General features: G+C 35.8%; 2 pseudogenes; both read left to right on the top strand.

Moving 5' to 3' along the window:
- The first annotated feature begins 44664 nt into the window (after window positions 1-44664).
- Window positions 44665-46292, top strand: LOC106988728 (SNW domain-containing protein 1-like; annotated as a pseudogene).
- A 5316-nt stretch (window positions 46293-51608) lies between these two features.
- Window positions 51609-51773, top strand: LOC113603128 (uncharacterized; annotated as a pseudogene).
- The last annotated feature ends 20316 nt before the right edge of the window (window positions 51774-72089 follow it).

The raw sequence follows: 72089 nt of genomic DNA, 5'->3' as shown, positions 1-72089 counted from the left end.
GTAACCAGAGACACATCAGCATGATTGGGACTCCTCAGAAGTGAGTGTACCTAGTATGCTCTGTTCAATATATTCAGGTTCATTGCAACATTTCAGGTTAAATATAGTCCCAGATTGCAACATACCATTCTCCGTGTTCTGTATAAATGGCTTCACTTCTTTGTCACTTGACCCTTTTTCAGAGCTGTGGTTCTCAATTTCTTTCTTTTTCTAACTTCATAATCTTTCAAGTAACCTGTATCTAAAGTGCAATTATGACCATTTCCTCTACTCAGGAAAGAAAAAGAAGTTTATTGGGTGCCAGTTATGGGTAAGATGATGCTTTGTGCCTTCACATGTTATTTCCTTTAACCTTGATATCAATTCATGAGGTAGATTAAGTTCTTATTTTAAATTTCAGACTATGTATGTAGTGCATATTTATTTGGTTGCTAAGTAAAACATTTGTGATCTTCATTGTTGTCTGTTTCATAATTCAGTGATCTAGCAACTAGATTACAATGCATTATCTTTTGTTATCTGATAATTTTTAGTGAACAGGACACATGAAGTCCCATTGACAAAAGGGAACGTGTGCCTTCAAGGTCCTTTCTGCTCACTCAGTATTACTTTCTTCTAAGACCCCACAAGGCCAATTCAGAAATAAATAACACAGGATTCATTAACTCAACAAATATATATCCAATTTCTATGTTTTAGGCACTGTTATTAACTCTTGGGATACATTAATAACCAAAAGAGAAAAAAAATCCTGGCCTTCATGGGTCTTATAATTTACTGGAGGAGACCTCCTCCATCCATTTCCTCAGTCACCTTATACATTTGGTTCTACTACATGTTAGACATTACTGGGAGTGCTAATGACCAAGTGACAAAGAGCAGACAATTTTTCTCTCAAATTCTAATCTAGTGGAATGAGAGAGAACATGTACACAAAATAATCAAATGACTGGGGAACTTCGTTTTGTTCATTACTATGTATTTAATGCCTAGATTGAGCTGTCATTGTTATTAGAGAACAAAGTAATTTGCTGTAAACCAGAGATTGAAAAAAATATAACAAAAATTCTTATGAGATATTTCTATTCTCACACATTTCTTTTCTATTGTATTATTCCAAGTCTTTTATCAAATGCATCCCCTATTTTGGCTCTCCAATAACTTTTATTTCACGTCCCTGAACTGGCATACTCATACCTTGGAAAGTAAACTGTTGACTATTACCTATTGTTGCCCAGGTATGACCCATTGGGAGGAGAGGTAACAGGATTTCAGCTGAAGTTCAAGCTGAAGTTTCACAATGAAACTCTCTTTTGGATCACTGTTGGATGGGAAGAGGTGATATTGTGGCTAAGGAAAATTTTGTGGATGGTTTGGAATTGAAAAGAGGAAAACTAAAATAGTTGTATTTGGCACTGAAATCTCTTGACTCCTAACCTAACCTATTGTAATCTCACAGCCATGTGCTCAAAATATTTGGCCTGAGGAGCCCTTCACAGTCTTAAAAATTGTTAACCTCAAAGTTTTTGCTTATTTCATCATACCTATTGACATTTGCAAAATTAGAAATTAAAATTGAGAAACTTTTAATAGGAAATACACAGACAGTATTCTATGTCCTGCAGAATCTAAACTCACCACTATGTGCTTGTAAAATAAAAGTTTTAATTACCAAAATTAATCTTGAAATCTTATATTTCTTCCAGTACTGCACTTCAAGCTTTCCTTGCCTACACTTAAGCTATTGTATTTCCATATATATTACCAAAACATCTTGTAAATTTCCACAGAGAAAATATCCCACTGAATTTAAAATTTAGTATGTTTAACGTATAAATTTCTCCCTTAGTAACTGAGTCTCCCAAGCAATGAAACTGCTCTATCTATTTATTTAGGTTTTCCTTTGTTTCTCCTATTTATGTGTTTTCAGTTTGCAATGTTTGTGCATATTTTATTAGATTATTCCTAGTTTTTATAGCTAGAGTAAATAGCAACTTATTAATATAATTTCTATTTTGTTATCTATAATTATTTCTGTAAGATGATCTTATATTCAGTGTATTGCTAAATTCACTTAGTTATGATAATCCATATAATTCTATTTTATCATATAAGTATACAGTCATGTTGTTTTCAAGTAATGACATCTTTTTCTTCCCTTGTAATCCTTTTCAATTTTATTTCTTTTTATTTCTTTAGTGATCTGGCTTAATCAGGTTGTTTGCTATTCTTTTTCTAGCATCTTGCTTAGATCATCAATTTTTATCTTTCAAAAAATATACATTCACTAAGAATATAGATTTATCTCTAAGCACGTGTTAGGTACATATCAAAAGTTTATTATGTTCTATTTTCAATTACTGTCCAATGCTGTTTCAGTCTTCCTTCTTTAAACCTAGTCTGTTTGTATTTTTAGCAGCACCAATCTTAAGCAGAATGTTTTTTGTAAAAGATCAGAAGAAAATTAAATCAACCTATTTTTAAGTGTAAAACAAAGAATACGTATGCTTGTTTCGATGCAATGTATTTGCATTGCTTTTACCACCTTATTGAGAGCTATTTACTATGTTCACATTTTGCTCCTTTTTAGTCTCATCCCTTTTTTGAAATTTGATGAGTTTGTAGTTTCCCTCTACGAGTGGTATCCTTTCAGTGCAAAAAAGAAAGGGTGTCAAAATTAATATAACAAAATCTAATATAAATCTAATATAAATCAACATATCTATTTTCTTCCTCTAAAATACCACCCCTAAAAATTTAACTTATCACACTCTCCTATCTTCTTCATTGTCTACTATTTTACTTTGTTGTTATCTTAAGCCCTATAATATATAATTTCTATAATTATTGTTTTATATGGTTGTTTAAGGAAGCATTATTTACACTTTCCTTTATTATCCTTTCTTTTTATTATTTCTTTTGCATCTTCCTGAAACACATTTCCCAAAAGGCTTTTCAGTGAGAGTCCATCAGTTGCAAAATCGCCTCCATTTTACAATTGAAATGTGTCTTCATTCTTTCTTATCCTTAAATCTTAGTCCATTGGACTTAAATTGATAAACTCTATCACTTAGCCATTATTCCATTATCTTTGGCCTAAATTGTTGCCATTGATAAGTCAAATGTCATTTCTTTGAAGGTCTTAAATGGTCTATTCGCAATAAGTTTGGTTGTTGAAAGATTAACTATGGTGTTTTTAGAGGTTGACTTATTTTTCCATAACCCATGTGAGACTAGTGGTACTTTCTTAACCTAAAGTTGTGTGTTTTCTTTCTATTTAACTATTTGTTTGTTTGTTTTTATGTTTTTATTTTTTTTAATTTTTATTTCAATTTTAGTTAACATATAGTGTAATACTGATCTTAAGAGTAGAATTTAGTGATTCATCACTTACATATAATACCAAGTGCTCATTAGAGCAGGTGCCCTCCTTAATACCCCTCACCCATTTAGTCCATCTCCTGCCCACCTGCCCTCTAGCAACCCTCAGCTTGTTCTCTACAGTTAAGAGTCTCCTATGTTTGCTTCCCTTTCCGTTTTTCCCCCTTCCCCTATGTTCATCTGTTTTTTTCACCTTAAATTCCACATGAGTGAAATCATATAGTATTTGTCTTTATCTGACTGACTTATTTCGCTTATTATAATATACTCTAGCTCCATCCACATCATTGAAAATGGCAAAATTTCATTCTTTTTGACGCTTGAATAATATCCCATATATATATATATATATATATATATATACACATATACCTATATATATATATATATATATATATATATATAACATATATATATATATATAGGTATATGTGAGTAATATCCCGTATATACATACATGTATATATATGTAATATCCCATATATATACATATATATACACGTATACATATATACGTATGTATATATACGAGGCTTGATGCCTCATGTGTTTTGTTGGTTTGTATTTGAATTTATTGTAGAATACAACTGAGTTAACTGTTTCCAATCTAGAAAGATTTGTTTCTATACCTGGTGTGTTCAGACCCCAAAGCTTTTTCAATGTGGTACCATTTTAAGTGCTGTTTTTGAGACCAAGTTTACCCACACTATGAAGATAATACATGTTAGAAATCTAAGCCTCTGTGATGATTAACCTGTGGTTATATATCTTCAGATAAAGTTTCATTGTATAGAGCCTAGATTGGGATCAATTTTAGAAATTGGGCAGGTATTTTCATTAATTGAGTCTGTGCCCCTTTCTAGCTCTATTTAGAGTTAGCTCTAACCCACAGGCCTTATTTTCTGAGTTTGGGTGGCCAGTATGCCAAGGTTCTTAGCTGCAGACAACTGAAGCATCGAGATGATGTTTCAACTTTCATTTTCAGCTTCTTGAAAACCAACATCCTTCAGGATTTTCTTTATTCTTTTGCAAACTCAACACTAAAAAGATAATTGTTACATTTTACTCAGGATTTCTAAAGCATTTTGAAGCAGATGAGTTTTCAGAATGTGTAGGTCACCATCTTGTTGGTCCCAGAAGACCACTATTGTAAATTTTGCTGTAGCATATGTGCATTTATGTATGGCATATGCATGTGAAAAGATGGGCAATGTTTACAACAAAACATCCTAGAGTGAAGATATTAATTAAAATTGACATTAAATGAATCATAACCTATCTTTTAGTTCCTTGTCCTACACCCAGATTAATTTGCAATCCCTGTTCTGTTGAACAGTTTATTTCAGAGAAAAAAGAAAACAAGTAAAAAAAAAATTCTACTAATGATTCCCCAAGAATTTCTCCAGGGATTTCAATTCTTATTCTAAAATGTATTTCAAAGTATTTATTCAACAAAAAAGCTAGTGTATATATATGTATATATGTGTGTGTGTGTGTATGTGTATATATATATGTGTGTGTATGTATATATATATACATACTTGTATATATATGTATGTATATATACTTGTATATATATATACATACTTGTTTATATATATATACATACTTGTATATATATATACATACACACACATATATACATACATATATATACACATATATACATGCATATATATACACAAACACATATATACATATACATATACACACACATATATACATACATATATACATGTATATATACACATATATACACACCTATATACATGCACACACACAGAGTATTGGAAAGTCCTCCATAGCATTGTAGAATATTTATTTTCCTTTTATTTTTCTGTTCAACTCTACTGGAAATTAACTAATATTTTTGTTACTTAAATTGTGAAAGGCCCTAAAAATATAGTTGTTTCGAATTGTTAAAACAATTAATATTATCTCTATGTTCTGTTTTTAATTAAAATTTTCAGATAATTATAGACTCATATGCAGTTAAAAGAAATACACTCTAGTGTACCATTTTACTCACTCACCCCCTGCCCCCAGCAGCACTGTGCAAAAAATATAGTAAAATAGCCATCAGGTATTGATGTGATAGAATAAAGATACAAAAGAATTCCATCATCACAAAAACTCCTTGTGTTGCCCCCTCCTTTTTTTGGCCTTATTTTGAAATATAGAGGGGAAATATTCAGCCTTTCATCATTAAATATGATGTTAGCTATAGGAGTTCATTTATTTTGCAGATTTTTAAATCTAACTGAGGAAATTTACCTCTTTTATACTTTGCTTAAAATGTTTATCATGCATAAGGTGTTTTGTTTCGTTTTGTTTTGTCAAAATTTTTTTGTGCATCCATTGATACGAACACGTTACTTTTTCCTCTGGCCTGCTGCTGTGATTATATTGACTGATTTAATGGAACTTTGTTTTTTAATTTCCCTTGGATAAACAAACACCTAGAAATAGAATTTCTGCATTTCTTTTATAAGGAACTGTCAAATAGTTTTTTAAAGTGTACATACCATTATACATTCCCATCAGCAATGTATGACTGTTTCAGTTATTATTTCTCTCTAGCCCGTGGTGCCAGTTTTTAAAAATTTTAGTCACGCTCTGGGTGTGAAATGGAATAGCATTGTGGTTTTATTTTGCATTTCTCTGATGACTAATAATGTTGAACATCTTCTCATGTGCTTATTGACCATTTGTAATCTTTTGTGAAATGCCTGTTCAAGTTTGCTTATTTATTTGATATTTTTTGTTGTTGTTTGTTTGTTTTGTTTTTTTACATTGACTGATTTTTGAGTATTGAATCGGTCTTGCATATCTGGAATCAATCTTACTTGGTCATGGTGTATACTTCACAGTTGCGTATAATTACACATGGTACATAATTCTTTATATACATGTAGATATATGTGTGTGTGTGTGTGTATATATATATATATATATATATATATATATATATATATATATAAGATGCTAGTGTACATGAGCTGGAAGATCAGCTTCTAGCTTGGCTAGAGTTCCATTGACATTCTGGGTGGTTTTTTTTCTTTGGTTTTTGACTGAAGCAAAGTGAATATTGCTACACAGGTTTTCTATTTTTAGGACATCCTTTTCTAGGGATTTGACTAGGAAAACAGACTGTACCTAAGTCTTTTCTTCCCTGTGGCTAGCAGCAGTTCTGGTTGGAGGCTTCTGCAGCACATCACCTGGGGTACCTGGGAGGGAATTAACCTCTGTTGTTCCTCATGTCTCTGATTCCTCTGGAGCCTTTCTTCTTTTTACCATTCACAGGCCTTGTCTTGTCATTTCCAGGCATCTGCAATTAAATGCCTCTGAAACTGAAATCTAATTTTTTCAAGGTAATCTATTACTAGTTTTATGTTACTCATCTCAGTAACTTTTTTCTTTGTTATACTTCACGCTTCATTTTTTTTAAATCATATTTTATTTTCATAAGGACACTTAACATATCTCTCCTGCATTTCTGCCAGAATTTTGATTGCTGTCTTGACTCCCCCTACTTTCCCACATAACATAAAATCCACAATTAATATTCTTCTATTTTTTAACAGATTTATTTATTGTGAGAGAGAGAGAGACCGGGGGAAGGGCAGTGAGAGAGGGAGAGAGAGAGAGAATCCTAAGCAGGCTCCACACTCAACAGGGAGCCCAATGCTGGACTGGATCCCAGGACCCTGGGATCATAACCTGAGCCGAAATCAAGAGCCAGAAGCTCAACCTACTGAGCCACCCAGGCACCCAAACAATCTAATATTTTTTCTCTTCTTTTACCACCCACTAGTCTCAACATCTCTTGCCTTTCTTGATATCATAGTAGTTTCCTGGTTGGGATCTCCTTTAACATTCTTGGGATGCCTGGCTGGCTCATTAGTTTAGGCATCTGACTCTTGATTGTGGTTCAGGTCATGAACTCACAGTTTGTGAGTTCGAGCTCCCTGTTGGACTCAGTATTAACAGTGCAGAGCCTGCTTAAGATTTTCTCTCCCTCTACCCCTTCCCAGCTTGCATTCTTTCTCTCTCTCTCAAAATAAATAAGTAAATTTAATTTTTGAAAAAAAAATTCTTCAAATTCTTAGTTGCTCCTCAATCAGTTTTCATTATGACTGATAAGATCATGCTACCCGCCTACTCAAAAATCCCACAATATCATTCACTTGCTTCCAGAATATAGCAGCTGAACATACTCTATATGATATGAGACCTCAAATGATATGGTCTTGACCTATCTCTTGGGTCTTTTGTGGGACTCTGGCTTCTCTTGGTTCCTACAAGGTGAAAAGCTTCTTCCTTCCTAGCACTTCCACAGATTTGGTTTCTTCCACGTGAGTTACTTATTTTTTTTCATTTCTTTATCTGGTAGGCTTCTACTTTCATTGTATTCCTCTCAATATCAATATTACTAGGCAATCTTTCTTACTAGACACTAGTTAACCATCCCTTTCACCCTATAATATACATTTAATGTGTCTTATAACTGGCTTTTATCACAATCACTGTTAAATAAATAATCTGTATTTGTTAAAATTTTTTTTAACATTTATTTATTTGTGAGAGACAGAGAGCAAGCAGGGGAGGGGCAGAGAGGGAGACACAGAATCCAAAGCAGGTTCCAGGCTCTGAGCTGTCAGCATAGAACCCCTGACATGGGGCTTGAACCCAAGAACCATGAGATCATGGACTGAGCTGAAGTCATATACCCAACCGACTGAGCTGCCCATGTGCTCCTAATTTGTATTTGTTTAATATTTTTCTGTCCTGCAAGATTATAAAGCTTCATGAAAAAAGAAATGAACTTCGTGTAATTCACTGCTAAAAAATCCCAGGTCTCAAGTCAATGATGTTCTTTTTTAATGAACAAAGATACTCGTAATTGGATTTGGGCTTACAAATTTATATTATCAAGTTTATGTTGAAGACCTCATTCTCTGAGATTCATATATCAAATATTTTAGTTTGAGGTACAAGACTAAATATGGAATATTCTGTGAGCAAATTAATCCTTTGAAATAACCTCTTTTCCCAATAATTATTTAATAAATCAATTTAAGCCATTTATCATAAATTTTACTATGTTTACAAATTGGCTGTTTCAGGATGTTCAAATAAAGAAACAGTTTTTAGCAGTTTTCATTCTTTCGGGCTAAGCTAGATTCAATCTTTACAGTATAGTGTTAACATTTTGGATTTTGTGGGGTTTTTTTTGAAAATTCTTATTTATTTATTTTGAGAAAGAGAGATAGAGAGTGAGCAGGGGAGGGGCAGAGAGAGAGAGGCTCTGTACCTGTCAGCATGGAGCCTGATGCAAGGCTCCGACTCAAAACCATGAGATCATGACCTAAGCCAAAATCAAAAGTCAGACACTTAATTGACTAAGCCTTCTAGGCACCCTAGTGAGTTTTTTTAATAGGAGACAGCATCCTATATACTAGTATTTTTGGCATTTTTTTTCTGTTTCAATGACTAAACAACTTGGGAGACAATTGCAAAACTCAAGTAAAAGAAATCAAGTCTAATTCTAAAGTGCTGGTATACGGTATTTCTATGATTTTATTACTTATAATAAAATGATTTGGAATATGTCCAATGGATAAGTGGTTTAGCTACAGGAAATACACTAAGAGAAAAAATTAAAATGCTCAAAGCAGTTATTTTTAAGTGGCTTTTTTCTCAAGAATGACATGAAAATGTCTTCAATTAAGTGAACTTCCTTTATTCTATTTCTCACTGGCAGTTGCCAAATATTAGGTTACAATATGTTGGATGTATCTATGTCTATATAATGTTGTATTACTGGCAAAAATTTCAGTGTATTTATCAGCCATTTTATTTTTTGACTGTAATGATTTGTTAATTTGAGGTACCACTTTTTAAAAATAAAAATATCAAAAAATCTCTAGTATAAAATAGTAGAAAATATTTTATTATTTTCTGTAATGTATATTACTCCAACATTTTCAAGACACATGCTAGCAGTATAAAGTAAATACTTATCACAATGAAAATAAAAAGCCCAAATAGTGACAGGAACCGTTAACAGATAATGGGATGGAAAACACTCAGAGACACATACACATATTTGAAAACTAGAGAAACCAGAAAATTGTAGCCTATGAAATAAGTTTGATATTTTAAACATTTTAGAAAAATGGACAATAAGTATGATAAGATAGAGAAGAGTTTTATTGATGCAAGCTCTGTGAATTAAAAAATGATCATACTCCAGGGAACTGGGTGGCTAAGTCGGTTAAGCGTCCAACCCTGGCTCAGGTCATGATCTCATAGTTCACGAGTTCGAGCCCTGCATTGGTCTCTGTGCTGACAGCTCAGAGCCTGGCACCTGCTTCAGATTCTGTGTCTCCCTCTCTCTCTGCCCCTCTTCCACTTGTGCTTTGTCTCTCTGTTTCTCAAAAATAAATAATCGTTAAAACATTTAAAAGATAATAATAATCATACTGTACTGGGAAGAGTAGTGCCAATTGAAGAAGATATGGCTGGGATTATAGTCTCTAAATAAAGTACAACATTGAAAAACTAAAATATTTCATAAGTTGCATTTTATTTATTAAAATGCTTTAAGGAATGTTATTCCTTTCTTGGTTCCTAGGCAAAAAAAAAAATCACTTGTTGCCTCTATCTATTTTAAGAACCACAGAATACACATCTCCCGGTTAGAAAAGATATGTGCTCAGGAATTTTGAGCAATGTTTATATTAACATTTTATGAGAAAGTTAAGGAGCTCTGATTCAGTTACCCACATGAAAATATAAAATATATAGGCAAAATGAGTTCTTAACTAGGTTGATCACTTTATTTGCAGACTTTTCTTTAAATATCTAAATAATTTCCCACTTGCTTTCATACAGTTCACTGCATTTATATTCATACAATGTATCTTTTGGTCATTTACCCATCCTAAGATTAGCCAGAATTTTAGAAAATGGAGTTTAGAAAGCATTTAGAAAATGTATACTCAGACTATCTCTTTTGTTTTAAAACTGAATCATAAAGATTTTGAGGCATTTTGAAAATAGTATTGAATACATATTGAAAATACTATTTAAGCCTTTTGTAGAACTGTGAAAGAAAAATGAAATAAGTTTGAGCAATGAGGAGTCATACAGATATATCTATTTGTAAGTGATAATAATTATAATTACAATACCAACATTTCCTACAATCTGCTAAAACAGTATTATGTATTCATTTATAATTATTAAGATTATCATTCATATGAACAGCTAAAAATATATAAGAACTTACTTAAGTATTTAGATATGGATATTAGTATTGAGGGTTTTTAAATGGTATCAGAAGGTGGCATTAAGGGGTAAACTCATGCACCAAAATACATTTCCTTGAGGAAATGAAAGATTATTTTAGCATCCCTCATATTCTGGCTTCTCGATCGGCTCATTGCCTCCAATTTTTTGGCAAGACCAGGGAGTTCATGGTCCCATTAAGCCTTGGGTTATAGCCCCTGGTTTCACCGCAATTGGCCACAACATCATCTAAGCTTCTGATTTCCTTGGAGGAAAAAATAATATACCCGAGTAGTTAAAAAAATAAATAAAATAATAAAATAAAAAAATAAAACAAAATAAAATAATAAAATAAAATAGAATAAAATAAAATAAAATAAAATAAAATAAAATAAAATAAAATAAAATAAAATAAATTTTCCTTGGGATGCCTCAGTGGCTCAGTCAGTTAAGCGTCTGACTCCCGATTTCGGCTCAGGTCATGAGCTGACAGTTTGGAGATCAGGCTCCGGGTCTAGCTATTGATAGTGCAGAGTCGGCTTGGGATGTTCTCTCTCCCTCTCTCTCTGCTCCTCACCTGCTCTCATGTGCAAGCTCTCTTTCTCTCCCTCTGTCAAAATAAATAAATGAACATTAAAAAAATTTCCCTGAACATCTCATCCTTTTGTATTGGCTCAAAAACTCCCAAGCAAGTAAGTTTTAGAATTATTTGTTAAACTACTTAGAAACCACACATGACTTATTTTCTCCTTCATAGGGTCTGACAAATTTTAGAAATTGTTTTGCCTAGTAACCTCTTGTGAACACTATCTAGGGAGTAAGATGGTCCATGAAAATCTGACATACTCATGTATATACCACAGAATAAAAGCATACAAACATATTGAAGAAAAAGTATTTTAGTAAATTCCAGTTTTCCAGTTGAAGTTTTCTTTTCTTTCTAATCTTTGCTTATCTTTAGTCATATTTTACTTCACTTTACTACTTAAATCTACTGTATATAGACTGCTATGTATTTTATGATGTATTGAAGATACTAAACAATTTTCAAGCACCTATTTATAAAATTCTGTGCTATTCAACCTCATAGAATGTTCTCTTAGAACATAGAAATTTGCCTTATTTAAAATGTGCTTACTGGTTGACATACCAAGTAGAATATGGTGAAACTTTATGAATAATATATGAGGAAAGAAAAATAATATAAATCAAAAATTCTGACATAAGTTGGATATTCCAATTTATTGTGTATGTTTTAAATTTTAGCACTAATCCTACTCTTTAGATTTTCATAAGAGGACAAAGAATTTTTGAATTAAAAGTTTTTTCAGATGTCATGAAGAAAATTCTAGATATACAGGTAACAAGAATTAATTATTCCAAACTGTCTTAAAAATCAGGCATATGGAGGTATACTACATCATTATGTAAGCAGTAGACTAAGTTTGGGTAAAATTTTGCAACTTTTAAAACATTTGCATAATACATTCCGTAAATAATGTAATTATGAGACTAAAACAATCTGTTGCATTAGCAAAGAAAATAGACAGCACTTTAATACATAAAAGTAAATTTTAAGTCTCAATTGGGAAATAGTCTGGTACATTTAAAATCACAATTTTGAAGTAAAGCAATTAAAATAGCAAATTTCCATACCTGAAGCAATGGTTTCTTTTAAAATCTCTACCTGGCATGATAACAGATGTTCATAGTCTTCTGTTCATTCAATACTTATTTCAACTACTAATTGTGGAGCCCCTATTATGTTCAAGGTAATATCGTGGAGTCTGGGATAAAGCAATGACCAAAATAATCTCCTTAAGCTCTAGACCCTGTGTTCTAGTTCATATACATCAGTGGCTCTTTAGAACATTTATTTATCTACCCATGTTTGTAAAAGCAAGAGTACATAATTTTATTTTTCCAAGAAGAAATTGGGTGAAATGTATTTATTATATATTGCAGAAAAATAGGCTTATATTTAAATAATACTAGATAAATACACTTTAAAAATAACTTACATCTGAAGTGTGATTTCTCAAAGGACATATTGGAATTTTGCAAGGTCATAAGTAGGATGTTCAGGTCAACATGCTCTCCATCTACAATCTGTTTTTCATAAATTTGAGCTGGAAAGATAAAATAGAAATCATTAAATAATAGATAATTGGTAGGTAAGTAGATAGATGATAGATACCTACATAGTTGTATACAGAATAAGTATATTGAAATATGATACTTGTGTAATTTTTGATAGCTTTTCTGGATATGCTTAATAAAAATGTGTAATTTATTTCAATCTACATTGACCTTACTATACATATTTCAGATAACTTATGGTTACAAACTTTGCTATAAATCAATCCAATCATCATTTCAGTCCTGCTTTAATCTTATTGACTATAAAACGAATCATGTTGCTTTTGTGTCTGCAGTATCTACTATGTTAATCTCATTCAATCAATTTTCCATCAAAGTCAAAACAATACAGTACCTATGCTTACCAGTATGTTTCTTCAAATTGTCATGCCCAAATTTCTCATCTGTAATTGTCCTCAGTTAGTCATCATCTTTGTGAACAAGCTGCTTCATCTTGGCCGCCCAGAATGTTCTCTTTACCTCTACCTTGTACCCCTTCACTCTTCTCATCCACTCTACCAAGAAAACCATTTCTGGGCTTGAGCTTTATCATACTTTTGCTTAAAAAAAAATATATATATATATATATATTCAAATATATATATTCAAATATATATATTCAAATATATATATTCAAATATATATATTCAAATATATATATTCAAATATATATATTTGTATTGGTATTTGTATATGTATATTTGTATATATTGTATATATATATTTGTATATATACATATTTGTATATGTATTTAAAATGATATGTATTGCTAAAAGTTTTTTTAACTTTATTGAAAAGATATGTATGTTTCCTAGACTTTTTTATTCAATATTGTATTGCTAATATTCATCTATATTTTGCAATTAGTTGTAGTTCATTTATAATAATATTCTCTTGTGTGACTTTATTACAGTTCATATTCATCCTTCATATACAGAAATAATTGGTATTTTATGGCATTTGAGTTAAGACTAGATTTTCAGTATTATGAATAGTACTGCCATAAACTTTCTCAAATATATTTTCTGGTGAAGATGTCCAAAAGTGTCTTTTAGATTTATATACATATGAGTAAAATGAGTCATATGGAATAGAAATGATCAACTCTAAACAATATAAAGAATGGAGGCACCTGGATGGCTCAGTCAGTTGAGCATCAGGCTCTGATTTTAGCCCAGGTTTTGATTCCAGGGTTGTAGGATCAAGTCCCACATCAGGCTCCATGCTGAGTATGAAGCCTGCTGATGATTTTCTCTCTCTCTCCCTCTGCCCCTCTCCCCTACTCATGCTCTCTCTCTATATATATACAAAATAAAAATAAACAAATGAACAAATTATTAACAGAAGAACAAGTGGATAAAAAAAGATAATTTCACAGGAGTGCCCAGGTATGAAGTGAATACATAGTAAATCTGTTTTCAGGCAAATACCTCCCATAACTGTCTAACAGACAATAATTTATTCCTTAGATTTTTCTCTTTCTCAATAATGAAAATTGGATCTTGCCCCACCCACCAACCTACCATTTTGATACAGATCTAGAAGAGATGTCATTAGCTTTACTACATATTAATGTCTACAGGCTTTGAGCTGTCAGCACAGAGCCTGATGTGGGGCTTGAACTCACAGACTGCGATATCATGAGCTGAGCCAAAGTTGGACACTTAACTGACTGAGCCACCCAGGTGCACCTATACAAAAATATTTAAATGAGTTAATTTATGATGAGCAATATCAGTCTCATCCTGGTAAAATAAATATCTAAATTATGGTTTTAAAAATAATTTAAACGTTGAAGTTGTCACTTTTACCCTTCAAAGAGAAAATATAATAAAATAATAGCTTAAAGATAATGAAAAGCTATGCCACATTTTGTTAGAAAGTTCTAAGTATTACATAATAATGTTAAATATAAATTTTAAACAATGTATTAAGTACCATTTCTATTAATTAAAATGGCATTTTAATCTGAAACTGAAAGAATCAGATTACTTGTCAGACAAAAGCGTACTACACGATTGAAAGGGATAACTGTACCTTGTGGTTGAGTAGACCGGTTACTTAACATCCATCTGTAAGGGACCATTTTCTTAATCCACTACAGGACATTTTAATATATTTTCAGGCTTTAATAAGTTATTATGAGGCTTAAATAAGGTAATATACGCAATCATAGTTGATGGTATGCTATTTAAATAGTTATTTGTAGCTCTCGTAAAATTTTATTAACAGTACTAAAGCAATAACAAATTTTAATAAATCATCACATTTCCTTATTACAAAATTTTTATTATATCATTTCTGTTGCTCAAATTTGGACTATAATAGCCTCTTAATTGATGTGACAATAAAATTCTGGCCGTGGAGCACATGGCAGGTTGTATTTTAAGAAACACTTCCGAGAGCCATTTTCCACTATGAAACCTAAGTAAATTATAAAGAACACAAAACAAACAAAAATAATCAGCACATGAAGCACTAATTTGAACTGAAAATTTGAAGAATAAATTCTAACCTGCAAGTAAAAAAAAAACTAATTGTAAGAATTGATACTGACATTGTGCAGAAAAAAATATATAATATGTTTGGTCCATAGCTATTATAGAAGTAATCATTGCCAATGGTTTATTTCTATATTTTAAATGTGAAGGGTTTAAAAGGTTAAATTTAAGTTACAGTTACTATATCAGCCAGGAATCAAAACACATGACAAATATTTAAACTGAAGGTATATCATTTGACTATAAGGTATGCACCTGTTATAGAATTGAGACCAGAACAAAAACACAGAGGTACACGAGAGGTAATTGAATGGAGTAGCTAATAGCCCCAAGTCTGGAGGATACAAGGGGAAAACGTTGAGTTTATCAGATTTTAGAGGGACAAAGGAAAACAGCGCTCCTGGCTGGAGCTCAGGCTGCCATGGGCCCTTTGAGGGAGTACAGTGAAGCTGGTTATAGGAATGTCAAAAGAAGCTACAGGCTAGGACCAAAAGACTGCTGAGGAGATTTGTTGTGGGACCAACAGCAAGCAAATGAGGAGCAAGGCTCCTCTGTTCTCCTTTCACCTTTCAATCACTCTAAATCCCCTGTGTTAGCACAATCTAACAGGAAGTCAGTGGTCGAACTAGACCTGTCGTTTGCAGAATCTGAGCCTCAGCTCTCACAAAGCAAAGAATGGAATTGAGATTTAGAAGCAATAGCTTCCTAAGCTATAGTCTCATATAGGTTCCCATTATATTCTCATAGTTTCTTTCCACCCAAATAAAGAAAAATTTATTGCTTTTAAGATTTGACCCTGGTAGGTCCTTGAATTTTTTACTCCTCCTGTCCTCCTCTCTTCTCAATATTTCTTTTTCATCTCCCCACCAAGTACCTTTACTAGTTTCCAGGCACATTAATTTCTACAACTTGTCATTCTATTTCTCACATTGGAGCATTTGCATGTCCTGGGTGCCCTGGGTGACATTCTCTTCTCTCTTCTTCAGCTGGTAAACTGTTACAGGTGCTTCAGGAGTCAGCCAAGATATCATTATCTTTTTTCTTGAGTGACAGGTGCCCTTCTTATTGACTATGATGGCACTACTTGCTTACCTCTATTTGGGAACATAAAGCACAGTACAATAATGGACTCATTTTCAGCTATGTCGATAGACCATAAACCACTCGAGTGGAGCGACTATTTTCTGTTCATCCTCATTTTGGAAAATAGGATGTGTTTAATATATATTTATTGGATTTTATTTCAGAAAGCTATAGGCACACTGTGACAGGGTTAATATGGTTGCTGTGTTTGAGCACTAAATTTGGTCATTGGCTTCATAGAAGTGAAGAGGGGAGGAGAAAGCAGCAAGATAAATTGAAGCAAAACTTTTACCTTTACTATGAAATGTGAAAAGAATACCAATGCATAAAAAGCCTTAAAAATGTGTTATAGATACGAATGGGCAAATTGATCTGCATGCAAGAGTATAGGAACAAAAACTTGATCATAATTAAAATGTATTATCAATGCTTTTTTTTTTTTTTTTTAACTGTCTCATGGAACATGACTATCATTTGACAGGACCTGAAGCAACAAAACATAAAGGGGAATCAACCAAAGGAGCTGATAAGAGAAAATTAGCGGCTAATATTAAAGTATATTTCTGATCAAATGGCAGTTAGTTTGCACTTGGTTAAAAAAAAGAAATAGTGGAGGAATGACGAAAAGGAAGAATAACAAAGAGCATTAGATGAAAGACATGAGAACGTTTAAAAGAATAAAGAGCATATGAAAAAAGAATGAAATATCAAAAGAGAAAAAAAGATGATTTGGCACATTCTGATGGGCCATACATAACTTGTAAGAATGCCAAGTGGTGTACCAAACTCCATTTAGATGAGATCCTGAGAAGCTCTGAAGCATCTGAATAGATGTGTTATATCCGATTTTACATAAATTCAACTTTTATCCAGATTGCCTTTATGGGCAATGTTAGCTGTTAGGGTAATACTCTTTCTTAAACTATTTCATTTCTCTTTGGCAAATGTCATATAAAATTTAAACTGATGATATTCTTTTATCTTGATTTATAACATTCATTCCTCATGTAAAATGATAGGCTTTATAATTGAGGAAATATGTTATGCCGTTTTATTGACGTCAGTCAGGTCATAAAAGAGCTCATTTTTGCTTCTGTAATGAAGAGAAAGAAAAGTAAAATTTTGCATCTGATGAAGACTTTTAAAAACTAAGATGATAGACAAGTCCTGTTCCTTAGAGAATAAATGGGGATTGTTAGAGATAAGAATATTCTCAGGAACCTTGACCCTCTTTTTCTCTCTCACCTCTAATCCCAAACTGGAGATTTCACTTTCAAATATCCTGAGGCTAATTATTTTCCTGATTGATCTTCTTAAATGAGCTTTTCACTGCTTCATCTAAAAGACACGTGCCCCTCCCTAAATCTTTTGTCAAACTTGCTTATATAAAGATTATCCCTCAGAGGTGATTTCAGTATTTTGTTAAATAGGTCAGCCTGAAACAAAATGGAAACCAAACTCAAACCTTTTATGGAACTGAAACCCAACATTATATGTATGTTATGATGGTGAGAATTTCTGAGAATGTGAATGAATATGGATTTAGATTCCTGTAATGGCAATGCCAAATTACCTTAGGAATTAGTCTTGACAACAACTAGGTTGTTTTCAAATATCTCTTTTGAAAATGAGCATATTTGCATTGGGATTTGTATACTAGTCACTAAATTAATGCAAGAACCTTCAGTGGCGTAAGGTACATTTGCCTTTCATGAACTTCAACTTTGAAATTCTATCATTCATACTTCAAGGCTGAGTTCAGAGAAAAAATTTATAAAATTCCACTTTATGCTGAATTCTATTATACTTTGGCATCGTTTTGATTCTACACTTTGTTAAATATGGAAACTCTCTTTCTAAAAGTGTTTCACCATGTATAGAAGAACATCAGGACAGTGTACATGGTTTTCGGGCCAAATACCACATGAGTTACATTATGGAGATTCATTTCTCCTAAAAGTTAAATAAAGTGAAATATTTGCTCTTAGCCACATACACCTAAGAATCAGGGCTGGCTTCAATGGCTGGTGAACAGAGCAGATGCACAGGGCCCCACAGTCAAAACAGCCCCATGTTTGTGATGAAATGCTTTCTGTCCACTGTCTTGAAATTTTTTTTTAATTTTTTTTAAATCTTTATTTATTTTTGAGAGATACACAGAGTTCAAGAAGGAGAGGGACAGAGAGAGAGGGAGACACAGAATTTGAAGCAAGCTCCAGGCTCTGAGCTATTAGCACAGAGTTCCACATGGGGCTTGAACTCATGAACTACGAGATCATGACCTGAGCCAAAGTTGGAAGCTTAACCGACTGAGCCACCCTGGCGCCCACCACTGTATTGAAATTCTAGATTTTGCCTTTGGATTTCTTTAAGTGAAGCTCAATGGAATAATGAAGCGTACTTCAGGTCTTAGCAACTGGGCTCACGTTTTCCAGAACCACATGTTGCCTTACCAGGATGTATCCTTCATGTTTTTCCTCCACCCCCTTGTATCCCAGGATTTTCTTGACCTACCCCTCTTTTTCTCTGTCCCACCACTTCTGCCATCCTCCACCTCTGACTTATTTGTGTAAGCAGAGGGGAAGAAAGGAGAAAGCCTGTGTTCTGTTATTGCCCTCTATCCCTTGCAGCGATCTGAGGATGAGGAAGGGAGGGTTAAGGCCTGTACACAGCATGGCATCTCAAGGAGGAGATATTGGCCATCCCCATCCTGGCCTGGTAGTGCCACAGTATGTTTGGTGAGCCTCTTGCCAACCTTCGATCCAGGTGTTGATTATGGAGGTTGCAATCCCTCGAAGGTCACCCTTCCACATGTATTGAGGTGGTGATTTGTTGGAAGTGGTGATTGATTTCACAGGCCTCAAGTGAGGCGTTATGCCTCAGTCTGGTGCCTAAGAGGAGGTGGAACCTGGCAGCCGATGAGCCAGGTGTATGTAGGTGCACATGATCAGATCCTGTGAGAGTCTGCACTTGCCCCTTGAGTGTCCTGTGACTGAAGAAGTGTAGCATTAATGGCAAATAAAAACACTGACAAATGCTACAAACAGGCACTAAATAAATGCTCTATTGCTAATGATTAAACACAGTAGAAATTAGAATCCTATGTAAAAGGCATACATTACAAGATATAAATAGATATTATCAATGTCAGCTTCATATCATGTAGAAATTTGACAGTAGATGTCCATAACTGAGAGTATTATTAGGAAAGTAGAATCAGTATGATTCTTATGTAATTTTTCACAATATGAAAATTATACATATTTAATATTTGAATTATTAAAAAGGTTAGACTTTATATAGTTGAGGGAGTCGATAAAAAAGCCTGTGAGGCTAAAGCCTCAGTCCACAGGGCTGGCAGATGGGGAAAAAAGTTGAGTGTGAAATAATGGAGAGTTAGAACCCAGAGGACAATCTAAAACCTACAAGGACAAAGTGAATTTTTTTTAACTGCATCAAATATCAATGACATTTTTCGACCTGCAGAAGAAGCTGGGGTACTTCATATAGAGTTACACAAGTGCCCAACCTAGAACTTGGATGACCTAAAAGATAAGATCAATTGTCTATAGACCTAACTATCATCTCCTCTGGACAAAGTGAGCCAGTACAACTGCAGCAATGTATTAGAATTACTGCAACACCGGGTTTTGTAATACTTTTCATAGTGTAAAGGCTGCTGCTTTGCTTCCAATTTAAAAATCTCCCGCAAATTTCTCTTGTGACCACCCTGCACACAGAACCACAAAGGAAAAAAAAAAACATGTACTTTTTAATAAACATGTAATTTTAAATGCAGTTTAGTTAGATAAACAGAGTACAAAGCCATTATAGATCCCATTGTTATTCTATATCAAGCATATCAATGCTTTGACGTATTGGTGACGAAGTGGGTTTGATTAGGAAGATTTCTTTCCAAAGAATTGTGTTGTGAATCTCATTTTCCTGCCTCTCAACAGGAAGATATAAGGGGTAGTAACTCTTAAACTAAATATTAGTGAGAAAGGCTTCAAAGGGACCACTCATTGACTTTGGTATACAATGGTGGTGTGGTGTGTGTGTGTGTGTGTGTGTGTTAATCCAGGAGATGGTTACAGCAGTCACATTTTAGAAAAGTGAACATGATTTGCATCAACAGAGTAAAAGCCGGTGTCAGGGAAATAACTGCACTACCTTATGACAGCGGGTCAAGTACACATGAATCCTGGAGACCAGATGAGCAATCCTAATAGAAATGAAAAGAAATCTCACTTAAGATGATGTCTTAGTTTATGTTCCTGCGAAGAAAAATCTAGGATGAAGATTCTTGTTCAAGTGATTTATCACTGGGGTGTTTTCAATAAAAGAGTTGTCTTAGTGTTCTATGCTGTGTAACAAATTATCACAAAATTATAAGATTAAAACTACACCCATTTATTATCTCAGGTTCTGTAAGTCAGAAGTCTGGGCACAGCTTGGTTGGGTTCTCTGCTCAAGGTCTCAGAGGCTGAAATCAGTGTTGCATTTTTACAAAGTGTTGTCTCTGTGCTGATCCCTTGCTATGTCTTTAAGAGACCATTCTTTTGCACCCATATTCTTGTCTAGTAGATTCTGGATGGTGTAATATGTAGTAGCACCAGTTCACCCCATGTTTTGAAGGTACTGCTTCCTTTCCTTAGCTTTAAGTTTTTCCCTCACACCTAGCAAATATTATGCAACATCCCATATCATAAGATCCTCTTTACATCTGCAGAGAGTGGTGCCGGCTGAAGGGCTGTGGGAAGGAAAGGCAAACCCATATTTTACCCTAGTCAGTATAAACATTGCCAGTTCTAGGGATGAAGGTGACTGATGTTAGGCACTTTTACGAAATGGTTGGCTGGTCTTCTCGAAGTTTGGTTTTATGGACTCAGTGTATGTCTCTATTGGTTGTAGGTCAGGAGTGGCAGTCACCAAATCAATTTTGGTGAAAGAGCTGATGCTTTTGAGCTGCCGAATAGCTTCCAACTCTGCCCCCATGGCAAGTCCATCTGGACAACAAAGAAAAAGCCAGGACAATCCAGCATTTAGATGCTATGGGGTGTACCAACAGAGGCGGAAGCTTAGGTAGAATTGCAATTGCCTAGCCGAAAACACTAGCACTGCTTCTGTCTAGGAACTTATCATGGAGAGGTCCAACAAGAAAGTCTGTGAAGAAACTATATACATTAACATGAGATAGATTATAATCTTTAAATAAGTCTTTGTTGAGAAGGGGGCATTGTGCATAGACTTAGATTATTCTCTTTCTTCTCTATGCTTCAACTTCAGAGGTATCAGGAAGTATGGTTCGTAAGTGGGAAAAAAGGAGATATTAATTTAAATTCAAGCTAGGAGTTTTGATTATCGGTTCTGAAAAAATTTACTTTCTAAATTGGGAGTATATTTGCAATTTAAATTGACTGTAGGCCTCTGAATTGCTTATGAATGACCAGAAAAGATATGAGCATATGAGAGATTTTATTCACTGTCAGGTAAGAACTACCAACTATGTCCCATGAGTCTTGTTTAGTTCAAAATATCGACTGCCTTAGGTATGTCCTGCAGATGAGAGGTTGACAGCCGTCCTGAAAATAAAGAGAAAACGTAAGGTGTAAATGTGTGTGTTAGGCAGAGTCTAGACTGATACAGACCAAACACTACAGAATATGAAGCCAAGAGGTAGTTGACCAGGATCCCACAGAACAGCCTATGACCTCATGTTTCCCCTAGACCTCACCTCAAACAGGACTACTAAAGAGAAGGTAAAAAATAAAAATGGGGGCCACTGGGTGGATCGGTCAGTTAAGCATCTGACTTTGGCTCAGGTTATGATCTTGTGGTTTGTGGGTTCAAACCTGATGTAGGGGTCCATGCTGATGGTCTGGACCCCGCTTGGGAGTCTCCCTCTCTCCTCTCTCTTTGCCCATATCCCTTTTGTGCTCTCTCTTTCTCTCAATAAATAAATAAGAACTTTAAAAAAATTCTTAAAAAAATGTCATCATAGAGAAAGCTAAAATTAGATTTTGCCAAAAAGCCTTGATTCTTGGTTATATTTTATGGAAAGAATGATGCATAGGTCTCATTTTTCTTGTAAGCGCTCTTTTTTTTTTTTTTTTTTACCCTTATTGACCAATAGATGTGCAAAGAAACGATATTTGACACATAGTATATGAGATTTCTAGACCTTTCCTTATAACTTCTTCCATTCACCATGCACACTATTATCAATCCATGACTTACCATTTTTTAATACAAAGCTTTTAATTTGTTTTTATTTTTTATTTAATTTGTATTTATTGAATTTAATTTGTTTTATTTATTTAATTTATTTTTTAATGTTTTTATTTATACTTTTAAAGCAATCTGGATCCAAAGCACTTTGAAAAAAGGGGCTACTTAGTAATAGTAACTTCAATAAGAAATGATACATATAGATTTTTCCTCAGTGTTTGTTTCAATTCTCTCATATATTTTGCTTTGTAGTATTTAAAAGTTTTCCAATAAACTTATATCTCTTTCAAGATGGACTTTATGATTTAAAAATAAAACATTTTTAAATATTTTTTTAGCCTCATAGATTTCTCAAATCTTACTTTCAAAGAATGTGTTGTATAAATAACCAAATAATGGCTAATCAGTGGAGAGAAACATGTTTTAATCCTACACAAAGACTGCTCTAAAATTTCTGAGGGCCAGCTTTGTAATCCTGTACACAAACTGATAACAATGTCACAAGTCATTACCCAAGAAGACAAATTATTTGAATAAGACCCTTATTCCCACAAGAACTACAGCTCATGTTTTTGAGTTAACCAACTTTAGTACAGGAAACTATTCATGGAGATAAAGTTGATTTTGTATGTGTGCTTAAAAGGTGAAAATGATTAATATCCCTGACTATACTTTGGTCATGTAGTTAAATAAGAACATGTTTCTAGTAATTAATTCATAGTGTCATAAAAAATAACTTTTACATCATCAATTTATGCCCTAAAGAGCAATAAAACACGTGCAAATTCTTCTGAAGACTATTAATAATAAAAAGGCAAAAAATGAAGGTAAATACTTAATTACATCTGTTACCATGGAATAAGACTTTTGTGTATTAATTCCATCTTCTCTATTACCACTCACTTCACATTCTAAACTCCTACACAAATGCATGTCTGTGTTTTCTTTTGCTAGGGTTAGAGATATAATACAACATTATTGCATCATTGTACATATGCAATAAAAAGTGACTTTGAATAAAAATGTATGGTAACATTTTATAGAATATAAAGGAGAAGAAGCAATATCTGATACACTCATATGTTTTCATATTTGACAGTGAGGTAAAAATTTTATTAAAATATTATTTTCCAGAACTGATTGCCAAAAATTGTTAAAGATTCTTTTTTTTTTACTTTTCTACTCAATTACCTTTGTTATACCCAAAGCAATCATTTAATTTCTAATACTAATTAGTGTATTTGTGAGTTCAATTAAGGAATACTTTTCTCTTTTACTTCTTTACATTTACATTTTTTACTTTTTTACATTTATTTTTTTGTCAGAAAATCCAGGATATAAGGATAAATAACTCATAGCTACAAAATTTCGTGATCTTTAATTCAAGTATAGGAGATAAAAACTATAATATAAAGAAAGTATGCCAATTTCAATGAAAATTATATCATATTTTATAGGATTTCCGGTAGTAATAAATTTTTCCAAGTGGGCTTTTCAGTGAATGTATGAATTTAAAGATGCCCTTTGAGTAAGACCTACAACAATGGAATAGATTTTACTAATTGGATGTTGGGCATTCCCTGTAGAACAGAATATCAAAAGATCCAACTTGTTTGACCTGGATAATACATTTCAGAAAGTAGGATGGGGGCACCTGGGTGACTTGGTTGGTTGGCCATCCGACCTGGCTCAGGTCATGATCTCACGGTCTGTGAGTTTGAGCCCCACATCGGGCCCTGTGCTGATAGCTCAGAGCTTGGAGCCTGCTTCAGATTCTGTGTCTCCCTTTCTCTCTCTGCCCCTCCCTGACTCACGCTCTGTTTCTCTCTCTCTTTCAAAAATAAATAAACATTTTTAAAAAAATTTTTAAAAAGTAGGAATGTAAGACTCACAAGATAGTTGGACCAGATTTGTGGAGGTGTTTGAATTCAGCAGGAATGGGATTTATATGTATTTATATTGTATATATTATAACTAATTACATATTATATGTATTTTCATCTAAGTGGGAATATACAAAATACATTTGTATGTACTGGATTGTTTGAAATGTGAAGGAAGACGATCAAATTTTTTTTTTTTGCTATAATCAAATATGGTCTTTGTAAGTATGCATATCTATGTTGTTTGTGGGTCTTACATGTGTATGTTTGTGATTATCTGTGATGTATGCTGAAGATAAGTTATGGAGAAGGCTCCTTTAAAGTCTGCTGGGAATTGGGGTGCCTGGGTGGCTCAGTCGGTTAATCATCTGACGCTTGATTTTGGCTCAGGTCATGATCTCATGGTTTGTGAGGTTGAGCCCAGCACAAGGCTCTGTGCTGACAGTGTGGAGAGTGCTTGGGATTCTCTCTTCCTCTTTCTCTCTCTCTCTCTCTCTGCCCCTCTCCCACTCATGCCTGCTTTCTAAACAAACAAACAAACAAACAAACTTTAAAAAAAGCTAAATAAGCTGAAATATCAAAAACTCTAAAAAATTAAAAAATAAAGTCTGCTGAGAATAGACAATTGATCGGAGTGATAGGATTTAATGAAAGTTTTGAGAAATATGAGTATGAAGATATACAAAGATATACAAAACTAAATATTGCTTTTTTTGGTCACTCTTCACATAATGTTATGTTTTTATAAACTGGTGGTTTCTTATAAGTTCATAATATTTAAAATGAATGTCAGCATACTATTTTCTCTCTGCCTTTTTTGTGTAAGATTTCATGAGTTCCACCAAGGTTTCTTTGCTGATTGGGATGTGACCGAGAATAGATAGAAAGGAAGAAGTTCTGCATTCTACTGCCAGCCCTATCAACCTGAGAAAAATCTGTCTTTATATCTTTATATAATGAGATCCTTTAAGTTTTTGAACACAAAGGTGTGTGACTTAAAAATAAATAAGCCAATCAAAACTTTGAAAACTACTGCTGACAGTTTCTCTATAGTAAAAATTTGAAGTCCTCAAAACTATGAAGTAGTAATTACCTAATGGTATTAGGTAAATGTCATCCATATTGAAGAGAAACGTTCAGGAAAGTCCAATAATTTGGACCAAAAGAGCAGCAGATAACTGAAAATGCGTTATTGTAAAGAAATGCTCGGCAGAATGAAGTCAGACCATTCTTTCATCCTAACCCAGAAGTACCAGCGTGACCTTCTGCAGAAGGTTAGTGCAAGGCTGAGGACCGTTCAGAGGCTTGCTGCCCACCAAGATAATTGGTAGAACAGCCAACGCAGGTTTCTGTCGTTGTGTGACTCATGTGGCCTACTCCCAATGAAGCTATTATATTGCTCCCAGAGCAGGTCATACAAAGAAGCTGTTTTGTGTGCACATCACTTCAAAAAGGCACTTGCTCATAATTACTCTAGGGCACATAGGTTATGTCATATTACACAGTTGAATCCAAGTAGTTTCGTAAAGTGATTTCTAAACCTGCTTCTACTGAGGCCTAATTAAACATCAGTGACTTTACTAAGGACATGCCATAATAAAAACATAGACCCGTGCTACCCATAAAGGTACTAAACCGGCCACTCCAGCCACTCATGCAAACTAAAAAGCTAGGGTTTTCTTATTAATCACCCTTAGGTATCTATTCTTTTCAAGACATGTAAGGAGTTTTTCCTTTATATAATCTCCTTAGTCATATTTTGTTTGGCATTAAAATTTTCCCTACAAATCTACCCAACTATAATTATTTTTTCGTTTACAACCTACCAGTGATGATTTCTGAATATTTTATCTTTTCTGTATCACTGTTTTGGAATATTTAAGTTAAGAATGATAATTTCAGGGAAACTACAAATATAAACAAAATGAGAGAGGACACATTACCTTGGATAACCTCAAAGGACAAAGGATGTCAGTGCTGTTTTATTAACAATGACTAAAAATTATAGATGTGTGATTTAACATTGTGTTGACTATGAGACATCAAATTGGTCTTTTTGAACTAAGCAGTGTTTAGGTCACAGAGAGAAACACATATAAATGTTAGGGATTGGTGTTCTTGGGACTGGTGCTTTGATTTTTTTTTGTTTATTTTTACTTACACACAATGCACACATATACACCAGTTTTTTTTTTTATTTGAAGCTTTTTTTTGTTTGTTTTTCAATCCTTGATTTGATTTTATTTTTTTTATTTTTTCAATATATGAAGTTTATTGTCAAATTGGTTTCCATACAACACACAGTGCTCATCCGAAAAGGTGCCCTCCTCAATACACATCACCCACCCTCCCCTCCCTCCCACCCCCCATTAACCTTCAGTTTGTTCTCAGTTTTTAAGAGTCTCTTATGTTTTGGCTCTCTCCCACTCTAACCTCTTTTTTTTTTTTTTTCCCCTTCCCTCCCCCATGGGTTTCTGTTAAGTTTCTCAGGATCCACACAAGAGTGAAACCATATGGTATCTGTCTTTCTCTGTATGGCTTATTTCACTTAGCATCACACTTTCCAGTTCCATCCACGTTGCTACAAAGGGCCATATTTCATTCTTTCTCACTGCCACATAGTACTCCATTGTGTATATAAACCACAATTTCTTTATCCATTCATCAGTTGATGGACATTTCGGCTCTTTCCATAATTTGTCTATTGTTGAGAGTGCTGCTATAAACATTGGGGTACAAGTGCCCCTATGCCTCAGTACTCCTGTATCCCTTGGGTAAATTCCTAGCAGTGCTATTGCTGGGTCATAGGGTAGGTCTATTTTTAATTTTTTGAGGAACCTCCACACTGTTTTCCAGAGCGGCTGCACCAGTTTGCATTCCCACCAAAAGTGTAAGAGGCTTCCCGTTTCTCCACATCCTCTCCAGCATCTATAGTCTCCTGATTTGTTCATTTGGGCCACTCTGACTGGCGTGAGGTGATATCTGAGTGTGGTTTTGATTTGTATTTCCCTGATGAGTAGTGACGTTGAGCATCTTTTCATGTGCCTGTTGGCCATCTGGATGTCTTCTTTAGAGAAGTGTCTATTCATGTTTTCTGCCCATTTCTTCACTGGATTTTTTGTTTTTCAGGTGTGGAGTTTGGTGAGCTCTTTATAGATTTTGGATACTAGCCCTTTGTCCGATATGTCATTTGCAAATATCTTTTCCCATTCCGTTGGTTGCCTTTTAGTTTTGTTGGTTGTTTCCTTTGCTGTGCAGAAGCTTTTTATCTTCATAAGGTCCCAGTAATTCATTTTTGCTTTAATTCCCATGCCTTTGGGGATGTGTCGAGTGAGAGATTGCTATGGCTGAGGTCAGAGAGGGTTTTTCCTGCTTTCTCCTCTAGGGTTTTGATGGTTTCCTGTTTCACATTCAGGTCCTTTATCCATTTTGAGTTTATTTTTGTGAATGGTGCGAGAAAGTGGTCTAGTTTCAATCTTCTGCATGTTGCTGTCCAGTTCTCCCAGCACCATTTGTTAAAGAGACTGTCTTTTTTCCTTTGGATATTCTTTCCTGCTTTGTCAAAGATTAGTTGGCCATACGTTTGTGGGTCTAGTTCTGGGGTTTCTATTCTATTCCATTGCTCTATGTGTCTGTTTTTGTGCCAATACCACGCTGTCTTGAGGATGACAGCTTTGTAGTAGAGGCTAAAGTCTGGGATTGTGATGCCTCCTGCTTTGGTCTTCTTCTTCAAAATTACTTTGGCTATTCGGGGCCTTTTGTGGTTCCATATGAATTTTAGGATTGCTTGTTCTAGTTTCAAGAAGAATTCTGGTGCAATTTTGATTCGGATTGCATGGAATGTGTAGATAGCTTTGGGTAGTATTGACATTTTGACAACATTTATTCTTCCAATCCATGAGCATGGAATGTTTTTCCATTTCTTCATATTTTCTTCAATTTCCTTCATAAGCGTTCTATAGTTTTCAGCATACAGATCTTGTACATCTTTGGTTAGATTTTTTTCTAGGTATTTTATGCTTCTTGGTGCAATTGTGAATGGGATCAGTTTCTTTATTTGTATTTCTGTTGCTTCATTATTAGTGTATAAGAATGCAACTGATTTCTGTACATTGATTTTATATCCTGCAACTTTGCTAAATTCATGTATCAGTTCTAGCAGACTTCTGGTGCAGTCTGTCGGATTTTCCATGTATAATATCATGTCGTCTGCAAAAAGTGAAAGCTTAACTTCATCTTTGCCAATTTTGATGCCTTTGATTTCCTTTTGTTGTCTGATTGCTGTAGAACTTCCAACACTATGTTAAACAACAGCGGTGAGAGTGGACATCCCTGTCGTGTTCCTGATCTCAGGGAAAAAGCTCTCAGTTTTTCCCCATTGAGGATGATGTTAGCTGTGGGCTTTTCATAAATGGCTTTTATAATCTTTAAGTATGTTCCTTCTATCCCGACTTTCTTGAGGGTTTTTAATAAGAAAGGGTGTTGGGTTTTGTCAAAATTCAATCCTGCATCGATTGACAGGATCATACGGTTTTTATCTTTTCTTTTATTAACGTGATGTATCACATTGATTGATTTGTGAATGTTGAACCAGCCCTGCATCCCAGGAATGAATCCCACTTAATCATGGAGAATAATTCTTTTTATATGCTGTTGAATTCGATTTGCTAGTATCTTATTGAGAATTTTTACATCCATATTCTTCAGGGATATTGGCCTGTAGTTCTCTTTTTTTATTGGGTCTCTGTCTGGTTTAGGAATCAAAGTAATACTGGCTTCATAGAATGAGTCTGGAAGTTTTCCTTCCCTTTCTATTTCTTGGAATAGCTTGAGAAGGATAAGTATTATCTCTGCTTTAAACATCTGGTAGAACTCCCCTTCGGAAGCCATCTGGTCCTGGACTCTTATTTGTTGGGAGATTTTTCATGACTGATTCAATTTCTTTGCTGGTTATGGGTCTGTTCAAGCTTTCTATTTCCGCCCGATTGAGTTTTGGAAGCATGTGGGTGTTTAGGAATTTGTCCATTTCTTCCCGGTTGTCCAGTGTGTTGGCATATAATTTTTCATAGTATTCCCTGATAATTGCTTGTATCTCTGAGGGATTGGTTGTAATAATTCCATTTTTATTCATGACTTTATCTATTTGGGTCATCTCCCTTTTCTTTTTGAGAAGCCTGGCTAGAGGTTTATCAATTTTGTTTATTTTTTCAAAAAACCAACTCTTGGTTTCATTGATCTGCTCTACAGTTTTTTTAGATTCTATATTGTTTATTTCTGCTCTGATCTTTATTATTTCTCTTCTTCTGCTGGGTTTAGGCTGTCTTTGCTGTTCTGCTTCTATTTCCTTTAGGTGTGCTGTTAGATTTTGTATTTGGGATTTTTCTTGTTTCTTGAGATAGGCCTGGATTGCAATGTATTTTCCTCTCAGGACTGCCTTCGCTGCATCCCAAAGTGTTTGGATTGTTGTATTTTCATTTTCGTTTGTTTCCATATATTTTTAAATTTCTTCTCTAATTGGCTGGTTGACCCAGTCATTCTTTAGTAGGGTGTTCCTTAACCTCCATGCTTTTGGAGGTTTTCCAGACTTTTTCCTGTGGTTGATTTCAAGCTTCATAGCATTGTGGTCTGAAAGTATGCATGGAATGATTTCAATTCTTATATACTTATGAAGGGCTGTTTTGTGACCCAGTATGTGATCTATCTTGGAGAATGTTCCATGTGCACTCAAGAAGAAAGTATATTCTGTTGCTTTGGGATACAGAGTTCTAAATATATCTGTCAAGTCCATCTGATCCAATGTGTCATTCAGGGCCCTTGTTTCTTTATTGACCGTGTGTCTAGATGATCTATCCATTGCTGTAAGTGGAATGTTAAAGTCCCCTGCAATTACCACATTCTTATCAATAGGGTTGCTTATGTTTGTGAGTAATTGTTTCATATATTTGGGGGCTCCCGTATTCGGCGCATAGACATTTATAATTGTTAGGTCTTACTGATGGATAGACCCTGTGATTATTATATAACACTATTCTTCATCTCTTGATACAGCCTTTAATTTAAAATCTAATTTGTCTGATATAAGTATGGCTACTCTAGCTTTCTTTTGACTGCCAATGGCATGATAAATAGTTTTCCATCCCCTCACTCTCAATCTGAAGGTGTCCTCAAGTCTAAAATGAGTCTCTTGTAGACAGCAAATAGATGGGTTTTGTTTCTTTACCCATTCTGATACCCTATGTCTTTTGGTTGGCGCATTTAGTCCATTTACTTTCAGTGTTATTATGGAAAGATATGGGTTTAGGATCATTGTGATGTCCATAGGTTTCATGCTTGTAGTGATGTCTCTGGTACTTTGTCTCACAGGATCTCCCTTAGGATCTCTTGTAGGGCTGGTTTGGTGGTGACGAATTTCTTCAGTTTTTGTTTGTTTGGGAAGACCTTTATCTCTCCTTCTATTCTAAATGATAGACTTGCTGGATAAAGGATTCTCGGCTGCATATTTTTTCTGTTCATTACATTGAAGATCTCCCGCCATTCCTTTCTGGCCTGCCAAGTTTCAGAAGAGAGATTGGTCACGTGTCTTACAGGTCTCCCTTTATATGTTAGAGCACGTTTCTCCCTAGCTGCTTTCAGAATTCACTCTTTATCCTTGTATTTTGCCAGTTTCACTATGATATGTCATGCAGAAGATCGATTCAAGTTATGTCTGAAGGGCGTTCTCTGTGCCTCTTGGATTTCAATGCCTTTTTCCTTCCCCAGATCCGGGAAGTTCTCAGTTATTATTTCTTCAAGTACACCTTCAGCACCTTTCCCTCTCTTCCTCCTCTGGAATACCAATTATGCATATATTATTTCTCTAGTGCATCACTTAGTTCTCTAATTTTTGCCTCATACTCCTGGATTTTTTATCTCTCTTTTTCTCAGCTTCTTCTTTTTCCATAATTTTATCTTCTAGTTCACCTATTCTCTCCTCTGCCTCTTCAATCCGAGCTCTAGCTGTCTCCATTTTATTTTGCAACTTGTTGATAGCATTTTTTAGCTCCTCCTGGCTGTTCTTTAGTCCCTTGATCTCTGTAGCAAGAGATTCTTTGCTGTCCTTTATACTGTTTTCAAGCCCAGCGATTAATTTTATGACTATTATTCTAAATTCACTTTCTGTTATATTGTTTAAATCATTTTTGATCAGTTCGTTAGCTGTTGTCATTTCCTGGACATTTTTCTGAGGGGAATTCTTCTATTTCCTCATATTGGATAGTCCCTGGAGTGGTGTGGGACTGTGGGGCACTTCCCCTGTGCTGTCTTGAATAACTTGCCTTGGTGGGCGGGGCCATAGTCAGACCTGATGTCTGTCCCCAGCCCACCGCTGGGGCCACAGTCAGATTGGTGTGTGCCTTCTAGTCCTCTCTCCTATGGGCGGGATTCACTGTGGGGTGGCGTGGCCCGTCTGGGCTACTTGCACACTCCCAGGCTTGTGGTGCTGGGGATCTGGCGCATTAGCTGGGGTGGATCGGCAGGGTGCACAGGGGTGGGAGGGGCAGGCTCAGCTCCCTTTTCCTTTGGGAGATCTGCTTTCGGAGGGGCCCTGCGGCACCGGTAGGGAGTCAGACCAGCAGGAGGGATGGATCCGCAGAAGCACAGCGTTGGGTGTTTGCGTGGAGCAAGCAAGTTCCCTGGCAGGAACTGGTTCCCTTTGGGATTTTGGCTGGGGGATGGGCGAGGGAGGTGGCTCTGGCAAGCGCCTTTGTTCCCCGCCAAGCTGAGCTCTGCCTTCGGGGCTCAACAACTCTCCCTCCCATTGTCCTCCAGCCCTCCTGTTCTCGGAGCAGAGCTGTTAGCTTATAACCTTCTAGATGTCAAGTCCCGGTTGCTGTGGGAACACACTCCGACCGGCCCCTCCGCTTTTGCCAGCCAGACTCGGGGCTCTGCTTGGCAGGTGGGCCGCCCCTCCGCCCCGGTTCCCTCCCACTAGTCAGTGCAGCGCGCACCGCCTCTCCGCCCTTCCTACCCTCTTCCGTGGGCCTCTCCTGTGCGCTTGGCTCCGGAGACTCCGTTCTGCTAGTCTTCTGGCGGTTTTCTGCGTTATTTAGGCAGGTGTAGGTGGAATCTAAGTGATCAGCAGGACGCGGTGAGCCCAGCGTCCTCCTATGCCGCCATCTTCCTGATTCCCCTATTTCAAGTTTTTAAATTAAATATATCAGTTGCTATAATTCTTCAATTCCTCATAATATTTAACGCTAAGTTTTTTTGTTATACTATTTTCAAGTTGGAAAGCACCTCTTTTTTTAAAATATATACCACTCAATGTACTCTTATGAACATCTGTAGTATCATCTACTTGAAAGGTAAGTTTATATCAGAAATAATATTCTTTGCTTTTCATCCATTCAAAAAAGAATACAACTAATTTGAAAAAAAATCAAAACTGTTGTTTTTTGATACTAAAAATCTACCAATTAACAACAGTAATTATCATGTATATATACCATGTGATCGATATATACAGAAAAATGTATACTGTATATCAACTGTATGTGTGCACTGATCTAAAAATTTTAAATTAAATTTCATAATTACTTAGCATTTATTCACTAAATGCTTCATTTTTATCTCATGAGTTTACTATTAGTTTTCAAATGCTTTCTGAATATAGAGGTGAAATGAAGTTTAGATATAGTGAAGTAACTTTTATTTTCTTCTAAGATTTTATTTAAATTCAAGTTAGTTAACACATAGTATAGTATTGGTTTCAGGAGTAAAATTTAGTGATTCTTTGCTTACATTTAACACCCAGTGCTCATCACAACAATGCCCTCCTTAATGCCCATCCCTCATCTAGCCCATTCACCCCACACACCTTTCCTCCAGAAACCCATACTTTGTTCTCCATAGTTAAGAATCTTTTATCGTTTGTCTCCCTCTGTTTTTATGTTATTTTATTTTTCCTTTCCTTCTGCTATGTTCATCTGTTTTGTTTCTTAAATTTCACATATAAGTGAAATCAAATGGTATTTGTCTTTCTCTGACTGATTTGTTTCGCTTAACATAATATACTCTAGTTCCATATACATCATTGCAAATGGCAAGATTTCATTCTTTTTGATGGCCTGGTGATATTCCATTGCATATAAAACCACATTTTCTTTATCCTTTTATCAACCGTTGGACATTTGGGCTCTTTCCATAATTTGGCTATTATTGATAGTGTTAATATAAACATTGGACTGCATGTGCCCCTTCAAGTCAGTGTTTTTCTATCCTTTGGATGGATACCTAGAGGTGCAATTGCTGGGTCATAACACAGTTCTATTTAAAACTTTTTGAGGAACCACTATACTGTTTTCCCAAGTGGATGCACCAGTTAAATTCCCACCAACACTGTAAGATAAGAGTGTTCCCCTTTCTCCACAAACTCACCAGCGTCTGTTGTTTTCTGAGTTGTTAATTTTGGCCATTCTGACAGTTGCGATATGCTATCTCATTGTGGTTTTGATTGTATTTTCCTGATAAGTGATGTTGAACATTATTTCATATGTCTGTTAGTCATTTGTATGTCTTTGGACAAATGTCTTTTCATGTCTTCTGCCCATTTCTTACCTGGATTACTTATTTTTTGGGTGTTGAGTCTGATAAGCTTGGACTTTAGATACTAACTCTTTATCTGATATGTCATTTGCAAATATCTTCTCCAATTTTGTAGGCTGCCTTTTAGTATTATTGATTGGTTTCTTCACTGTGCAGAAGCTTTTTACCTTAATGAAGTCCCAATAGTTCATTTGTGATTTTGTTTTCCACACCTCCATAAATGTGTATAGTAAGAAGTTGCTATGGCTAAGGTCAAAGATGTTATTGCCTCTGTTCTCTAAGAGTTTGATGGTTTCATGTCTCACATTTAGGTCTTTCATCATTTTGAATTTATTTTTTGTGCATGGCATAAGAAAGTGGTTCAGGGTTATTCTTCTGCATATCGCTGTTCAATTTTCCCAGCACCATTTGTTGAAGACACTGTCTTGTTTCCATTGGATATTCTTTCCTGCTTGTTGGAATATTAGTTGACCACATAGTTGTGGGTTTATTTCTGGATTCTCTGTCCTGTTCCACTGATCTATGTGTCTGTTTTTGTGCCAGTACCATGCTGTCTTGATGATTATAACTTTGTAATACAGCTTCAAGTCCAGAATTTTGATGCCTCTTGCTTTGCTTTGGTTTTCAATATCACTTTGAATATTTGGGGTCTTTTCTGGTTCCACACAAATTTTAGAAGTATGTCTGTGAAAAATGCTAGGGATTGCCTTGAATATATAGATTTCTTTGGATAGTACAGACATTTTAACAATATATGTTCTTCCAGTCCATGAGCATGGGACATTTTTCCATTTCCTTGTGTCTTCTTCATTTTCTTTCATAAGTGTTCTATTGTTTCCAGAATAAAGATCTTTCACCACTTTGGTTAGGTTTATTTCTAGGAATCTTATGGGTTTTGGTGCAATTATAAGTGAGGTCAATTTCTTGATTTCTCTTTCTGCTACTTCATTATTGGTGTATAGAAATGCAACATGTTTCTGTACATTGATTTTACATCTTATGACTTTGCTGAATTCACATATCAGTTCTAGCAATTTTTTTGGTGGAATCTTTCATGTTTTCTACATAGAATATACAATGTCATCTGAAAATAGCAAAACTTGTTTCTTTTATTTCTTTCTGTTATAAGATTTGAGGCTGGGACTTGCAATATTATGTTGAACAACAGTGATGAGAATGGACATCTCTGTCGTGTTTCTGACGTTAGGGGAAAAGCTCTCAGGTTTTTCCATTGAGGATGATATTAGCAGTGGGTCTTTCATATATGGCTTTTATGATTGAGGAATGTTCCTTCTATCCTTATGTTCTTGAGGATGCTTTTTCTGCATCTATTTCGAGGATCATATGGTTCTTATCTTTTCTCTTATTAATGGGGTATATCACATTTACTGATTTGCAGATATTGATCCACCCCTGCAGCCCAGAATAAATCCCACTTGATTGTGGTGAATAATACTTGTAAGGTACTATTTGGTTCGATTTGATAATATCTTGTTGAGAATTTTTGCATCCATGCTCATCAGGGATATTGGTCTGTAATTCTTTTTAGTGGTGTCTTTGTCCAGTTTGGGAATCAAGGTAATTCTGGCCTCATAGAAATAATTTGGAATTTTTCCTTCCATTTCTATTTTTTTAACAGTTTCAGAAGAATAGGTATTAATTCTTCTTTAAATGTTTGGTAGAATTCCCCTGGGAAGCCATGTGGCCTTGGACTCTTCGTTGGGAGACTTTTGATTACTGATTCAATTTCTCTGCTGGTTAACAGTCTGTTCAAATTTTCTATTTCTTCCTGTTTCAGTTTTGGTAGTTTATATGTTTCTAGGAATTTACTCCTTTCTCCCAGATTGCCCAGTTTGTTGGCATATAATTGCTCATAATATTCTCTTATAATTGTTTGTATTTCTGCAATGTTGGTTGTGATCTCCCTTCTTTCATTTTTTTTTTTTTTATATACTTGGGTCCTTTTCTTTTTGATAAGTCTGGCTAGGGGGTTATCAGTTTTGTTAATTCTTTCAAGGAACAAGCTCCTAGTTTTGTGGATTTGTTCTATTAGGTTTGCTTGTTTGTTTGTTTATTGAAGTGTTCCATATAATTTATTTCTGCTCTAATCTTTATTTTTTCCATTCTTCTGCTGGCTTTGGGCTTTATTTGCTGTTCTTTCTCCAGATCCTTTAATGTGTACAGTTAGTTTGTGTATTTGAGATATTTCTGGCTTTCTGAGAAGGCCTGTATTGCTATTTATGTCCCCCTTATGATTGCCTTTTCTGAATCCTAAAGATTTTGGACTGTTGTCTTTTGATATTCATTTGCTTCCATGTATTTTCGGATTTCTTTGTTAGTTTACTGGTTTACCAATTCATTCCTTAGTAGGATGTTCTTTTTTTTTAATGTTTATTTATTTTTGGAGAGGAAGAGAGAGAGACACAGAATACAGAAGCCAGCTCTAGGCACTGAGCTGCCAATGAACTGCAGTCTGAGAGATCATGACCTGAGCTGAAGTCAGATGCTTAATGGACTGAGCCACCTAGGTGCCCCTCCTTAGTAGGATGTTCTTTAACCTCCATGTATTTGTGGCCTTCACAAGTTTTTTTCTTGTCGCTGACTTCTACTTTTATAGTGTTGCAGTCTGAAAAGATACATGGTATGATCTCAGTCTTTTTGTACTGGTTGAGGCCTGATTTGTGTCCCAGTATGTGGTCTATTTTGGAGAATGTTCCATGGGCACACAAAGAGAATGTGTATTTTGCTTCTTTACGATCAAATGCTCTAAATATATCTGTTAAGGACATCTGTTCCAGTGTGTCATTCAAAGTCATTTCTTCCTTATTGATCTTCTGCTTAGATGATTTGTCTGTTAAAGTGCCTTACTATTTTTGTATTATTTCAATGAGTTTCTTTAAATTTGTTATTAATTGACATATATTTGGCTGGACTACTTCCTGGTTGGGGGCATAAATACTTATAATTGCCAGATCTCGTTATATAGACCCCTTAATTATGATACAGTGCATTTCTTCATCTTTTGTTACAGTGTTTGGTTTAAAATCGAGTTTGTTTGGTACAAATGTGGCTACTTCAGCTTTCTTTTCATATTCTTAGCATGATAAATGATTCTCCATCCCCTCATTTTCAATCTGGAAGTTTCTTTGGATATAAAATGGTCTCTTACAAGAAGCATATCAATGGGTATTTTTTTATCCATTCTGATACCCTATGTCTTTTGATTGGTACATTTAGTCCATTTATTCATTTATCTTTAGAGTAGTTATTGATAGATATGGATTTAGTACCATTGTATTACCTGTAAAGTCGCTGTTCCTGTAGATTGTGTCTGTTCCTTTCTAGTCTTTGTCACTTTTGGCCTCACTTTCCCACTAAAAGTGTCCATTTTAATAATTCTTGCAGAGTTGGTTTAGTGTTCGTGAACTCCTTTAGTTTTTGTTTGTTTTGTAAACTCTTTATCTCTCCTTCTATTCTATATCACAGTCTTGCTGGATAAAATATTCTTGGCTGCATATTTTTCCCATTTAGCACATTGAATATATCATGCCACTCCCTTCAGGTCTGCCAAGTTTCTGTGGATAGGTCTGCTGCAAACCTGATCTGTCTTCCCTTGTAGGTTAAGGGCCTTTTGTTCATAGGTGCTTTCAGAATTCTGTCTTTGTCTTTGTATTTTGCAAGTTCACTATGATATGTCTTTGTTTTAACATTTATCTATCTTTATTTATTTATTTATTTATTTATTTATTTATTTATTTATTGTATTTATTTTAGGGGAGTTCTCTGTGCGTCTTGGACTTGAATGCCTGTTTACTTCCCCAGATTAGAGAAGTTCTCAACTATAATTAAGTTTAAATAAACTTTCTACTCCCTTTTCCTGTTATTCTCCCTCTGGGACTCTTATGGTAAGGACATTATTGCTCTTCATGGAAACACAGAGTTCCCTAAGTCTCTATTAATGATCCAATAGTTTTCTTTCCCTCTTCTTTTCAGCTTCATTATTGTCTATAATTTTATCTTCTTATATCGCTTATTCTTTCCTCTGCTTTTCCATCCTCATTGTAATTACATCAGTCAGTTTTATTTCTCAGGGATAGCATTTTTTTATTTCAGCCTGACTAGTTTTTCAGTCTTTTATCTCTTCAACAAGTGTTTCTCTCTTGTCCTTTATGCTTCTTTCAAGCCCAGCTACTATTCTTATGACTGCTATTCTAAAACTTGTTCAGATATATGGTTTATATCTCTTTTGAGAAAACCCGTGGCTGTGGTTTCTACTTGGTCTCTCTTTTGGGGAGAATTCCTCCATCTTGTCATTTTATCTAGGTTTCTGTCTTTTGTCTGTAATTAAAGTTTCTTATGTTTCCTGTTCCTGAGAGTAATGCTATGTTAAGAAGGGGCCATACACTGTTCAGGTCCTGGCACTTCAGGAAGTGTTTCTGGTGTATTCTATGTGCACTCTGCTATTGTGATTTGGCTGTTCTTTCCTCTATGTCAGTCCTCTGCAGAGTTCCTCCTTGCTTGTAGTGGGCAGTGTTTGTACCTTTAACTAGGTGTGCTTTGACTTGTTTGTTAAAATAAGCCTCATTAAAAAAGAAAAACAAACAAAACCTGTTCTAAAAAAAGAGAAAAGGAAAAGGAACAAAATAAGGCAAGCAAACAAAAAAACTATAAGCCTTATTCCAAAGAAAAAAGAAGGAAGAAGGAAGGAAGGAAGGAAGGAAGGAAGGAAGGAAGGAAGGAAGGAAAAGAAAGGAAGGAAGGAAGGAAGGAAGGAAGGAAGGAAGGAAGAAAGAAAGAAAGAAAGAAAGAAAGAAAGAAAGAAAGAAAGAAAAAGAAAGAAAGCCTGATCCCCAAAAAACAGAGAAAGGAAATGAAAAAACAGAAACAAAAACAAATGAACACAAAACAAAAAACTGTAAGCCTGATTTAAAAAAAATAAAGAAAAAAAAATAAAGAACTAAAGCCAACGCTTTGGAGCACTCTGTTAAGTAGTCTTGGTGCACGTGGGGGTCCTATGTTGGTCTTCTGGGGGAAAGGCCCGCTATCCTGGCTGGTAGTCAGACCTTCCCTAGTAAAGATGCCCCTGCAGGGCACAGGGAGGCCTCCAGCCTCCATTGGGGCACTGTGTTGCTCACTGAAGTCCCACAGTGCTTGTGAACTCAGGGAAGATGGCGCCACCCCTCTCTCTCATCCCCAGGGCAGGGATTTCTCACCAGCTGCCATTCCAGAAAACCCTCACAGATGAGTGAGCAATCTCCTTTTCTGAGTTCTCAGTTTCTGTCAGGTCCCCACTCTCAACTCCTGTGTCTGGGCTTTTAACGTGGTGCCACAGTGTTTTCTCTCTGGCGTGCTGTGGGAATTCAGGACTCTAACTCTTAAGGGAACTGGCAAGGTACGGACCCACTACCCTCCTCTGGGGAAGAGCTTTGCAGCACTGTTCTGGCACTGTTCTATCCCAGAAAAGCAATCACATGGCTGCACAGGTGCCTGAAATTTATGGTGAAGCACAGCGAGAAGCTGTGATCAGGTTATCCACCCTCTGGGCACACCTCGGTCCCCTATCTTTGAAGTGCTATTCAAAGACTGAGCCAGGTCTTTTGTCTTTGGAGAATCAATATACCCTCTTCCAAATGCACTCTAGGAAAAGGAATATTGTCTCCCAGTGCCACCCAGTGGATCCCCACACTACACTGTCTGCTGTCCACTCCCGGGCATCAGCCCTCCTTCTTCCCAGGAGCACCACTGTCTGCCTGGATCAACTTCAGTGAATGGCACCAACTTTCAAAACCTCAATATTTGAGCTCAACTGTTTGCAAAAACTTGTGGTAGTCTGTTCCTCCCTATTCCCCAGTCAGTGATTTGGGAGGGGGGCGGTGCTTTTCATGCGCAAATCCAATGTGATGCTTTCTCCTCTTCTTTGCTTCTCTTCATGAAAAGGGCTCCCTACCCTCTGTGGCACTGAAGCTTTTATCTCCCCCAATTCATGCCTCTGCACCTCATACCTGCCAAGTTCTCTCTCTCTCTCTCTCTCAGATTGTGCAGACCTTTCTCCCAATCCTCAGATGGGTTTCCTAGGTGTTCAAAATGACTTGATGTTGATCTAGCTGTATTCAAGGGATGAGGCAAGCCCAGGGTCCCCCTACTACTCCACCATGTAACTCTGAATTAACTTTTGACTTGTCAAATATACATATACTTTCATTTCTTTAATAGCATATTTTTCAAAGAAATAATAGAGGCAGTAAAGCATCTAGATGAAATTCAGAAATGAAAACTAGAGGACTATATGTAAAGATGGATAGATAAAAGGCTCATTTTCATAGATATCTAGGCTACATACATTCGTGTTTGTGCTATATGATGACTAAGTACTAAGTGTACTTATCAGGAGAATGAGAAACCCTGCAGAAGCATAACACATGCACAAATGTTTGCAAATACTACATCCTGAGAAGTTTGGAATCATGTCTGACCCCTTCACCTGCAAATGGTTAAAACTTGAACAATTTAAGCAACATTTCTGATACCCAGAATTATATAGGTTAGAATTTTGGAAACATCACAGATAATTTATAAAAGCGCCCATTAGCTTTTCTTATAATAGAAGATAACTAGCAACAATTCTGGATGGTAATAGTTTGTAAGTATTTTACAAATACCTTTAGATTTATTTTGGAATCATTATGATACTCCTGTATCAACCGACACTCCTCAGTCAGGCAACATATGCTAATAATTGTGATTTAATTCATAGAAGTACTTAAACCAGCAATTAATTGGTTCATTTGTTTGAAATATGAAAGGAAATCAAAGTTGAGTTAAATTTTGTTTTCAGTATATCCATTCAATGAGACAATGTATGTGCTTTATTCATACTTCTTTTAGTTCTGATGATAGATTGCTTGAATAATGCAGTAAAATACAGAAGCCACAAACAAAAAATATAATGGATTTTGTATAGACGGTGATTAGTTTCAATAATTAAAGATTATATCCAATTAAATGGTGGGGCAGCCAAGTCATAAATTTTATTATTGTTGTTAGTGTTGGTTGTTACTGTTTATTGTTAAGTAAGATTTAGTAAATAAGATCAACATACATTTGAATTTAGAAGTGATTTGCCAGAAATTATTTCTTCTGGGTGAACAGAAATGGATATTTATTGCAACTGCAGAAATGGTAAAAATCGGCTGCTTAAAGTCAGGCATATTTAAGGAACTCATTATTTCTACTCAAGTATTCATTAAGTATACTTGGAAATGAACATTTAATGATTTTGGTTAAACATCAGAGTAAAAAGGTGTACTCTCAAATTATAAAATCTGTATTTTCCTTTACTAGGAGTTTAAAATAAGGGTAATAGAAAAGAAAAATTACTTGTTATAAAATTTAGCTATTGAGATTGGCAAGTAATAAAATACGCTGATTTAGAATTATTTGCTAGAACAATGGTATCTGTATATCTACAGTTGCAGTAATTTTAGAGCTTTTCTGACTGCTATTGAATGCTTTAAATGTGCTGTGACAAATTAAACAATCGTGTTTATGTGCAATTTACAAAGTTCTTTTAATTTACTTTGTAATAAATACATCTTGAAACTACAAACCTTTAGGGGCACCTGGGTGGCTCAGTTGGTTGAGTGTCCAACTTCAGCTCAGGTCATGATCTCACAGTTCATGAGTTTGAGCCCCACGTTGGGCTCTGTGCTGATAGCTCAGAGCCTGGAACCTGCTTCCGATTCTGTGTCTCCCTCTCTCTCTGCCCCTCCCTTGCTTGTGGTCTCACTCTCCATCTCTTCTCTCTCAAAAATAAATAAACATTAAAAAAATATTTAAAGGCAATTTATATGATATTCCAAGAATCAATCAAGTTTTTAATTCATATAAAACATTAGAGCAGTGTGAAATATATTATAAAAGATAACATTGAAAAGTAAAATGACTATAAATTATTAATTATACATATTTTTTAAATCCTTGAAATCCCTCAAAAAGCATTATTTATGTAAGTGAAAATAAGAAATTATATTTCAAAAAAATGCATGCTCTGGGGGTCCTGGAGCAGACCCTGTGTGGACAAGCCAGATGGCTGTTAGCACATTTCAGCTGTTATTTGTTACTGACCACTTGCTATGTGTCAGTGACTGATCTGTGGGCTTCATGAGTTTTAACCCGTTTAATCCAGGCTACTCAGTAACCTGAGGAGACAGGAATTCTTATCATGCCCACTGTCACACAGATGCTATGAGAAAGATCTGGAATTCAAACCCAGGCAGCCCAATTGCCATTTGGCACCTTTAACCACCAGCCTCTTGCATCTTTTGTTTAAATGTTTATTTTGAGAGAGAGAGAGAGAGAGAGAGAGGACAAGGGGCTATGCTATTATAATTAATGAAAAATGTGCTAAGTATACTTTTGAGCTTTGAGCTTTGCTCAATCAATTTTGATAATATAATCCATTTAAGAAATATAAGAAATATAATATAATATGATAATCCATTTAAGAAATAACATTTTATGAACGTATTTGCCTTTTAAATACACTTTTCTGAAATTTTTGCACTCATATGTTTTGTGGTTCTTATCTGCACACTCATTTTTCCTATCATCTATCTTTTTGTTTTTAGTTTGCAATTATTCTTAATATCTATAATATATCTAAAGGAAAAAAGAGTAGTGGACAGGACCAAGTGTGAACACCATGTTCACACAACATACAGATGCCAGCTCAATGATTATTTAAGCTTCACATTCCAAAATGATAATGTGTAGATTAATTTACTTCTAAGCAATTATATAAGATATCATATGTAAATGACCTATCAGAGTTGCTATCTAATAGTATTTATGTTATGCATGTTAGTTCTGTCCTTTTATTTCTGGGTAGAAATTATCTGAACATTTTGCGAAATGATTTAAGAGGCGTACTCTCCTCATTTATTGCTACCTATCCCATGGGTATACAAAAAAGAACAATAAATGGCCACAGCATTTGCGGATCTCTGTCTCAGAAAATCAGTGAAACAATATTATAAGCAGTGGGTTCACAATTAAACAGACAGTATACATACTTCCCATGGTAAAATTATTGTTTTAATTATCAAACCTCTTCATTTGACGGATCTAAATTATATTGTTTTGAGTTAAATTAAGCATACCCTTGGATTTATCTATACATCCCCGATGTCAACTCCAAAGTCAAGTAGATTACAGTTTCTTGTTCCTATTCATAAATTCATAGTTTTTTTTTTCTTTTTCTTTTTTTGATTTAGGCATTCCAAGAAACAGTTAGTCTTTCACATATATGTCTTTAATATATCTGATGAACTCTAATACTGAAGTAAAAACTAAAATACATCAGAAAAACACTAAGTTTGAGGCTTGACAATGCATTTATTCTGACCATGTGTTAGTGTATGTAGATGTGTGTGTTTTCTTTTTATATTTGAACGTTATCTTTGGTTTTCCCAAGTATACAAATGGTAATTTTGTGATCTTGTGCCCTTAATAAAAAGAAGTAAAGACAAATCTGCCACAATCATCATCCAATCCTACTGTGAGCAAATTAGTTTCTCATGATCACCCACGAGAGGCAAACATCTTCTTCCAGAACACTGGGGTTCCATTTCTGTTCCTGCTTCTGGTACAGCAAATGACACTTTGGTGCCTGATAGAGTTTATTTGCCTCTTAGGTATACCACACTCACTGAAGCATTACACAATAATATTAACTTGGATTGTAAATTCAATGAACCAGTGCACATCATCCCCAGTTCTATGCTATGCATAGCACCTAATTCACTGTAGGAAACTGTTTTCAGTTTGAATATTAGCCAAGAAAAAAAAATTATAAGAACAAAGGTAGAAAATTACGAACAATAACATTAAAAATTAAGGTATATGTTAATTTTTCTTATCAATTGCATATCTGCTACTCCTAAATTTTCACTTCTCTAGAACCTAGTTCTATTCAACTAGTTTATTATTTTTCTCTAAGCATGTGTTGCCCTCTCTACCTTTTTAAACCTGGTAGTTGTTTGTATCTTCTATACTGATGATCTCACAGTCTCTATAGCTGATTTTCCTTGCAAGCTTCCTCTACTTTTCTTCTTAGTCACAAGACAGGAATGTAGCAAAAAGCCAAAATAAGAAAAAAAAATTAATACCATAAAAAACTAGTTTTATCTCATAACCTTAACTTATATACCCCTTTTCTACTTCAACTAGAAAAGAAATTATAGTACTCGGATTTATTTATCCTCTCCAAACAAGACAATCTATTTCCAGAAAATTTATTTCACATTTTAACTCTTGTCCCTGTATCTGTATAAAATACTTTAAAATAAAAGAAGAAACACAAAAAAAGAAATAAAAGATCAAAACAGCAATAAGTTCAGAATGTTTCTTTTTTTGAAAAACAATATACCTGTAAAATGGCTTCAGTAAAGCTAATACAATGTGTATAATAAAATTATGTGTGTATGTGTATGTGTTGAAGATAGTAGGTAAGATGATACAGTAGAGAACATCTAAAAAAAATCATTACGGTTCACTCTGGAAGAAGAACAAGATGTTTACCAGCTTTTTACCTTCACCTACTCAGCTATCTTAGGACCAGCTTGAGGCTGAAGAAAAGGGAAGATCCCAGAGATCACGAGGGACCTCTCTGGTCTCTCAAAGACCATATGGGGTACCAGAAAAACTGGATACTGTGATTATTAGAGAATTTTGGAGCTGGGGGTACTTTTCCAGAGACCTATATTGCTCAGTATCCAGTAGATATGTGATGAAAGAAAAAAAAAAATGTCAAATGCACAGACCATTCAGGTAGATCCTGAAGGAAATTTAAATATAATGCAATTGCTCAGCCAGGACAGTCAAACGACAAGGTCATTTATGGCAAGTACAGTGACCTGGTTCCCAAGGAAGCCATGAATGCAGATGATCCAGACCTGCAAAGACCTGATGAAGAAGCCATTAAAGAGCTAACAGAAAAGACAAGGGTAGCCCTAGAAAAATCTGTATCATAGAAGGTTGCTGCAGCCATGCCAGTGTGAGCAGCTAATATACTGGCTGCTGCTCCGTGTATTTGATACTCACCATCTCAACCAAGAGTGGCTTTCAACTCTGGAGCTAAACAGAGAGTTATGTGGATGGTGATAATGCTGAAAGATACAGTGGAACCTCCAAGGTTCAAGATTAATAAGAAAGCTCCCCAAGGACCCCCTTCTCCTCCTGCGCCTGTCATGCATTCTCCTAGCCAAAAGATGACCATGAAGGAGCCATAAGAATGGAAGATTCCTCCCTCCTTATACTTCAAACCGGAAAAATGCAAAGGGTTGTACAATTCCATTAGGCAAATGTTTGGCTGCGAGCAGAAGAGGGTTGCAGACATTTCGTCTCAATGAGAACATTGCCAAGCTGGCAGAAGCCCACTATATTGTTGGCCAGAATGTTCATGAAGCTGTAAAAATGCATTCTCAAGTAGAGAGAGAGATGGCTCAAAAAGAAAAGAAGAAACATGGAGAGAATCTTAGAGAAACAGCCCAGAAAGCCAGTGAGAGAAGAGCTGGGATCAAAACCCATGTGAAAAAAGAAGATTGGGAGGCCCATGGGAGGGATGAAATCTGGCATGACAGGTAAAAAGACAGACCACATGACTGGAATCTTTCCAGGGAAGCTCCTAATAAGAGGTCAAAACTACAGACAAATGAAAATCGAGGTATCAGTGATGTCATCGTTCTTCATGTGCCCAATCCTCAGATGTCCAATGACGTTCAGTGTGACCAAGTGCCCTTCAAGCAATCCAAGGGTATGGACAGTATTTTTACAGGTGTAAAAAATGAAATTTACAACGTTTGTGATCAAGTCTGCAGAGGTTTCAAAGATAATGGTGCAGAATATTTACAGACCCAGTAAAAGTCTGGACAAGGTCAGGTATGGTGATGACCTTGAAGCCAGAATAAAGACCAACAGAGTTGTTCTCAATAAGGAGTTTTCTGGTTTGGACCACAGACAAAGAGGCCGAGAAGGACCAGTTCAGTTTGAGGAAGGTCCTTTTGATTTGGACAAGTTTTTGGAAGAAGCCAAATAGCCAAGTGGCTATAAAAGACTCAGATAGCAACCACCCCAAAGAACATGAGCATGAAAACAAGTAGAGGAGGAAGGAGTAGTTACACCTCTCTCCATAGTGAATGAACTTTTGGAGTACCTGGGTGGCTCCATTGGTTGAGTGTTCAACTTTTGATTTTGGCTCAGGTCATGATTGCAAGGTTGTAGGATAGAGCTCCACATCAAGCTCTGCCCTGAGCATGGAGCCTACTTAAGTTTCTCTCTCCTTCTCTGTCTCTGTCTCTGTCTCTCTCTCCCTCCCCCTCCACTTCTCTCCCTCCCCCTCCACTTCTCTCCCTGACTCACATGCTCTCTCTCTCTCTAAAATTAAAAAAAAAGTTGGGGCATCTGGGTGGCTCCATCGGTTGAGCGTCTGACTTCAGCTCAGGTCATGATCTCACGGTTCATGAGTCTGAGCCTCGCATCGGGCTCTGTGCTGACAGCTCAGAACCTGGAGCCTGCTTTGAATTCTGTGTCTCCCTTTCTCTCTGCTCCTTCCTTGCTTGTGCGCTCTCTTGCTCTTTCTCTCTCTCTTTCTCAAAAGTAAATAAACACTATTTTTTTTAAAAGTTAATGAACTTTTATCCATAACCCTACTGTGATACAAGTCAGATGGGGAAACACTTTGTAAATGGCCAGAATAAAAACCAAATCTAGGTGTCAGACCCCAACACTACTTTTTATTACAGGAGTAAGCAGAAATGGAAAATTATCCGAACTATTTAATTTTTGTGTTCGTGTTTCTACATTTTAGCATTTGTAGAACATACTGCCCCATTCATGATATTAAGACCACTTCCTTTTGTGTGACATTAATACTTTGGGGTTGATACGTTGTGTAAGAATGACTGTTGATGAATTAAGTTGCCCCAACCACAGTGAGTAGAAGGATATCCATTCACATAGTGGACCAATCCTACCACACCACATTTGCCCCTATTGTGGTGTGTTTTAATTTGGAATGGGGAAAGTCAGCTCTTTCTTGGCACAATGATTTGTTTTAAGTAAAAACATTTAGACAAAAATAAAAACAACAGACTTGCTTAAGCTACACTTGGGGAAGCTTACTGTTAGAGAATATTATGTATCTTTTGGTCTAGCATAACTCACAATGCTATGATCTTTTTAATGCCCCTCAAAAATGATTGTGCAATACTGATAGCCCATTTCTTTATGAGATCATCCTGAATGTGGGCGAGTTAGATGGAACCATGCAGAGCTTAGCAAGACAATTTGGAAATTAACCTGAAAGTAATAAGCAGAAATATAAAAATCATTTCTTAGAAGTTGAATGGAAGGGGATAAAAGGAGATTAAATATTAGTACAGAAATGCAAAAGAAGAAACAAGAATGGGTACTTAGACACAATGGGAAGAGAAGAAGGAAAGGAACAGAGGAAAAGAGAAGGTAAAGGCAAGGATTTAGTATCCAGCTATCACTAATTCCCTTTGAAGGGCAATTCTCACATCTTTACACAGTTGGCTTCCGCATTTTAATCAATAATAGCTCATCCTGTGTTAGAAGGTCTTCCTTACATTTATTGAAATGTGCAAACTCTTCTCCTGGAGGCTTGTTTTCCTATAACACCTTGCTACCTCATGTGGAGTCTTTAGACCATCAATGGCAGCATCACCTGGGAGCTTGTTGGAAATACAGGCACGCAAACCCTACCTGGGCTTATTGAATCACAATCTGCAATGTGACAAGACCCAAAGTAATTTGTAAGACACATAAATACTTAAGAAGCACCACGTTTTATATAGTTTTACATGTTAAAAATAAGACCGCATTAAAATCTATGAAATTTCAAACCAGAATGATGAAGCATGGAAGCGATCTTTCAGTGTTTGGATGACTTTTATACTGGGAATTTAGGATTATAGCAGGACAGCAGAGAGGCTGGAGGACGAAGTGAGCACAGGGAATATAGGACAGACTTTTGGAGGGTGACTGAAATTTTTTGGCAAAGTCAGGAATAACAGTATAACACATGGTTCCATCTGAAAAGCTTTGAAAAAAAACTTAACATTTTACTGGAGATGTAGAGAGTCACTCATTGACCTGAATCTCTTGTGTGTCATGTAGGGGTATTTGGGCCATAGAAATATTTCGGATTATACTAAGGTGTCTTTACTGAGCCCTAGTTGGAGTTTTACTGTAATAAATGGACCGATTAATCCCTTTGGCATTAGTTTGCAAAACTTGATATCTATGTCTTGTTTGTGGATTATGTGGGGTTTTGTAGGGTAATAGGGGAAGGAAGCAAACAACGAGGCATGGTGCTTTCTGAAGCTTTGCTACCATCAAGGTGCTTTCAGAGCTTGCAAAGACTGAATAGCTGAGGTGATTTTTCTTTTCTTTTCTTTTCTTTTCTTTTCTTTTCTTTTCTTTTCTTTTCTTTTCTTTTCTCTTTTTTCTTTTTCCACTTTTCTCTTCTCTTCTCTTCTCTTCTCTTCTCTTCTCTTCTCTTCTCTTCTCTTCTCTTCTCTCCTCTCCTCTCCTCTCCTCTCCTCTCCTCTCCTCTCCTCTCCTCTCCTCTCCTCTCCTCTCTTTTCCTCTTTTCCTTTTTTTCTTCACAAAACCATTGTGAAATTCAGCACCATAGAATACTGGTTCTCAAAAATGTCACCAAAACAGCCTATTAGTAACAGGAGGCTAATTTTAATGCTTATATGATAAGGAGTAAATACATATTTATATTTTATTTTATTCTGACAGTATATACAAGGTTTCTGGATCAAAGGCAAAACTGATTATTTATTTATAGAATATCTTAGTACTGTTTGTCCATGCTCCATTTTCCTCCGGGACGCAACATGGTGAGAGTCAAACAGACCTGCATGTGGAGGGGAGTAGAGAGGACCTATACTATAGGAGAAGAATCAAAATTTTGAAATTAGAGGCTTAATATATAGGTGTTGGCATAGTAACCCCACTCCTCACTCCAGTCTGTGTAGAGATAGATGGGTCTTTTTTTAGTTTGGAATGTAAACGAATCCTTTCTTAGGGAGAGAAGGGGAAAATCACCTAGGTTTTCACATTTTAGAATGTAAACATTGGCTCTGGGTTTTATTACCATTTGAAATATAAACACATGGCTCCAAAACTATCACCTTAGAATATGAGAAGTAAATGATTTTAGGAAAAAAAAAGATAGCTTCTTTATCATTATAGAGCGCTCTTTATCTCTGTCAGAAAGTCCTGTTTGTGCAGAAAAAGAAAAATATTCACAAAATAACATGAGAACACCACTTTGACAGTGTCATAGTAACATCTCTGAGAGAGAATGACAAAGTTGGGATATTTGTTAAGATTTTGATGTCTTGTTTATAGAGGATACTTGAGAGGAGGGGCTCAATTAGGATAAAAATCATGATGGAATAATTTAGAATTGGTAAGAACAGCCAGGCAAAGATTTGTAGTAAGGGATTAAAAGAGTTGTAAGGTGTAAACTATTATTTGATGCTTCCCATTGAAGAGTTGCTGTATCTTTCAAAAAGTTCCTGGAATGAAACTTTTGGAATTTTACATTGCTGAACAAGAGTGTTTTAACACAGTAAACTCGTATTAATGAAGATAATGGGATAGAAAATTTAAGTTAATGTACATTCATTTTTATTTTCCGTCCATTTCATGTATCTCTGGTGTCAGTTAACCAATTCTCTCTCAGGATCCACACCCCCTTCATACCACAGCTTGATCCATCTGTTGATGATGTCCCTTAATTGGATCTCTGCCTCTGGTAGAGCAGCAAATCCATGCGATGAGCAATACATCTAGAAAAGAGATTGGAACATAAAAAAATAAGAACCTGAGTATTTGTGAGACATAAACTTCTTGGGAAGTTTAAAATATTCATGACCCTAAATATCGTGGCATGAGGAGCATCAGGGGAGATGCCAAAGTCCTTCCTACATAAGGCAGCAGAAACTAAGACTCATTGTCATTTGAGCATCTATGTAAAATGAGTTTATGTTTACCTCTAGGTCTGTAAATCCTGGCAAGCTTGGGTTTTATCACTCAGCTTCTGAAGAGGCAATGAATTTTAGACCATTCTTCCTTCTTAAGGAAGGCCTGTCTTGCTGTATACTTCCCTCTTATGTCTGCCTTTGCTGCATCCCACAGGTTTGGGGCTGTCATGTTATCATGACATTTATCATTTATTTATTTTTGAGAGACAGAGAGAGGCAGAGCATGAGTGGGGGAGAGGTAGAGAGAGAGGGAGACACATAATCCAAAGCAGGCTCCAGGCTCTGAACTGTAAACACAGAGACCGACAAGGGGCTCGAACCCACAAACCATGAGATCATGACCTGAGCCGAAGTTGGATGCTTAACCCACTGAGCCACCCAGGTGCCCCAAGATTATTTTTCTCTTATCTCATTGTTTCACAAAATATTGGTTAATAAAAATACATCAACAAACAATATGCTATGAAATCATGCAAAGAAAACCATAGGAAAATGTGTGCATGGGAAAACTATAGAAGAGAACAAAGAAAAAGTATATTCATTTGTAAAGCATTTTTAAGTATAAGCAAAGAATCATGTGTATGTACATTATCACTTTAAAATCTAAAGCCCGATTAATTTGTTTTTTTGTAAAACCTACTTGCATTTGTAAATAAATTAGAATCATCAAGTTGTGAATCAGATTAGGAAACTGAAAACAAATCAGTTAAACGGATGTCTCAGTAAAATTGTAAGCTTTTAAGAAAGTAGCAAAGATTATTTGAAGATAGCTCAACTTCTGCATTAGTACAAGATAGTGAGTTTTGCAAATTGCTAATCCTGTAACATGCTCCATGAAAACGGAGTATGGGAAAAAGAAACTTTAGGAGGGCATTAGCTATGAAAAATCTTGCAATAAAGAAAACTCTGACCTTGTTTAACTCACTGTCTGCCGAACTTAATTAGCCATTACATCTTTTACTTCGTACATCTTTTTAATACAGAATAGCTAACACAAATGTTTTACACTCTGTCATGGATTTGAATAGCAGCAGTAGCTTGCTGTGCAAAATGTGCACCAGCAGCATTGGAACCAGCTAGGACATTGTGAGAAATACAAAGTTTATCACCTTGAAAAACTGAATAAGAATTTGAATAAGTTCCCTAAGTGGTTCATAAGCATATTAAATTGACAGAAGCAATAGTATAGAGCATTGCTTTCCAGCCATGACTGAACATGAGAATAATGTGGAAATCTTCTGATACCGGTGTCCTGGGGCCACACTAAAAAACTTTTGCTGTAAGGGTTTGGGAGAAATTCAAGAGTATTGTAAGAAGCTCACTAGCTGATTCTAATTTTCAGGCAGATTTGAGAACTGTGGGGAAAGAATAACACCATTTAAGGAACATCATTAAGGAGTCTTTCTGCCTCAATTAATAGCAAAGTCATAATATCACTTCTCGGCCGTTTGGCTAAGATCAAGTATAGTATCTGTTCTTATCAGCTTAATAGCAAAGTCATATTTATAATAGTTTAAGCCAAAACCTTGGAGGTTTTCTTGAATTTTCACATGCTACCTTTAGTCTGTCAAAAATCTATAGGTAGGGGCTTCCATTTTCAGCCAAGGTGGATTATCAGGAATCAGTACATAAGGTTTATCCTCATGCACATGACTTATAAAAACTAAACAACTACACACACACACACACACACACGCAAAACAAAAAACCCTGCATATGCAGTTTTCTTTTTTCTTTGAAGAAAATTGCGTTTTGTTTTATTTTATTTTTTTAATATGAAATTTATTATCAAATTGGTTTCCATACAACACCCAGACAGTTTTCAAGACACTAGACATCAAGAAAGTAAGGACAGTAATCCCTGAGAAATGAAAGACATGAGGGGAAATCTATAATTGTTTTGACTTAACTTGTGAGGCCCAAGCTCATGGAATCAAACCTTCGTTTTTAAAGTTATCGAGTTAAAATTGACATATATTAATTTCAAGTGTATAACAAATAATTTCATATGTACAGGTATTGCCAAATAAGTCTAGTTAATATCCATCATCGCACCTAATGGCAATTTTTTTCTTGTGACGAGAGAACTTCTAAATTCTACTGTCTTTGCAAATATGCAATACAGTAGTATTAACTATAGTCCTCATGCTCTATGTACATCCCATGACTTATTTGTTTCGTAACTAGAAGCCAGTAACTCTTGACTACTTTTACCTATTTCACCCACTCCTACTCCCTGGGTCTGGCAACCACCAACCTGTTTTCTTTATCTATGAGTTTGGTTTTGTTTGTTTTTGGATTCCACATATAAGTGAGATCATACAGAACTTTCCTTTCTCTGACTCATTCGAAATCTGGTACTGAGTTTTCTAAAATTCAGTCTCTATCTTCCCAATTCCCTTTTACTCGTCAACCTTTTGCAAAGCAGATTCTGGTTCTATTATTTCAATAAGTCACAACTCACTTTGATGTAACGAAATCCATTGGGAATTTTTCCTTCTTGTACTTGACTCTGGAAACTTTGCACACTTTTGAATGTATCTCTTTCTCTTTCTCTAAACTGTCTTCCTTTGGCTTTATTCACATCAAACACTTCTACTTTGTCTTTATCCTTATGAATTCCTCTCTTTGAAAGCTTGCTTTCTTCTTTAGTGTAGTTAAAATCTGTATTCTGCCATCATTCAAATTGATTAGTGGTCCTAGCTTTTATCAGTTACTTCAGTTCTACCCATACAGAGATGAATGTCTGATACATGTCTCCAGCCTCATACTCTTTTTTTCTTATTCTCTATTTCCTTTTGATATTTTAAACTTAACCAAAAAATGCTTATAATTGATAATAAGACTATCATTTCCAAACTGGTTTTATAACATTTCCGTACTTGTCATGAATGTGAACCAATATGCATCCACTTAAGAAAAAAATAACAAAGAAATTATGCTTGGTGACTCCTTCTTCTTCATACACTAAATCAAATACGCGTTGATTTTACCTCCTAATTTCACAAATTGAACTCAGTTTCCATGACGAGCAGCACCTTACTTTCAGCCATTAACGTGTTTTCTTTTGAACACAGTAGTAGACTTTCAGCTGGCCTCCCTTGCTCAAATCCATATTCTATATGGATTTATTTTTCCTCTAAACAATAATAATCTGATTATGCCACTCCCTGATTAAAATTTCACAGTCACTCTCATTGCTTGCTCTAAGGCTATAAACAAAAGTTTTGTTGTAATTAAGAAAGCTCACTCCCCCCCCCCATTCTTGCTTCTACCAATCCCTCCAAAGTTATTTGCATTAAATGCCTACTCACTACCTTCTAAGTTCTAAGCCTACAATGCTGGTCCCTCTATACTTTGCCCAGGAAACTCATGCATATCTTCTTTATTTGATCCAAATATCTCTTACTCCGTGAAACTGTCTTTCATCTCTCTTCCCAGGTGGCAGCTGACCATTAGGTGTCCCAGAGTTCAGTATACCTCTTTCTCGTGGTATTTCACATGTATATTTTACATTTATTTGCATACTATTTCAGCTTCTATATATCTTTTAAATTTGATGTCTGTTTCTTCCCTCGACTTTAGGTTCTGTGAGGGTGAGGTCACCATATGTTTCTGCATCTCTATGACTCCTATTGTGTTTGACATAGAGTAGGCACTCAGTAATTATTTGGAAAACATGTAAACATACTGATTGAGAAAATAGATGGACACTTGAATTACACATTTTTTAAGGTCCATATAATCTGTGCTCTTTTAAGGGGCTAAAAATGTTCTTTTTGAGCAAGTACACTAAAGTCTACATACCTAGGGGTAATTGAAGGCCTGTGCTTTCCGGAAGTTCTGGAAAACAAAACTTGTATGAGCTCTTTTTCTTTGTTCTGGGCATGCTCTTATTAGGTCAGCATCATAAAGCCCTTGAACCATAAAGCAGTAGATTCTGAATTCATGGTGGGAAGTTGTACATCAGCCCATGTTCCTAGTTTGCCTTCCTCTCATAAAGCGATAAAAAGGTGTTAAGGGTGTTGGCTGAGATATCCATGAGTATGGAGGCTGTGGGAATTAAAGTAGTAAAGGTGGCAGAGAGACTTCCTCCAGAATTATCAGCAGGGAACTTTCAGCTGGTTTCTTATATTCACCACTCACGTTCAACACTTAGCAGCCTGCTGATGACACTTAGGCACTCTAACAACCAGTGGACTAAAGACTGGCATGACAATAACAGAAGGTAAGTCAGAATTGATAGAAGACATGATTAGATAATGGTTTTTAGAAAGACAGACAATACAACAGAAAAGTCAAAAAAGCAGTAAGGGGATAAAGTTAATTGCAACATCAAAAAGGGGTTTGTAGTTTGCAGCAAAACAAACATAAAACAACACACACACACAAAGAACCTTATTTTATACTTGAACAACTCAATAAATAAATTGAAGGAGGGCATGAGACTGAGGACACCCAAATTAGTGACCTGGAAGATCAATAGCATAATTTTTTAAATAGTTTATTTTTGAGAAAGAGATGGGGTGGGAAGTGAGGGGCAGACAGAGAGGGAGAGAGAGAATCCTAAGCCGGCTCCACTCTGTCAGCACAGAACCTGACAGGGACTCAATCTCACAGACTCATGAGATCATGACCTGAATCTAAAGGAGTTGGACGCTTAATCGACTAAGCCACCCAGGCACCCTAGAATAAAAAAAAAAAATTAAAGTACAAAACAAGAATTGACCAAACGGATCATGAAATGTCATAATGAAAGAAAATATAAGTGACATGCTTGGTAGATTCAGAAAATATGAAGATTTCACATGTGAAGATTGTACTTCTAGGAGGAGAAAAACAATTGTACAGAGAACTAATAAATAGATGAAGAATCATTGAATAGCCTATGCCTCGGCAAACTTGAATGTGTAAATTGAAAGCTTTCAAGTAGTTCTATGTAAGTCTAGCAATAAAAGACACCCATCTGAATGGGTTAATATTCAAAATGGGTAACAACTGCCGTATATAGGCTCCAACCAACAAGAATGTATGTGAGCCAAAATAGTCAAATGGCTTTACTGGTTTGCATGACCAGTATTTAGCTTGGAATTAAAATCATTTTATTCAAATATTCTCTCTTTCAATAATTTGGACACAAAGAGCTACTTATATTGGACATCCCATTTATAACAAAAGCAGAAGAAGCACTTCTAGACAACTGAGAGAAAAGGGTCACAAATACCAAAATGTTGACCTAGTCAAGGTACTATTCATCTGTCAGAGAAACAGTGTTTTAACAGTTTTAAAGGTTTTATTATTGCAGGTAAGATACTTTGAGATCTTTAACATTCTCACTTGTTAAATAAAAAATGCAAGTAGTATGTTTGATACATAACATGTTACGAGATTATTGGCTATAGAAGACACTTTGAGTAATTCCTTTTGGGTTAGTGCCCTGGAAAACTATATTTAGGTAAATGCTAAATTAAATTTGTGGTTTTTAGTAAAGGAAAATTAGAATGTGGTCATTAGAGCTTCTGGGTACATAAGATTAATTTCTGAGGAAAAGGTCCTGCTTTTATCTTTGTTTATACCAGGTAGACCAGAGCATCTTAAAATTTCCTTTATAATATAAATTAATCTTGGAGGCTTCAGTTTTCTGACCTTAATCTATAATAGAAAAAAGTTCCCCCAAATTAATGTATTAAACTGTTAATAATTTTTTTTGATATTAAGTTAATTTTAAGACATTATTATATAAACTTTGGTTTATTGGTTTGTTTTTTATCGTGATAGTGAATAGATCGGTCAGCATTTTTTTTTAAATAGGTGAATGAGTCAATGAACAAATAAGGTAGTTTTTGAGATGAATAATCAAATTATAAATTATAAATTTTATAAATACACTAATTATTCAAACTACCTCTGATTTATTGAGTCAAAAATTCTCTTCAGTAGTATGGGAAGATGAAAACCAGAGAACCAAATGTAGTTTGTAGTCAACACATTTCTTATTAGTTACTACATATTATCTTTTGATTTAACTTTTCAGTGTTAGGCAACATGCCAATGTTATGAGTTTCACTTCCTTTTTAACAGAGGTGACCTATCATGTACACTAAATTGAAACTCCAATTTAGAAGTGAGGAATATAAATGAATCTGTCATATTGCTTTCCCAGATAGTAGCAGAGACATCTTGCTTTTGGAGGAATCAATAATTGGAAAACTAATCTTTATTTTTTATTTATTTATTTTTTCAATATATGATATTTATTGTCAAATTGGTTTCCACACAACACCCAGTGCTCATCCCAAAAGGTGCCCTCCTCAATACCCATCACCCACCCTCCCCTCCCTCCCACCCCCCATCAACCCTTAGTTTGTTCTCAGTTTTTAACAATCTTTAAATATTAGTGTCCAAAATGATGGGAGAAGAGCCACTGTAGTCAAATCTGGTTGTTGGGTTTTGCTGTTTGGAGCTGTGATCCTGATAGAAACAACATGGTTTTTGACATTACCTTAGAACTGGCCATTGTTCCTGGAACATTAGTCTTTGTTTCCCAGGACTTTGTTTACCACTTATTATTCTTTAATATACAAGCTTGTTTTCTACTTACACTAGCAATAATAGTGTCTGTTATTTATAACTAAACAAAATTCCAAACAGGCTGCAGATCTCTAGTCCTGAGCCAGGCATCTCTTGGTTTTCATGCTTGCTCATCCAACGGTGTGAGTGGAATCTCTTGGCACTAAACAAGGGACATTTTCTTCCTTTGACACACCTTTGTGGATGGATACCCAGTTTTGCTGTTGACTGAGTGAACTTGACCAAAGTCCTTAATTTTTCTGTCCTTGCTTTTCACCATGCGACCTTAAAATGAGGACAAAATATATGCTTGCCGCTTAAAGTGTGGCAGGGGCTCCTAAAATAAGCAACTTCCTAAAATAAAAAAATAAGTTAAAAATCTGGTGAATTTCTCTTTAGAAAAAGCAAACTGGTAACCATGGAGGAAGATAATTAGAATGACAAAACAAATGGGATAATAGATAACATGCATGGCCGTTTACAAATATAAAATAAGTTCATTAGAACAACATTGAATGAGAATATGAAAAGCAAATATATAGGCAAAAATCAAATGACAAAAAATATGTGAAACTTGATGTTTTTGCTGAAAATTTAAAATCAATGCAAAACCATTTTATACCCACCTACTTGACAAAAATGTAGAAGTGAAGTATTAGCAAATGATTGTGAGGCTGTGGGAAAACAATCTTCATAATACACAGGGAGAAAGTTAGTGAAATTATAGATAGTTATACTTGATGATCCAACAATCCATACTTGGATATTCATTCTAGAAAAACTTTGGGTTTCGTACCTAAGGGGACATAGTACAAGGGTTTTTACTATAGCAATGCTTGAATACTAGAGAGTGAACACAATGCAATACCTATTAGACAATCTATCAGCAAGATGTAAATGATATCATGGATGCTACTATAGAATAAAACCCAAAAGAATAGTCAAAAGAGAAACTTTGAAGTATGTGCAGTAACATGGATAAAACTTAAAAAAAAAAACTTAGAAAAAAAAGTGAAGAGAATAATGTCTAGAACAATAGTATTTCCTTAATGTAATACACATATTTTATTTTTCAAATTTGCCTATACATTCAAGGACATTTATTGATATACAATTAGAGACTACCAGGAAGAGAAAGAGTAAAAATAATGATTATAGGATAAAAAACTGGAATAAGACAAAGGGAAGGAAAGGGTAAGGAAGAAAGGAAGGGGAAAAAAAGGAAAGAGAAAGAAGAAAACCCTTACACATACTTTAAAAATAAATTCACTCTGCAGCCAAGGGTTAAAAAATGAGTTAATTGCTGTATCTAATCACTGATATCCTAGGCACCAAGTATTTAAATCAGATACTACTTTTTTCTTTTTTCTTTTAGCTGATATGTTTTCTTAGATTGGAATACTCTATCTATATCTATATATTTTATGGAAGAAACATTTCCAATAATATTTTCACAAAATTCTCTGTGCTGTTTTAGAAAATTAGGGCAGGTAATTCCCAGGCCTGCTGTGGCTAAAAAGACCAATAAAATAAATTTTAAAACATATTTATTAGACTTGTTTCTGGAAACTGTTGATTTCCAGTAATTAGACACACCCTACTGTTTTTAAGCAATATTCAACATCAGTATTTTTTTTTTTTCTAAAATTTGGCTCTCTTCAAACTGACCAAATTTTCTCACTTTAACAAAATTACATCTGAAACAAATAGAAGCGTTGAAGTTTTAAAGTATTCTATTTCTAAACCAACATAGGTGAGCACACACTCAATTAGATTAAGGATATGCTGCTGATTTTGTGGAGGGAAAATGCCTCTTGCCAGTAATTGTCAAATCATGATTCATGCACTCCTATCGACCTCCATCTGCAATAAGTATGTACGCATTGATAATAGCAGATTCGATCAGTCTTTTCTTTATATTAATCTCTTAATTAAAAGTACTAGTAACACTAACTAGTTGCAGTAATTCTTCTGATGTTGATATTAAAAGAAAAAATTAAGACTAATAAATTCCTTGCTTTTGATTTTATCTGGTTATACGTCCTTTTCCCTGGCCACTGGCATCCACCTGCTAATGTTGCTGCCAGAGTTAAATAAATTTCAGGATCCTCAGGAGCATGCTTTACTTTTGATTATTCTTTTACCCTGAAAAGCTGACTTTAAAGAATTTAAATGACAATGTGACCTCTCCAGCCCATGGATATATCCCATGGTGATAACAAGGAGAAAATTGTTTTTCTTACAACAGTCTCTTTTTCAAAGGCAAACTTGAGCTTTGATCTTTTTAGGTCCTGTTGCTGTTCATATTCAGGGATACAATGCCATAGATCTGCAATGTTATAACTCAGAAATTTCTCGGTGGCAGGAGTAAAAATCCATAGCTAGCCAATTATATTGCATTTTTTTTTTTACATACGGAAGATATACAACCTTCCTTTTTTGAGCACTCTCAATTTATATCATATACAGTGTACTATTGCAGTATGGAACATAGACAGCTTAAATTTAATTTGACTTAAGAGAATTGCATTGCATACTCATTAAGTCATCCTGCAGGTCTTTGAAGAAGTACTATATTCTGAAGTGCCATAGCTAGTGGGCCAATTTTAATTTTAACCAAGCATGACATGAAATAAACATGCAAATGGCAAACAAAGAGCTGTTAATTTGTGTGAGAAGTTAAAATTAAGAAAACAAAAGGATAAAAGCAGTTAGTTTGTGCTACTACAACACAGAATCCACAATTCACATCCTGGGGGAGTGACAAACCAGTCATTTAATGCTATGTCAACACATGTATCTTGTCTTTCATTAGTAAACTCTCCTGCTGGTTCGTACACTGTCAAAAGTAGACCTCCTACTGACTTTCATAGAGGTGTGGAAACTGGGATGGTTTAATAATTCTGTTTTGTTTTACTTTCTTCCTTATCCTATTTGAAGCCAGGTTTTTCCTTTACTTTTAGAACAAGTACATATTAGCTTCATTTATGAAGTAAATGTTAAAAACGTTTATGATTCAAATGACCTACTTCCCTCTTAATTCTTTAGAGCACTTTGAATATCCTAGCCAATTGAGGGTTACATCTGCCTGTAAATTACCCATGCTTTCTCTCTGCACACAGTCTGCCCACATCATCTGTGAATAAATAACCATAAAAAATAAATGGAGAGGAAAGACGACTGCATCCATCTCCCTTTCCTCCTGAAAAGTGTTCTATTGAGATGTTGGTTAATGACCTAAGCAGTATTATAGATCCAAAGTATTTTTCACCCCACCAGCCCACTCCTGCCCCACAAACCTGTTCAATTTAACTCTTATTTGTTTTTAGATAATGTTGCTCATAGGCAGTGTTTAAGCAAACAAATTTATTTTGTTTGATTTTAATTTTTTAATGTTTATTTAGTTTTGAGAGAGACAGAGACCGAATGCAAGTGGGTTAGGGGCAGAGAGAGGGAGACACAGAATCTGAAGAAGGCTCCAAGCTCCAAGATGTCAACTCAGAGCCTGACGTGGGGCTTGAACTCACGAGCTGTGAGATCATGACCTGAGCCAAAGTCAGACACTCAACTGACAGAGCCACCCAGGTGCCTCATAAGCAAACAAATATTTAAATAATTTCATCTGAAATTCATGCAAAACAACCATTAAAGATTAGGAAATACACAGATAACTCAATATGGAATTTTTATCTATAATTTCTACAAACATTTCCAAAAAAAACAGTTAAGAGTCAAAGAAAACCTGTCCCAGTTTTACATTTCAACTAACAAAGTCATATTTATTTTAGGAATTGATATTTGGAAAATTAATTCTTGGGATTAATTTGTAATAATATAAATCATCTTGACTTTTATTTTATACTATGTTGTAGAATACTTAAATCATATATGTTGTTGTAAGGCTGTTTCAAATTGTAAATAATGGTGAGCATGAGTTAAACATTTAAGTGTCTACTTCAATATTATTCCCATTTAAATTGCTAATCCCTCTTTTTTTTTAAATAATCCCTCTTCTAATGAAACTATTTTTAAATTACTCTGTTGTCTTCTTGGAACTACCTTAAAACTCCAATTCTTTTTAAAAAAAGGATTTAGGTATTTTTGTTTTTTAGTTTTAGAAACAAGCAAGTTTAAAAGTTGTATAGATCACTAAAAAGCTTTTGGGTGAAATCAAGGACTTCCACAGTAATTTTATGTGTTCAATTATGTACGTTAGAGTCAGAATGTAAGTAAATTCTGAAAAGAATATAAAAATGTTTAGAGAATTGACTGCACTGTTGAAATACGTATGTAACCATCTACCATAACTGATTTGAAGTGCAATAGATATTTTAGAACATAAAATTATATACATTTGTTTAAAAATAATCTTACATATGTTTGGTATATTTCATATCACATTTTACTAAAGGAGTTTTAAAATATTTCATGTTTTACAGAAAGTGAATTTTGTACTTTTGAAGAGTACAAGCAACTACCCTACTCCAAATTAAAAAAAAAATACAAATAGATTTTAATTGAATATTAAATTACTAGAAGTAAAATGTTAATAAATCCCTGGCTTTAAAGTATTGGAATTTTTTTTTTAATATGATTTTAAAGGACTACGATTTTAAGAGACACATGACTGGCTCAGTCCAGTGGAGGATGGGACTCTTGATCTTAAGGTTGTAAGTTTCAGCCCCATGTTACACTGGGTGTAGAGATTAACTTCAAAATACAATCCTTAAAAAACAAAAACAAAAACAAAAAACACTGTGATTTTAAAATATTAAACATTTTATAAAATTATTTTCTTCTAAGAACTATTTTTAATTTTTTACTTTGAGCCAAATTTTCATAATAGGAAACTAAAGTTTTTATAAAAGTGCTTTACTTGATAAAACTTTGTAAAGTTATTAGAAGAGAAAGCAAAATTATTTAAAGTATTACAATTTAAAAGGGGCTGTAATTTCAGTTAACTGGAGGGAAAACACTTTTTGATACTCACTGAATTACAAAGTTTTAAATGGAGAAACATTTTACTTGAAATAATTAAACATTTGCTTAATAATATTTGTACCATTAGCTTGTTCAAAAAACTTATGCTTAGTTCAAAACTATTACTAATTCTGATTTATTAGAAATCCATTATAAGATTTACATGATAAAAAGTAGTCTGGATCTCTAAACAGTTTTTTTTTAATATCAAAAAACAGGAGAAAAAAGTTTCCACAGTTCTGGAAAACCCACAATTAGAAAAGACTGAAAAACATTCATTTCAAAAGAAATATCCAAAGCTACTAAGATTTTGTATAGTTTCTCATATGTTGGAAATCTGTTATGGTGCTGTGTTTATGACTAATTGCCTTAAGGTGAAAAAAAATGACTATCTTGAACTGTTGTTTCAGAAATGTATTTCACATGCAATTTTTAGACCTAATATTTAATATACATGAGAATAATAATTTCTTAAGTGTCACTGGATCTTGTCACTAGTTCTTTAACACTGAATCCATAAAGAAAAATATATTTTAATAATTAAAAAATGACAGCCTTTCTTCACATTCTCATTTTACAGAGTTTAACCCACTGTTTGGGTTATTGTTTGCTTAGTTTAGTTTTCTGCCTGTTTTAGCATGGGGAGTTTGTGGTTTTATCTTTTCCTTCTGTCTATCTGTGATTCTTTAAATTGTTTTTAAATTTCCCAAGAGAAACATATTGCATAAGATTATGATGATAAAGTTTTAAGGTAATTATGTTTCTTCAGCAAGAAGTAAAATGACTGTGCACACCTATCTGTTTATGATTTCAACCTCTAAAAATTTAGGAAGTATCGGATGCCTTAAAAAAGAGTGTCATCAGAAGATCTGTCAAAATACAGCCAGGAACATTTCTTAGAGAACCGCAACTCGATTTTTACACTTAATATATCTGGTTTTGGTTGACTAGAAGATGTCTATAACAGAGCATTAACAAACACTGTAATTTGCTGGGGTCAGCCAGGTCTGCAGCTTTGAGATTGAAAGTCATCTTAAATTATGCTATCAGCTTTCCAAACCTCATTAGACTTAACCCATTTAGGCGCCACTGACTTCTCGGAATCACCAATAGAACCCTAATCAGAAAACCGCACAGCAGCCGGCCTACTGCTATCAGAAACCTCAGTACAATTTTGTATATTAATATTTCAGAACGTTTGTAGGAACATATAGTCCCTGCTGAGCACTACAACCAGTTCAGACACAGTTACAGTCAGTCAACCCGCCCAGAGCGGCTGGCTGCTCCCTGTCTGTCTCTGGAACTGGCAACTGGGGAAAGAAAAAGACAGAAGAAAATGAAACGGATGCCTTCACTTGATTTATGATTAATAAATTCCCATAATTGGAGAGTTAGGTAACCAGTAAATAGAATAACGGAAGGTTACAGGAAAATGGCGATTTTATCCTGTAATGTTGCCATTGGATTTTGAATACAATATCACTTTATTTTTCTAGGAGAAGCAATTTTTGGGGCTGTTTGGAGAACATTAGTTTTCTCTAATGCTCTTTAAAATATTTAATCAAATTTTCACCATGTATTGGCTAAAATAAAGCCTAGAAGAGATTCAACAAAGTAGTGCAATTAAAAATGTTTTATAACAGACAAATCAGTGTAGTAATGAAAACCGATGTGAATTGCTAGTGACTTTAGAAATGTTTGCAATGGAGTGAAATAGAATTTCTATGATGATAAACAGTGACCAAAGTTCAGTGGAATACAGTAAAGCTAAATGTCAAAAATAGAAGACAGTAAATGCAACTCAAAGGATGCTTGAATAAATAATTTACTGTAAATAATCAGAATTATGTACATAATTGATCTGTTTGCTTATAATGGGAAAGATCTAATATTTAAATTTCCTATACAATGACATACCTTTACAGATGCCCCAGAGGAAAAATATTTACAGAAACTTCGAACAAGTTAGAGTTTCTTACATTTAAATGAAGCCAAAAGTTTAAAATGAAATTGTACCAGAACAATTAAAATGTGTCATTTTTTTAAATGAAACTGTTAATACTTAGCATATAAACCAAAGTAAATCACTAGGGCACTGAAATGGCCACCAGAGTCCTTTCGCATTTTTTTTGAAACAAACAAATTATTGTGACAGGCACACATTCTGTCATGTACACAAACTTGAAATCTGGCATTTTCCTGGATTTACATAAATAGAAATGGAGAGCACTACAAAATTTGGAACCACGGTCCTTATCAAAGGCTCTTGAATAATATCTTCTTCCACTGTTCACGGCATGGCAGCATTCTGGCCCTAGGAGGCGTTCAGGTCCACTTTAGCACCACTTCTGTCATGAGCTCTGTGGGTGGCACTGGCAGATTCATCAGCTTCTCCCCTTTAGTGTCAATTTATATCCGAGATTCCTCACAATCCCTCTGTTGTATGACTAAATTAAAATCGTCCATGTGCATACACACCCTTTAATATGAATATTTTCTACTGTCATCTAAATCTGACTTCCGTACATATTCATAAAGCTTCATAACTATTTTATTTTAAATGATATAGGAATATGAACACACACCAATCTTTGTCAGTTCTGATTTTGTTTATATGTATTTAATGTTTTTATTTACTTATTTTGAGATAGAGAGAGAGAGAGAGAGAGAGAGAGAGAATAAGCAGGGGAGGGTCAGAGAGAGAGGGAGGGAAAATCCCAAGCAGACTCTGCACTGTCAGTGCAGAGCCCAACATGGGGCTCTATCTCATGAAACACCAGATCATGACCTGAGCTGAAATGGAGAGTAGGACGCTTAACTGACTGAGTCATCCAGCTGCCCCTGGTTTTATTTATTTTATTGTGATAAGAAAACTTAATGAGACCTGGCCTCTTAACTAATTTTTGACTATACATTGACTATACATTGTATAGACTACACATTGACTATACATTAACTACTTCATTTTTGACTATAGGTACACTGTGTACCTCTAGAACTTATTCATCTTTCTTAACTGAAACTTTGTGCCTGCTGATTAATTACTCTTCATTTTCTACCCCCACCAACTCCCGAATAACCACTATGCTGGACTTGGATGTTAGGAATTTGACTATATTAGATAGATTACATAAAGTGGAGTCAGGCAGTAATTTCTGTGTCGGGGTAATTTTACTTAATATAATGTCCTCTTAGTCCATCCATGTTGTCACATATCTAAGAATGTCTTTCTTTTTTAAAGCTGAATAGAATTCCATTGTATGTGTATACCACATTTTCTTCATCTATTCATGTGTTGTTTTGGTTGTTTCCTTTTTTTTTTTAAATATGAAATTTATTGTCAAATTGGTTTCCATACAAGACCCAGTGCTCATCCCAAAAGGTGCCCTCCTCAATACCCATCACCCACCCTCCCACCCCCCATCAACCTTCAGTTTGTTCTCAGTTTTGTTTTTTTTTAAGTTCTTGAATATTTTATTTTATTTTTATATGAAATTTATTGTCAAATTAGTTTCCATACAACACCCAGTGCTCATCCCAAAAGATGCCTTCTTCAATGCCCATCACCTACCCTCCCTTCCATCCCACCCGCCATCAACCCTCAGTTTGTTCTCAGTTTTTAAGGGTCTCTTATGCTTTGGCTCTCTCTCCCACTCTCACCTCTTTTTTTATTTTTTTTCTTTCCCCTCCCCCATGGGCTTCTGTTAAGTTTCTCAGGATCCACATAAGAGGGAAAACATATGGTATCTATCTTTCTCTGTATGACTTCTCTGTATTTCACTTAGCATAACACTCTCCAGTTCCATCCACGTTGCTACAAAAGGACATATTTCATTCTTTCTCATTGCCACGTCGTGTTCCATTGTGTATATAAACCACAGTTTCTTTATCCATTCATCAGTTGATGGACATTTAGGTTCTTTCCATAATTTGGCTATTGTTGAGAGTGCTGCTATAAACATTGGGGTGCAAGTGCCCCTATGCATCAGTACTCCTGTAACCCTTGGGTAAATTCCTAGCAGTGCTATTACTGGGTCATAGGGTAGGTCTATTTTTAATTTTTTGAGGAACCTCCACACTGTTTTCCAGAGTGGCTGCACCAGTTTGCATTCCCACCAACAGTGCAAGAGGGTTCCCATTTCTCCACATCCTCTCTAGCATCTATAGTCTCCTGATTTGTTCATTTTGGCCACTCTGACTGGCGTGAGGTGATACATGAGGGTGGTTTTGATTTGTAGTTCCCTGATGAAGAGTGACATTGAGCATCTTTTCATGTGCCTGTTGGCCATCTGGATGTCTTCTTTAAAGAAGTCCCTATTCATGTTTTCTTCCCATTTCTTCACTGGATTATTTGTTTTTCAGGTGTGGAGTTTGGTGAGCTCTTTATAGATTTTGGATACTAGCCCATTGTCTGATATGTCATTGCAAATATCTTTTCCCATTCTGTCAGTTGCCTTTTAGTTTTGTTGATTGTTTCCTTTGCAGTGCAGAAGCTTTTTATCTTCATGAGGTCCCAATAGTTCATTTTTGCTTTTAATTCCCTTGCCTTTGGGGATGGGTCAAGTAAGAAATTGTTGCAGCTGAGGTCAGAGAGGGTTTTTCCTGCTTTCTCCTCTAGGGTTTTGATGGTTTCCCATCTCACATTCAGGTCCTTTATCATTTTGAGTTTATTTTTGTGAATGGTGTGAGAAAGTGGTCTAGTTTCAACCTTCTGCATGTTGCTGTCCAGTTCTCCCAGCACCATTTGTTAAAGAGACTGTCTTTTTTCCAGTGGATGTTCTTTCCTGCTTTGTCAAAGATTAGTTGGCCATACTTTTGTGGGTCTAATTCTGGGGTTTCTATTCTATTCCATTGGTCTATGTGTCTGTTTTTGTGCCAATACCATGCTGTCTTGATGGTTACAGCTTTGTAGTAGAGGCTAAAGTCTGGGATTGATGCCTCCCGCTTTGGTCTTCTTCAAAATTACTTTGGCTATTTGGGGCCTTTTGTGGTTCCATACAAAGTTTAGGATTGCTTGTTCTAGCTTCGAGAAGAATGCTGGTGCAATTTTGATTGGGATTGCATTGAATGTGTAGATAGATTTGGGTAGTGTTGACATTTTAACAATATTTATTCTTCCAATCCATGAGCACAGAATGTTTTTCCATTTCTTTGTATCTTCTTCAATTTCTTCATAAGGTTTCTATACTTTTCAGCAGGTTTATTCCTAGGTATTTTATGCTTCTTGGTGCAATTGTGAATGGGATCAGTTTCTTGATTTGTCTCTCTGTTGCTTCATTATTAGTGTATAAGAATGCAACTGATTTCTGTACATTGACTTTGTATCCTGCGACTTTGCTGAATTCACGTATCAGTTCTAGCAGATTTTTGGTGGAGTCTGTCAGATTTTCCATGTATAATATCATGTCATCTGCAAAAAGTGAAAGCTTAACTTCATCTTTGTAAATTTTGATGCCTTTGATTTCCTTTTGTTGTCTGATTGCTGATGCTAGAACTTCCAGCACTATGTTAAACAACAGCAGTGAGAGTGGACATCCTTGTCATGTTCCTGATCTCAGGGAGAAAGCTCTCAGTTTTTCCCCATTGAGGATATTAGCTGTGGGCTTTTCATAAATGGCTTTTGTGATGTTTAAGTATGTTCCTTCTGTCCCAACTTTCCTAAGGGTTTTTATTAAGAAAGGTTGCTGTATTTTGTCAAAGGCCTTTTCTGCATCGATTGACAGGATCATATGGTTCTTATCTTTTCTTTCATTAATGTGATGTATCACAATGTTTGAGAATGTTGAACCAGCCCTGCAGCTCAGGAATGAATCCACTTGATCATGGTGAATAATTCTTTTTATATGCTGTTGAATTTCATTTACTAGTATCTTATTGAGAATTTTTGTATCCATAGTCAACAGGGATATTGCCCTGTAGTTCTTTTTTTTTTACTGGGTCTCTTTCTGGTTTAGGAATAAAAGTAATGGTGGCTTCATAGGATGAGTCTGGAAGTTTTCCTTCCCTTTCTATTTTTTGGAATAGCTTGAGAAGGATAGGTATTTTCTCTGCTTTAAATGTCTGGTAGAATTCCCTAGGAAGCCATCTGGTCCTGGACTCTTATTTGTTGGGAGATTTTTGATAACTGATTCAATTTCTTCAATGGTGATGGGTCTGTTCAAGCTATGTCTTCCTGTTTGAGTTTTGGAAGTGTATGGGTGTTTAGGAATTTTTCCATTTCTTCCCGGTTGTCCAATTTGTTGGCATATAATTTTTCATAGTATTCCCTGATAATTGCTTGTATCTCTGAGGGATTGGTTGTCATAATTCCATTTTCATTCATGATTTTATCTATTTGGGTCATCCCCCTTTTCTTTCTGGGAAACCTGGCTAGAGTTTTGTCAATTTTGTTTATTTTTTCAAAAAATCAACTCTTGGTTTCATTGATCTGCTCTACAGTTTTTTTTAGATTCTATGTTGTTTATTTCTGCTCTGATCTTTATTATTTCTCTTCTTCTGCTGGGTTTGGGGTGCTTTGCTCTTCTGCTTCTATTTTGATTAGGTGTGCTGTTAGATTTTGTATTTGGGATTTTTCATGTTTCTTGAGATAGGCCTGGATTGCAATGTACTTTCCTCTCAGGACTGCCTTCACTGCGTCCCAAAGCGTTTGGATTGTTGTATTTTCATTTTCATTTTTTTCCATATATTTTTTAATTTCTTCTCTAATTGCCTGGTTGACCCACTCATTCTTTGGTAGGGTGTTCTTTAACCTCCATGCTTTTGGAGGTTTTCCAGACTTTTTCCTGTGGTTGATTTCAAGCTTCATAGCATTGTGTTCTGAAAGTATGCATGGTATGATCTCAATTCTTGTATACTTATGAAGGAGGGCTGTTTTGTGACCCAGTATGTGACCTATCTTGTAGAAGGTTCCATGTGCACTTGAGAAGAAAGTACATTCTCTTGCTTTGGGATGCAGAGTTCTAAATATATCTGTCAAGTCCATCTGATCCAATGTATCATTCAGGGTCCTTGTTTCTTTATTGTTCCTGTGTCCAGCTGATCTATTTATTGTTGTAAGTGGAGTATTAAAGTCCCCTGCAATTACCACATTCTTATCCATAAGGTTGTTTATGTTTGTGAGTAATTGTTATATATATTTGGGGGCTCCTGTATTCGGTGCATAGACATTTATAATTGTTAGCTCTTCCTGATGGATAGGCCTGTAATTATTATATAATGCCCTTCTTCATCTCTTGTTACAGCCTTTATTTTTTTTTTATAAATTTTTTTTATAACGTTTATTTATTTTTGAGACAGAGAGAGACAGAGCATGAACGGGGGAGGGTCAGAGAGAGGGAGACACAGAATCTGAAACAGGCTCCAGGCTCTGAGCTGTCAGCACAGAGCCCAACGTGGGGCTCGAACTCACGGACCGTGAGATCATGACCTGAGCCGAAGTCGGCCGCTTAACCGACTGAGCCACCCAGACTCCCTCAGCCTTTAATTTAAAGTCTAGTTTGTCTGATATAAGTATGGCTACTCCAGCTTTCTTTTGACTTCCAGGAGGATGATGGATAGTTCTCCATCCTCTCACTTTCAATCTGAAGGTGTCCTCAGGTCTAAAATGAGTCTCTTGTAGATAGCAAATAGATGGGTCTGTTTTGTTTTTTTTTTTATCCATTCTGATACCCTATGTCATTTTCTTGGAGCATTTAGTCCATTTACATTCAGTGTTATTATTGAAAGATATGGGTTTAGAGTCATTGTGATGTCTGTAGGTGTCATGCTTGTAGCGATGTCTCTGGTACTTTGTCTCACAGGATCCCCCTTAGGATCTCTTGTAGGGCTGGTTTAGTGGTGACAAATTCCTTCAGTCTTCATTTGTTTGGGAAGACCTTTATCTCTCCTTCTAGTCTAAATGACAGACTTGCTGGATAAAGGATTCTCGGCTGCATATTTTTTCTGTTCATCACATTGAAGATCTCCCGCCATTCCTTTCTGGCCTGCCAAGTTTCAGAAGAGAGATCGGTCATGAGTCTTATAGGTCTCCCTTTATATGTTAGAGCATGTTTATCCCTAGCTGCTTTCAGAATTTTCTCTTATCCTTGTATTTTGCTAGTCACACTATAATATATCATGCAGAAGATCGATTCAAGTTACGTCTGAGGACGTAGCTCTGTGCCTCTTGGACTTTGCCTTTTTCCTTCCCCAAATCAGGGAAGTTCTCAGCTACGATTTCCTCAAGTACACCTTCAGCACCTTTCTCTTTCTCTTCCTCCTCTGATATCCCAATTATGCGTATATTATTGAGTTTTATCGCATTACTTCTCTAATTCTCTCCTCACAGTCCTGGATTTTTTTAATCTCTCTTTTACTCAGCTTCCTCTTTTTCCATAATTTTATCTTCTAGTTCACCTATTCTCTCCTCTGCCTCTTCAGTCCATGTTATGGCCACCTCCATTTTATTTTGCACCTTATTTACAGCATTTTTTAGCTCCTTATGACTATTTCTTAGTCCCTTGATCTCTGTAACAATATGTTTTCTGCTGTCCTCTATGCTTTTTTCAAGCCCAATGGTTACTTTTATGACTATTATTCTAAATTCTTGTTCTGTTATATTGCTTAAATCATTTTTGATCAATTTGTTAGCTGTCACCACTTCCTGGAGTTTTTTTGAGGAGAATTCTTCCATTTTGTTATTTTGGGTAGTCCCTTCCGTGGCTTGAAACCACAGGACACTTCCCCTGTGCTGTCTGGAGTAACTTGTGTTGGTGGGCGGGGCCGCAGTGAGACCTGATGTCTGTCCCCAGCCCACTGCTGGGGCCACAGTCAGACTGGTGTGTACCTATCTTCCCCTCTCCAAGGGGCAGGACTCACTGTGGAGTGGTGTAGTCCCTCTCTTGGCTGCTTGCACACTGCTAGGCTTGTGGTGTTGCTTCAATGGGATCTGATGTATTAGCAGGGGTGGATCCTCAAGGTGCACAGGGGCAGGAGGGGCAGGCTTAGTTTGCTTTGCGGTGGGTGGTCCCTTGCCGGAGGGGCCCTGCAGCACTGGGAGGGAGGCAGGCCCGTCAGAGGGATGGATCCACAGAAGCACAGCGTTGCGTGTTTGCGGAGTGCAAGCAAGTTCCGTGAGGGGAACTGGTTCCCTTTGGGATTTTGGCTGGGGCATGGGCAAGGGAGATGGCGCTGGTGAGCGCCTTTGTTCCCCGCTGAGCTGAGCTCTGTGTCCGCGGCGCAACAACTCTCCCTCTCATTGTCCTCCAGCCCTCTGGCTCTCCGAGCAGAGCTGTTAATTTATAACCTTCCAGATGTTAAGTCCCGCTGGCTGTCAGAACTCACACAGCCCGGCCCCTCCGCTTTTGCAAGCCCGACCCCGGAGCTCTGCCTTGCCAGGCGGGCTACCCCTCTGCCAGCTGGCTCCCTCCCGCCAGTCCCTCTAGTGCGCACTGCCTCTCTGCCCTTCCTACCCTCCTCCGTGGGCCTCTCGTCTGCGCTTGGCTCCAGAGCATCTGTGCTGCTAGTCTTCTGGCAGTTTTCTGGGTTATTTAGGCCGATGTGGGTGGAATCTAAGTGATCAGCAGGACGCAGTGAGCCCAGCGTCCTCCTACGCCGCCATCTTCCCTACAAGTCTCTCAAGGGATACTTTTTAAAATACTTCTGTTGATAACTGTGTCACTACCAGATCCTGTTGACAACACTGGCATGATGCAAGCCGCAGGCTGGGACAATGCACACCAAACGCTCTCTACTTAGAAAGCCACAGGGGAGTCCAGCTCTGTGGCCCACAGCCATGCTGTCGACCAAGGTTTATCGTGCAGGCCGTTTCTGCTCTGGGCAGCTGTGGCTGGTGAGAGGCACAATCACGCTGGCCCCTGCAGCCCCAGGTCAGGAGACAAGGACGCAGCAACCACAGCAGCCACAAAGGACAATCGGGAGCCAGAGGGCTCCGCACGGCCTTGGCAGGCACAGAACACAGGAGCCCAGCGGGAGCCCAGCCCCCACCCCCAACCCGGTGAGTAACCCTGTTTTGGTTGTTTCCAAACCAAATGTTGGCAGTTGTGAATAGTATTGCCATGAACGTTAGTGCTAATATCTTTGAGATCCTGATTTCAATTCTTTTGGATATATACTCAGAATCGGGACTGCTGGATCAAATGGTAGATACTTTATTTTTAATTTTTTGACAAACCTCCAAACCATTTTGCATAGTGGTTGCATTTTGTGACCTATCCTGACATGGAAGTAATATCTCGTTGTTGTTTTGATTTGCATTTCCCTGATGATGAGTTATGATGAGCATTTTTTTTCATACACTTGTTGACAATATGTGTGTCTTATTCAAGTCTTTTGCCCATTTTTCAAAATTGAGGTATAATTGACA

The sequence above is a fragment of the Acinonyx jubatus genome, chromosome B1, assembly GCF_027475565.1.
Source record: "Acinonyx jubatus isolate Ajub_Pintada_27869175 chromosome B1, VMU_Ajub_asm_v1.0, whole genome shotgun sequence".
Taxonomy (NCBI): domain Eukaryota; kingdom Metazoa; phylum Chordata; class Mammalia; order Carnivora; family Felidae; genus Acinonyx; species Acinonyx jubatus.
Note: the sequence above shows the minus strand (reverse complement) of the source record. Positions and strands in the feature narration are given on the sequence as shown.